Source organism: Carica papaya, chromosome 7 (assembly GCF_054855325.1).
Source record: "Carica papaya isolate Zhongbai chromosome 7, ASM5485532v1, whole genome shotgun sequence".
Lineage (NCBI taxonomy): Eukaryota > Viridiplantae > Streptophyta > Magnoliopsida > Brassicales > Caricaceae > Carica > Carica papaya.
The window spans coordinates 23,513,221-23,578,393 of record NC_142315.1 but is presented as its reverse complement, the minus strand read 5'-3'; the positions used below and the strand labels follow the sequence as shown (position 1 = coordinate 23,578,393).

The 65,173-nt window shown below is 34.3% G+C and overlaps 2 protein-coding genes, 1 non-coding gene and 3 pseudogenes across 4 annotated transcripts; 1 reads left to right on the top strand and 5 right to left on the bottom strand.

The window, feature by feature from the left end:
- Positions 1-8,723: 8,723 nt before the first annotated feature.
- LOC148253076 (uncharacterized) lies at positions 8,724-11,246 on the bottom strand (annotated as a pseudogene).
- Positions 11,247-11,486: 240 nt separating this feature from the next.
- Positions 11,487-18,577, bottom strand: LOC148253075 (uncharacterized; annotated as a pseudogene).
- An 11,362-nt stretch (positions 18,578-29,939) lies between these two features.
- On the bottom strand, positions 29,940-49,180 carry LOC110809215 (CHD3-type chromatin-remodeling factor PICKLE-like). The gene is made up of 33 exons (XM_088208602.1): positions 49,032-49,180; positions 48,883-48,931; positions 48,741-48,796; positions 43,784-43,930; positions 43,249-43,386; positions 42,999-43,153; positions 42,640-42,801; positions 41,935-42,158; positions 41,729-41,824; positions 41,349-41,485; positions 41,058-41,270; positions 40,877-40,984; positions 39,953-40,003; positions 39,767-39,866; positions 39,406-39,548; positions 39,213-39,316; positions 38,779-38,917; positions 38,497-38,666; positions 37,455-37,521; positions 37,258-37,380; positions 36,844-36,953; positions 36,636-36,717; positions 34,840-35,037; positions 33,652-33,796; positions 33,465-33,567; positions 33,214-33,288; positions 32,692-32,753; positions 32,500-32,576; positions 31,873-32,003; positions 31,353-31,722; positions 30,866-30,992; positions 30,626-30,690; positions 29,940-30,521 (listed from the first exon to the last, which is right to left on the bottom strand). The coding sequence occupies exons 4-33, from the start codon at positions 43,925-43,927 to the stop codon at positions 30,228-30,230; spliced, it is 4,113 nt and encodes a 1,370-aa protein (XP_088064728.1). The 5' UTR covers positions 43,928-43,930; positions 48,741-48,796; positions 48,883-48,931; positions 49,032-49,180; the 3' UTR covers positions 29,940-30,227.
- Positions 49,181-52,649: 3,469 nt separating this feature from the next.
- On the bottom strand, positions 52,650-55,721 carry LOC110809235 (DOMON domain-containing protein / dopamine beta-monooxygenase N-terminal domain-containing protein). Its single transcript, XM_022034997.2, has one exon. The coding sequence runs from the start codon at positions 55,583-55,585 to the stop codon at positions 52,859-52,861; it is 2,727 nt and encodes a 908-aa protein (XP_021890689.2). The 5' UTR covers positions 55,586-55,721; the 3' UTR covers positions 52,650-52,858.
- Positions 55,722-57,422: 1,701 nt separating this feature from the next.
- Positions 57,423-58,956, bottom strand: LOC110809238 (putative CCR4-associated factor 1 homolog 7 pseudogene; annotated as a pseudogene). The gene is made up of 2 exons (XR_015813283.1): positions 58,751-58,956; positions 57,423-58,617 (listed from the first exon to the last, which is right to left on the bottom strand). The product of XR_015813283.1 is annotated as a putative CCR4-associated factor 1 homolog 7 pseudogene (transcript).
- Positions 58,957-63,856: 4,900 nt separating this feature from the next.
- Positions 63,857-63,930, top strand: TRNAT-AGU (transfer RNA threonine (anticodon AGU)). The gene has a single exon. It is a non-coding gene; the product is annotated as a tRNA-Thr (tRNA).
- The last annotated feature ends 1,243 nt before the right edge of the window (positions 63,931-65,173 follow it).

Here is a 65,173-nt window from a genome sequence, read left to right as displayed (position 1 = left end):
GGAGAGAAAGACCTCTAATAAATCAAGCAGCCCGGGATGGGTCATTTTGAGAGGATGTCGATCGATTCTTTGAGATACTGGACAGACTTATCTCTGCCCAGTAGGGTTGAAAAAAGAGGAGGGAGTTGTCTAACCCTTCCCCACTACCACAGTATGAGCCACCCCTACAACAAGAATATCTAGTGCCACCCCGGTACAGTCCTGCTCCACCATATCATTCGGCACCTCCACAGTACGATCATGTGCCCTTACCATACAACCAGGTGTCGCCGCAGGGCCACCTAATCCTTCCCCAACATAATTCAGTCCCTCTTTCACGAGACTCAGTTCCACCCATAATGGATCTAAACTACATTGAGAGGCACAAGAGACTAAACCCATCTACCTTTGTAGGGGCATCCTCATTCAAAGATGTTGAGTATTCGTTAGCAGAGACAGAGAAAACTTTCGCAACTCTTAGAGTAGTTCCCGAACAGAAGGTTGTACTTGCCACCTACATGTTCGTGGGTGAGGCAGGTCGTTGGTGGCAGCTAAAGAAGGTCACCCAGCCCATTTCAGTCACTTAGGAATAGTTCTTGGTAGCCTTCAATACAGAGTACCTCCTAGAGCATTTTCGGCATTTGAAGAAAATGGAGTTTTCACACTTAGTTCAGGGTGAGATGACAGTGTCTGAGTATGTCCGGAAGTTCCTAGAGTTAGGTCGTTATTCTCCTGAGAGTATGATGGATGAAGGTAAAAAGACAAGAAAGTTTGAATAGAGCCTCCGTCCTGAGATCAAGCAACAGCTGTACGTATTTGAGCTCAGAACCTACTCAATAGTTCTGGCCAGGGCACAGTTAATAAAGAGGAATCTTTGCATTTTTTCTCCAACAGTGAAAAATTCCAGACCCTTGGTTCCACATTGCAGGCCAGTACCTACTACACTTACTCAACAGAACAAGAGATCTAAGCCTGTGACTCAAGCTCCTACTTAGGCTCCAGCAACAGAACGCAATAAGGCTAGCCAGAACTGTGGCAATGATCATGGGGACTGATCCTGCTATCGTTTCAACAATACATGCCACATATGTGGAAATATTCAGCACTACGCGAGAGAGTGCTTGCAAAATCAGAATCAGGCCAGACCTCCCATCTAAGACAGAGCTTACACCCTCACCCAACAGGATGATGAAGCCAACTCGGATGTGATACATGGTATGACACTATCTGTAATCACCTTACATATGCTTTGATTGATACTGGTACTTCTCATTCTTTTGTTTCATATGCTTTTGCAAAAAAATTGTATGTGTTACATAAAAATCTCGATTTTGTACTGTTTGTGTTTACTCCTGGAAATAAGACACTATTAGGGGAGGTCATATACAAAAATTGCATTGTATAAATAACAGATAGAAAATTGAACATAGACTTGATAGCAATAGACACGGAAGATTTTGATGTAATTCTAAATATGAATTGATTAGTGGCGTATCACGCCACCATAGATTGCTTTCATAAAAAGCTTGTATTTAATCTTTCTAACGAATAGTTATTCACTAATTAATAAAAGTTTTAGATATTATTCCATCATGGTAACTGCATTGGTTATATGATGCCTTAACTTAGTTGTTCTTTTCTACATTAGGCAAGTCTAAGAAAGAAATTTGAATATGTATTTCCTAATTAACTACCCAAACTGCCGGCGGCTAGGAAAGTTGAGTTTTTCATAGATCTTCAGTTTGGCACCCAACTTATTTCGGTTGCCCTTTACCTGTAAGTCATGTGGAGATGAAAGAACTGAGGAAATAGATTAAAGAATTGCATGATAGTGGGTTCATCCAATGTAGTATATCTCCTTGGGGTGCTAGAGTCACGTTTGTAAGGAAAAAGAATGTTCTTGAGGTTGTCTATTAACTACAGGAGATTGAACAGAGTCTAAATCAAGAACAAGTACTCCCTCCCCAAGATCAATGATCTTTTCAATCAGTTATAGGGTGTTCAAGTTTTCTCCAAGATAGACTTGCATTCGGGTTATCATTAAGTAAAGATCAGGGTAAAGAACATGTTCAAGATAGCTTTCAGAACCAGGTATGGACACTATGAGTTCCTAGTCATGCCATTTAGACTAACCAATATGCCAGCCATTTTTATGGACTTGATGAACAGAGTTTTTAGGTAATTCTTATATTAGTTCATTATTGTGTTTATTGATGATATCCTGGTCTATTTAAAGAGTAGAGAGGAACACATTCAGTACCTTATTTAAGTTTTACAGGTTCTCAGAAAAAAAAAAACTGTATGCAAAATTGAGTAAGTGTGGGTTCTGGCTCAAGCAGACTACCTTCGTAGGGCATACAATATCAAAGGATGGGGTGTCAATGAATCCTGAGAAGGTTGAGAGGGTACTCAGTTCAAAAAATTGACTTTAGTTAAGGAGATTCGTAGCTTTTTTGGAATGATAGGTTATTACCACAGGTATGTAGAATGGTTTTCTAGTCTAGCTGCTCATTTGACCCAGTTTACAAAAAAGAACATCAAGTTTGAGTGGAATAAAGATTGTGAAATGAGTTTTACAGAACTCAAAAAACGGTTGACTACCGCACTAGTTTTGTCTCTACCAAGTGGGACAAGTAGATACACAGTGTATAGTGACGCCTCCTACCTGAGGTTGGGCTGTGTTCTAATACAGCATGGAAAGGTTATAGCCTACGAGGTCCAGGCAATTGAAAAGTCATGAAAAGAATTACCCCATCCACGGCTTCAAACTTGCCGCCATTATTCACGCCTTGAACATCTGGTGTCACTACTTGTATAGGGAGACTTTTGAAATTTATACAAACCATAAGAGTTTGAAGCATATATTCACTCAGAAAGATATAAACATGAGGCAGAGGCGTATCATCCGGGCAAGGGCAATATGGTAGCCAACGCGCTTAGCAAAAAAAGTGCAAGTATGTTGGCTCACTTAATGACTTCTGAATGTAAGGTAATAGGGGTTGTGCAACATATATGGCTTCAGGACTTGATGGCCTATCTAACTGTCCAACCTGAACTGATTCAGAGAATAAATGAGGCCCAATGGCTAATTCCACCCTAACAGCTCTCATGAAGGATGCAGAATAAGGGGTAAATCTAGAGTTCTGAGTCTCTGCTGATGGGTTACTTAGATTTTAGAACAAGATGTGTGTCCCATATGACAGTGAACTAAAAAGGAATAATATGACAGAGGCCCATATCTCAAAGTTCACCATGCATCCCAGAGGTACTAAGATGTATCAAAGTATGCGACCCTAGTTTTAGTGGAATGGGATGAAAAGAGAAATTGTCGATTTCGTCTCCAAGTGCCTTGTATGTCAATAGGTTAAGGCAGATCATCAATACTCAGGTGGGCTACTTTAGCCATTACTGATCCTGGAGTGAAAATGGAAACATATCACCATAGATTTTGTAACAGGGTTGCCTAAGGCACACTCGGAACATAATGCTATCTGGGTAATTATTAACCGGCTCACCAAGTCCTCTCATTTCTTGGCTATCAAAATGACCGACCCTTTAGACAAGTTAGCAAGAATTTATATTTGAAAGATAGTCAGGTTTCATGGAGTTTCGATGACAATGGTATCTGACAGATACCCCAGGTTCATATCTTGGTTTTGGTCTAATTTTCAGCAAGAAATGAAAATGAAATTGTCCCTCAGCACAGTATTCCACCCTCAAATCGATAGACAAACAAAATAAACAATCAACACACTAGAGGATATGCTCAAAGCTTTTATTCTAGACTTCAGAGGATATTGAGATGATCACATGCCCCTGATACAGTTCACCTATAATAACAGTTACTAAGCAAGTATCGACATGACCCTGTATGAGGTTATATGGTCGACCCTGTAGGTCATCAATCTGTTGGAAAGAGATAGGTGATCGAAAATTATTTGGTCCAGATATTGTAGAGAATACCATAGCCAAGATAGTTAAAATCAAGAAGAACATTCGGATAGCTCAGAGCAGGCAGAAGAGTTATGCGGACACCTGGATGAGAGATTTAGAATTTGAGAAAGGTGATCAAGTGTTTCTTAAGGTCACCCCCTTCAAAGGTATCAGCAGGTTTGGTAAGAGGGAAAAATTAAATTCCTGATTCATTTGACCATTTGAGATATTGGACATGATTGGTGCGTTCGTCTATAGACTAGCACTATTTCCAAAGCCATCCAGAATCCATAACGTGTTTCATGTATCTATACTATGCAAGTACAATCCAGACCCCTCACATATCCTGTCTCACGAGCCATTTTCACTCCAGAATGACATATCCTATGAGGAGGTACCGGTGGGCATTTTGGACCGGAAGAGCAGATTACTTCGCAAAAAAGAAATTCCCTTCGTCAAGGTCGTATGGCAGAATCACGCGAGGGACAAAGCCATTCGAGAGCTAGAATCAGACTTCAGAGCCCAATACTCTCAACTATTTGATTAGAGTGAGAGGGCGACAAATTTGAGGGATTAAATTTCTTTTAAAAGGAGAGAGCGTTGTAACACCTGGGGGCCTAAAAATTTGGCCTGGAATAATTTTACAAATTAATAAAATTACACATTTAAATAATTTAATCTTATTTTATTTTAATTTTGTGAAATTTTTGAGAAAAATAGAATTAAGGACGAAATTGAGAAAAAAATCTGAGAAAAAGGGGTGAAACTGTGAATAAGGAAGTATTTTTGAAAGAAAATTTAAAAATAGGGAGTGAAATCGAAAAAAGAGAAAATATGGCTATGTGGGACAACCATGTCAGTAACAACGACAACTCAGAACATGTCGCGTGGCGGATACACTGACACCAATTCCACATGGAAGGCCACGCGAGTGATTCGTATGCCCATGAATCCAATGGCTCAGATCGCATCCTGCACGCACGAACGCTCCAGATGCGTTTCTCCTTCAAGCGTAATCGGACAGTCAGATTCAATCTGATCGTGCGGTTCAGATTCATTCCTTGAATAAGAGGGATCCAACGAACAGGAATGGGTCATGTGTCCCCACATGGATGGTCTAGATCGATTTAGGGAGGGTATTTAAATATCATGTTTCAGGAAAACCTAACCCTAGCTGCACCAGCCCTCGTCAGAGAAGAAGAAGAAGGGCGGTCATAAAATAAATCGACTATCGTCGCAGCTGCACCGGAGCCACCACAGATGTCAAATAGGTATTTTTTCCCCATTCCCACTCAGAATTCAATCCCAAATCCCTTATGCCCATATCGAAGCTAAAAGCCAATGGGTGAGCCAAAAAAGATGAGCGAAGCTCGGCCAAGCTGCTGCGGGCAAAATCCAAAACCCTCTCTGATGACCCCCTTCTCGCTTTCTATTTTGCATGATTTTTTTACCGTTGTATTCTCCGTCCTTTTCTGGTACAGGTTAGCTGAAGGAGAACCCTGGCCGCAAAGGAGGAACAACGGAGCCACCGCACCCGAAGACTACCTTCCCCCCCGGCGGTAGGGTTTCAATTTTTGCCTTTTTCAGCTAACAAAGGCCCCTTAACTTGGTTTTTTGCAAGTTTTCATGCAAAAGCGACCAAAAATAGCCTAAACCAGCTGAAAATGTCTAGGTTGAGAGGAACGGGCGGAGCCAGCACTAAGACACAGCACTGCCACTGTATCAGAATCCTAAATTAGCCGAAAAATTTTTAAAATGCCTATTTTAGCTTTTTGAGGTATTCTTGGATACGCGACAAGTATTGAGACAGTGGCATGTTTGGCACCCATTAACAGACAGGGTATGGGAACGGTCAGTTAATCGATAATTTAGATATTGGGTCCACGCGTATGGGGGATCCCTATAGGCCTCTAGAGGTACTGGTAAGCAGGTAAGAAGGTAAGTGTTTGTCGTTGTTCATTTAGATATGAAATCACAATATATTCGAGTTATTATCTTCATAGGTCAGTTTTAAAAACTCATAAGGTAAGTATAAAATAATGGTTTGTATATTAAATAAATTTATTTAAGAAAGTAAATGGCTCTATTGGTTGTTTTATGATTTTTTACCAACTTTCAGTTCTCCGTATCTATGATAAGTGTGATATTCTTACTGGATTATTATAACTCATTCTACTATTTAACCATTTCAAATCAAGAAGACTTAAATCCATATCCTAAACAGCAAGAGGGTTGCGAATAAATATTACCTCCTGGGCCCCATCAGAGTTGCCTACCGGAAGTTAACCTAATAGGAATTTTATTTCATTTGCTTTAACCATTTATTCCATTGCTATGAATTATTGTAAAGATAGACATTTCTGTAACTCTATTGAGCATTCAAATTATTGTGTAAGGAATGTAAACTTTAAAATCTAAATTGTTTCTGCTAATAATTGTTAATGTTCAATATTTCCATTTTTTTTTAGCTTTGGGCTTTTACAACAATTTTCAATTTTCATAATTTTTAAATAATTAAATACTTACGTATATTTAATCAACTTACTTATTTCAATCAATCTCTTAATAATACATACACGATCAATATAAAGTTATTTAGCTTTTCACTCATTTTTTTAAAGTTGGGCTTCGTTTGGTGTTTAGGTTTTCACCAATTCGTTTATAAATTATTTATTTTAACTGATTAATATTTATAAAATAATTATATTAAAATATAATGTAAATTTAAATTTATATATGAAATCTTATATTTATTACAATTTAATTTATAATATTTTTTATTATAAATTAATTTTCAATTTTTTTTATTTTTAATTTTTATTTTCACTCTATTTTTTAATAAATAAATAATAGTTAAATCATATTTAAATATTTTTAAAAACAACTTAAATATTATTATTAATTAATTAAAATCTATTCAATTCCAAAGCTTGATGAGCTTAAACTTTTCTTGATTAGAATTGTCTGCTTATATATGATTTTTTATTTAACTTTTTTGATAGTAAAAATATAAAAAGTGAAGATACAATTTTTTATTTAAATTTTTTGTAAAAATTTGAGCATTTAAGAATTGGGAAGAAGATCATTATACATTGTCAAATTACAAGTCTTTTAAATCAAATATCATGTAGTCATGAAAATTTTAAAGTACAAAATAAACAAATTATATATACAATTACTTGTTAACAAGAACATTTTTTTATTAATTACAATGGTTGATAATATACCATGTAATATATCTTTATAATTAATTATTATTAACTCATTTACAAAGAGTTAATTCGTTAACTAATTTTAACAATTAATCATCATTGAAATTTCATCTATCTAATCATTTTTTTTTCAAACTTCTAAATTTACCTTTTTAACAGAAATATACATTGTATATATATGTAGATAATTCATATTCATATTCAACATAAGTTAATCAATTCAAAACAACAAATTATTCCATCACAATAATAAGATCTATACATAATAAGATTTATACAACTTAGTCCATCAGATTAATAAGATCTATACAAATTAGTCCATCAAAATAATAAAATCTATACAAATTAGTCCATTAGAATAATAAGATCCAAATAAATTAGTTCAACAGCAGCTTCTGTTTTCATTTATATGAAAATGCAAATAAATTAAAAAATCAAAAACTACAAAATAACAAGTACAAACTATTCGAACTTGAGATTTAATAATATAAATCATTATCTGATAAACGAAGCAAATTGTCCATGAAAAAATTTGTGTCGCTCAGAGCCATTAAAGCTTTACCTATGTTTGGTTTGTCTATAAGAAGCATAAAAACTCTTGTTTCTTGATATGGATCGAAACCCATACGAGCAACCTCTTCATACAACTAGCTTGCTGAAATAGTATCTTGTGTGCTTATTGCTATATCTTTGATAGTATGTGCAATCATTCGAACTTTCTCAGCCAAATAATCTTCTTCTTGGATAATTGGCATATATCTCGATTTCTTCTGCATGGAAAACTCTTGCACTTCAAGTTGGGGATGCGAAGTAGGAGTTTCGGGCATTGAATAATCACTGAAACTATTTGCACCACTAAAATTAATATTACCACCTAAATCTTGGGTATGTTGTTGGTTAATCTCCTTTAACGTTCAACACCACTCTTTTTCCTTTATCCTATAGTTGAATGTGGTGTCTCACTTGCAGACCCATCAGCTCTATCCCTTCCATATATTTCCAATATTTTGTCGTAATTTCGTACACGCTTGTTTCTCAGTTCAGCTGCTGCAGGTTGAGCCTATGATGAATTAATATGTTAGTATTTGAACTATATAAAATATTGCAAACAACATAAAATATAGTAACATATTTACCTCTATTAGTTATAGTCAAACTTCCTCTTCTGCTTCAAATCTTTCAGTTGTCAAATTCCAGGCAAAAGTGCTCATTCCATGTTTGAAAACATCAAACCATTTTGAGAATTGTCTTTTTAATTTTTTTATGCGATTGTGCATTCACTCTTTATCAATGGCCAAATTAGGAAATGCAGCTTGCAGTTTTGTAACTATACAATCAGTGGTCTGTGTTGTGAATGTCTCACTCAATCTACGGCCACATATGTGTTGATTGTAAAAGGCATCTACTAGAACGTTATCCATAGAATCTGTCCAATTGACAGTGTTACTCCCTCTATCTACATTTATGTTCCTCCTAGCCATTTTCTAAGACATAAGAAAACACCAAATATAATCATTTTAAATATCAATATGCAATAAAAATATAATGTGATTACAACAAAATGAATTCCTAATTACAATATTTTATTAAAATACCAAAGTAACACATATGTCATAAATCATACAAATGTCTTAATCTACACAAATTCATTAGCAACACAATTAGTCCAAAATGTAATCAAACATTGTAAGCAGCCCACATATCAACTGCTATCATATCTCTAATAGCTTCCCCTTTTCTCCTTTCCTCAATATTGTCCCTAATGTTATATAGAGTTTGTTCGTTAGGAGAAATGTATAGAAGTTCTTCATCAACCTCTGCAAGAAGTTCATCATTTGGATTTTTTCTTCGCAAATAGTTGTACAAAATGCAACAAGCAAATATAATGTAGTAAATAATCTTGAGCCGATAATGAGGTTCACTAGAGTTTCCAATAATTGGAAAATGTTTCTTAAAAACTCCAAATGCACACTCAATGACATTGCGGAAAGAAGCATGATGAAGATTAAATAGCTCACGAGCATTGCGTGGTGGATTCCTTGAGTATTCGCTTAAATGGTAACATTCTCCCCTATATGGAGTAATTAATCCACCTCACAGCATAAAACCAGCATCCACAAGGTAAAACTTACCTATAAACAATGAATAAATTAAATTATAATATTTTATTCAAAGTTATACAGTATATATTAAAATTCAATATATATTAATTACCTTAAGGAATTATTAGCGGATTCTCATGTCTGTTTAATGCATTTTTTATTATTATTGAATCTAATGTGGTCCATTCCCATCTAGGTAGGACTTATAAAAATTTCAAATCAAATATACAAATTGTTAGTACATTTTGTGTAAGAAAATATTTTCTCACGCGAAACCTTGGAGCTTCTTTTCTAGACACTTTCACACGTATATATGTTCCATCAATTGCATCAACATATTCCTAAAATTAATTGTTCAATATTTAAATAAACTTGGACTTATTTTTTTTAAAAAAATAATTGAACTTACATAGTTTATATGTTCACCTTAAAAGATGGGAAGAATCTAGAATTGTTGGTTATTTTCAAAGGCACTTGTGATCAATCTGGCTTATTAATAAATTTATCTACCATATGCATTATACATCGCAACACATTATGGAAATGAAGACTTGTTGTCTCTGTGGATCGTCGAAAAACTCAACATATGACTCGATTCCTCTCATTGTGTCCTAATAAGTAAAGTGTTTTGACTACTTGTTCCTCTATAGTTGCATGAACGGTGGGCCTAAGTCCATCATCTATAACTGGTAAACAACATAAATTCATAAATATTGGAGCTCTCATCCTAGTGATGTGGTGACAAAACTCATTTGAGACCAAACTTTCATAAGCTTATCCCGAGCTTCCTCTCTCTTGAGTCTTAATTCATGAGCACGCTTAAGTTTTCTCCTTTTGTGAATTAGCAGGACAAAAAGTATGATAAAATACTCTACTAAAATAGCTACACGTTTCCTAACATCCATCTTTTTTTACCTTATGCAGAAACAGAAACAATACCAAATGTTAGAAAGAAAATCAAACAATTAAAAACTATAAGAAGCTATCACATAAAGAAAAAACAATGACATAAAAAATGCAAGATCTCAGCATATTCAACATTAGTCTAAACCAGCCATGCCTTGATCATATAAACACTTTAATAAGCAGAGATGTTCATAAGATAGAAAAATCATATAAACTTTTTAGACTCATTACAGGATTTGAATCATGTTTTCACATAGTTTTGCCAATGTTTCTTTAAAAGAAAAAAAAGAAAGGCAAATAATAAAGTGAGCAAAAAATTACTTCAAAAAAATCTGAAAATTAAAAAAAATGGACACCACAAACATCCAAGTAAATAAACGTACGCACATAAACTTACAGACATAGCAAGCAACATATTTGAATTATGAAAGTAAAAACCGATCAGTGAAATAATGAAAAGAATAATAAACAAATAAAATGCTAAATTATCAAAAAAACAAATATGAGAATCACACTGAAGCATGCAAGTAATTTACTAATTTAAGCAAGATTAAATATCTAGTCATTTACTAATTTAAGTAATTTACTAAATTTACTAATTTAGGAGACCATACCCACAATTGCATACCCAACATATTTGTGCCTGATCCTCTTATTTGTGCAAGAAAATGGTCACTAACATTATGTTAAACTATTTTTTTATCAAACAAGAGGTCATTATTTTACCTGAAAATGATGTCTAATTGCTCCTATTGTCGTTTCTTGCAGATAATCTAAACCAGACCATGAGAAAACAAAGTACCATATGCAAATCACATGTTCTCCAACTATCCAGATTTGCACATGTGCTAAGCAAGTAATTGCAAGAAAATGATTGCAACCTTCTAAGTGTTGCTATGTAGATGCAAGCATTTAGAATGTTGACAATGTGATTCTCAAATCTAGCATGGACCTCATATTTCAGTTCAGTTGGTTCTTGGAAAGTTGTCGAACAGACTGGTAACATTAAACCACCTTCAAACACAATACCGCTCACTACTAAACAACAAATGACTAAGTAATTAATATAATTTAATTTAATTATCTTATATACCATGCACCAACTTGTCTCCATTTCAACTGTATATATAAATTTTTAACTTGGGACTTATGAACTTTTTTTGTCATTTAGCTGGTGTATATAGATTATCTATATATTTATATATGCATACATACGTGGAAGAAAGCACAAAAAATATAAGAAAACAACATAAGTTGAGGCTTTTTGGACAGCCACGATCCTAATATGAGTGCTTCTTTGTTTTTGTTTAAACTAGTTTCAATAGTTTTTGTTTTGATTTCTAAGGTTGCGCTTCTTTGTCCCATATCTAATTGTTTTTAGGATCACTTAGAAAAAACTCAATTTAGGGTAGAATCTTGTGGTTCATTTACCATACGAAAGGATATCTAGTTTTTATTTCTCATATTCATACATGTTTATACCTAAAAATATGTTTAACCATTCTCCTTTTTTCCTCCCAAAAACATATATTTATACCTAAGTGTACTGTGGTGGTATTTGTTTGTGCGGTTCAAGTATAAACAAATTTTTAGGTAATCTTAAATAAAACTTTCTGTTCTTTTCACTTGCATGCCATGCACCGTTATTTTCTTCATATATGTGTATGTATATATATATATATATGTATATTCAACTATTAGATATTTTTTGTGTATAAGACAAGAATCAACAAAGAGAAACTACTGAAAGTTAGGGAACATCAATGACCGGGAAGTTAATGAGCATGAGACATTACTCATTGCCCTTAGGAGAGTCAGGATTGATGATACTAGAGACCATCCACTATGGATAGGATTTAAATGTAGGGTAAGTCTTGGTAAAAAAATTGTTTGCCTATCTGGGTAGGCAAAGTTTTTGATTGCCTATGGACTATGAAACTAACACTCACCTACTCAGGCCTTAGCCAAACAAAACTTCAAGTTTGTTTAAAAAAAAAATACGACTAGGAACACATGAAAATTGCATATTTAACTTTAGTACCTGGTTTTTTTTAAGTCTGCAATAATAGCAGTATGATCATAAAAGCACATATCAACAAATTTCCATGACAGGATGATTCTACTAATGCTTTTGCATATGATTATGGCGATGGTCATTCATTAAGAAGAAGTGGAGTTTTGAAAAAAAATAAAAGATAAATTAACATAAGCAAAAAAAGCTCTTTCTGAGGGCCAAGCCAGATAAGAAAGCTTTGAACAAGATAAAAAAAAAAAAAACTTGCTTGAAGAGCTGGCTAGGCCTGAGGCGAAGCAGAAGGAGTATGTAGCTGTCATTTTGCATGACAAAGAAATTGCTATTGCAGAACTTGAGGCAGCCAAGTCTCTGTTCCATCAAAAGCTGCAAGCATCGGTCAAAGAGAAGTTTGCTTTGGAATCTAAGTTAGTCCTTGGAAAACAAGATGTTGTTGAACTTGCAATACAAATTGAAAGTTAGCAAAGATTGTTTTTCAACAGACCACATTTCAAATATCAGAAGATGCTAATATGAGGATTTTAGCTGCAGAAACTTCTGCTGCTGAAGATGTTTATCAAATCGAAGAGCAAATCAAGAATGCTACTGAAGGTTCCATATTATCAATTGTGGAACAGTCAAAAAATGCGATAGAGAAAGCACTAGATGCAGCAGAAAAGCTGGTGATCATGCAACAAAAGATGTGGCAATATTTACTGACAATCTGAATCCTCTAGATGGGATTTCTTCACTCCAGGAAGAGAAGACAAAGTTACAACGTGTTATAGGTAATTTTAAAGCAAGAAAAAAATGCAAGAAAAATAATGAAAGACGCCCCAACACTCTGAGCATGTTATCTAATTATTGAAAAAAAAAATCCAAAGAAATATACTCACATGGAGGCCATCATATAGAGCAATCGAATCAACAAGTGATCCCCGAAAGGACAGGCACTCAAAAAAAAGAGAATGATGCGACGGACCTCCCTTGTTTATATGCCTAACCAGGTAGCAAACAGAGAATGAAAAATAACAGTGGGGAATAATTTTATATGCCGATGACAACATTAGTTTGGATATATATATATATATATGAAAAAAAAATTATTAAGAAATTTACAACTCTTGCCAAGAGTTGTAAATAAATGGTATTACTGTAAATTTTGAATCAACAAACGAAAACATTTTTTTGCTGTAATGTTAGAGAGAGAGTTTAGAGAGAGAAGAGCAAGAAAACAGAGAGTATGTATTTGCGGAGTTCTCTGTTTTCTTGTTTTTCTTAAACTCCAAGAATATTTTAGAAGAAAAAACTTTTTTATTGATTGATTTGAATGGTATTTATACACAGAATTAAATTAGAGTCCTACTCAAAAAACATAATTCGAATTCTAACCAAAAACAAGCTTTAAACACATAATTTAAAATAATCCTAAATCGCATGCATGTCGGTGTTCTATATGTATTCTGCCACCTCTTTGTTCGGAGCTTTATTTCCAATAGATTTCTATTATAAATGAAATTCTTATGTCGAACACTCCTCCTTAAGGATTTTATTCATCCTCAACATTTTCCTTAGTTCTTCAAATTTACCTTTTGGCAAGGACTTGGTAAAGATGTCTGCTACTTGATCTTCTGCTGCACAGAGTACTAGGCTCACTTCTTTCTCCTTTTATGCTTCCCTTATAGCGTGGAACTTAACCTTTATGTGGTTAGTCTTTCCATGCAACACTGGACTTTTAGCAATGGCGATTACTGATTTATTATCGATGTAGAGGACCGTAGGTTCAGTGGAAAGCATCTGTAAATCATCTAGTATTTTCCTTAACCACTGAGCTTGATTTACAGCTCATGATGCTGTTATGTAGATGATTGTGCAATAATTTCTTGCTTCTTTGACGACCATGAAAATGCATCAGAACCAAGTGAAAAAACATACCCCGATGTGCTTTTAGCATCCTCCACACTTCCTACCCAATCACTGTCCGTATATCCTAGAAGTTCTCCTTCTGTGTGAGCTTGAAAATGGATTCCTAGATCAGTGGTTCCTCTTACATATCTTAGGATATGTTTAACTATTTCCATGTATGATTGTCTTGCTGAATTCATAAACCGAGATAACAGGCTGATTGCATAAGTTAGATCTAGTCGAGTGGCAGTTAGGTAGAGTAAGCTGCCAATTATACTCCTGAACTCTTTCTCATACACCATTTCTTCTTCTTTAGCTTTTGACGGTTCAATATGTAGTATGAGAGGGGTAGAAACGACTTTGCAATTTTCAAGCTTGAATTTTTTGAGCAATTCCCTGGCATACTTCTTTTGTGATATGAAGATCTCTTTCTCAGATTGCGCGATCTCCATTCCAAGAAAATAGGTCACTCTCCCAAGATTTGACATCTCAAATTCCTGCTCTAATTATTTTCTGAGTTTCTCCATTCTTTGTTCATCATTTTCAGTGATGAGAATATCATCAACATACAGTGATATGATGACCATTTTTCCATCCTTTAGGTGTTTGACATATAGGGTTGCTTTATTCTTGCTTCTTTTAAACCCACAGTGGAGCAGGTATACATCAATTTTGCCATACCATGCTTTTGGAGCTTGCTTCAGACCATACAGTGCTCTATGTAATTTATACACATGATCAGCCTTCTCTTCTACTTCAAATCCTATCAGTTGCTGAACAAATATGTCATCTTCCAATTCACCATTCAAAAAAGCAGATTTTACATTAAGGTGCAAGACATGTCAACCTCTTTGTGCTGCCACAGCAAGCAGAAACCTTATTATTTCATGTCTTGCTAATGGGGCAAATGTCTCGCCAAAATCTACTCTCGATAATTGAGCATAACCTTTTACTACCAAGCGTGCTTTGTACTTATTGATTGAGCCATCTGGGTTCATTTTGAGCAGGAAGACCCACTTAACTCCGATTGCATTTTTACCTTTTGGTTTAGAAACCAGGGATCAAGTGGCATTTTTCTCGATCATGTTCAATTCTTCTTCCATTACTTTTTTCCAAACCCCATGTTGAGCAACTTCTTCAAAAGTTGTTGGCTCTGTAACAGCAATATTGCATTGAGCATAGATGTCAGATAAGCTTCTTGTCCTTTTATTTGGTGATTTTTGTGACTCTTAATTATTCATTTCTTCATTTTCTTTTTGAGCTTGCTTTGAAGTAGAATTTATATCATCAGGGATTATTTTTTCAATTTTCCAATCCCAGTGAGATGTTTCATCAATTACCATATCCCTTCTTATCATAACCTTTTTGGTCTTAGGATTGAAAACCCTGTATCCTTTTCTTTTTGTACTATAACCCAAAAAAATACAAATTTCTACTTTGTCATCCAGCTTCTTCCTTTTCTCTTCTGCTGCATAACAGTAATAAATGGAACCAAACACCCGTAGATGCCTTGTAGCAGGTTTCCTTCCATTCCAGCATTCATATGAGGTCTTTCCCTCAATAGCCCGAGAGTAAGTCGGTTTAACAAGTATACAGAAATGTTCATGGCTTCACACCAAAATTGCAGAGGCAGTTGTTTATCCTTGAGTAAGCTTCTTATTATCTCAACCACAGTTCTGTTTTTTCTTTCTGATACTCCATTTTGCTGTGGAGAGTAGGGGGCTGTTGGCTGTCGTTTTATGCCTTCTTTAATACAGAAATTCTTGAACTCCGTTGAAGTAAACTCCAGACCATTATCTGACCTCAAACACTTCAGTTTCATTCCACTTTCTGTTTCTGTTTCAGCTTTGAACCCCTTAAACTTTTAAGAGCTTCATTCTTTATTTTTAGAGTGATCATCAATAAACAGGATGAAGTACCTATTGTTGCTTAGTGACTCTGTGCTCATAGGACCACAGATATTTGTGTGGATCAATTCAAGCTTGGTATTTGCTCTCCAGGAAGACTTTGAAGGGAAGGGTTGTCTGTGCATCTTCCCAAGTTGGTAGATTTGGCAGATCCAGTTTTCTCCTATGATTTCAGGAAGATCTAGACTCAATTTTAATGAGTTCATCTTCTTGAGAGCTTCAAGATGCACATGTCCAAATCTTTGATGCCATAGAATGGTGTCGTTTTGAGCAGCGCACCTTAGTTTTTCTTCAGCTCCTTGCAGCTTCAAGGTGAAGCTTCTGTTGATCATTGGAATGTTTGCAATTTCATACTCACGTGAGTCTTTTATGGAGCATGAATTTTTTTTAAAGACCACGGTGGATCCCCTTCTGATTATTTGGCTCAAACTTAACAGATTTTACCTCAGGCCAGGCACATACAGGACGTCAGATATGACCCTTTTTCCTTGATTCATGGTTACTGCGATGCTTCCTTTTCCTTCTGCTCTTAATGCCTTTCCATCACCTAGAGTTATGTTGAGTTTTGTATCCTTATTAAGATCAAAAAATATTCTTTCATTTTTGCACATGTGGCTTGTACAGCCACTGTCAATTATCCAGTGAGTGTTAGCTTCCTCTGATTACTCGCTGAGTGTCATAAACATCTACTCTTCTCCTTCGGTTTCTTCGATATAATTTACTTCTTGTTAAGACTGATTTTGAGTATAAGAAGCAGTTGTGTTCCCTTCATATTTTTTCTTCCATCGGCACACATTTTCGACGTGTCCGCCCTTCTTGCAGTAATTACACTTGATCGAGTTTTTCCCTTTATACCAGCAATCTTGTTCTAAGTGGTTATTGCGAGCTCATATTCTGCAGTTTGGTAATCCTTTTTGCTGCTTATTGTTATGCTTGTTTGAATTTTGTGTTGATTGTGTGACTTGATCATCTTGATTTCTTCTTCCTCCTCTTCCTCTGCCTTAATTCTTGCTTCTGTTTTGTGTAGCTACTAGTGCTCCTTCGGTGGATTTTACTTCTCTCAAGGTTGTCCTATGCTCCAATGTTTGCAGCTTGCTCAATAGTTTTACAACCGAGAGAGTTTTGAGATTGCACGTTTCTTCTATCGCTGAGATTTTGGCCTCGAATCTGGTAGGGAGACTCACCAACATTTTTTCAACTACTCTTCTGTCTTCGAAGTCTTCTCTGAGTAATTTGATCTTATTTACTGTATCAAGTAGTTTTGAGGCAAACTCCTTTACGGTTTCTGCCTCTGCCATCTTCAGTGTTTCAAATTGCTTTCTCAGATTCAGAACTTTCACCATCTTGATTCTTTTATCACCTTCAAACTCCTCCTTTAACTTGTCCCATACTTGCTTTGGGTTTCTCAAGTTCATTATCCTGGAGAAGACCGAATCTGATTTGCCGCCTGCAAATAAGACAGAGCCCGAGGTTTCTTAGAGACATATTCTTCATACCTCTTTAGTTGGTTTATTGTTGCATCATCTTTCAATGATGCTGGTTCTGCATCGTCTTCCACCACCTTCCACAGGCTATGGGCTCGCAGATACGTCTCCATCTTCATTGCCCATACGTGATAATTTTCTCCCGTAAATAGAGGAGGATTTAGTGTGTCAGTCGGGTTTGTTACCATTCTGTATTTTGTTTTTTTGATTTCTTCTCAAAGATCCCTTAAGATCATACAGCTCTGATACCACTTATAGATTTTAAATCAACAAACGATCACAATTTTTTGCAGTAATTTTAGAGAAAGAGTTTAGAGAGAGAGAGAGGGCAAGAAAACAGAGTATGTGTATGCGGAGTCCTCTGTTTTCTTATTTCTCTTAAACTTCAGAAATTTTTTAGAGGAAATAACTTTTTTATTGATTGATTTGAAGTGATATTTATACACAGAATTAAATTAGAGTCCTACTCAAAAAACATAATTCGAATTCTAACCAAAAACAAACTTTAAACACAGAATTTAAAACAATTCTAAACCGCATGCATGTTGGTATTCTCTATGTATTATGTCACCTCTATGTTCGGAGCTTTATTTCAAATAGATTTCTATTACAAATGAAATCCTTATGTCGAACAATGACTCTTCTGAAGATTACCAAGCAAAGCAAACAGAAGTTGAGATATATATATAAAAGAAAAGAAATAAAACACATATGTTCTTCCCCTACTCAGTAGCAACAACGAGAGCAAAAGCAATCACAGCCACTAGCAACAAAACTGAAGCTATATATATGTGTGTGTATATATATGTTAAAAACCCAAATCAAATCAACAGACAATACCCAAAAAAACTTACTTTCTATCTGGACTTCTTCCACAAACACAGAAAAGAGGAAAGCATACCAGCAATCTAATAGCAAAGATAAAAGCATTAGATATAAAATAAAGAAAAACATACCAACAAATCACGAAGGGAAATGGTATTTTCCAATGAGTTTAGATAGAGAAAATGCTTTGAAAAAGAGAAGGGAAGATGATTTTAAATGGAGACGAGAAAAAATAAGCAGATCGCGTGATAAAGGAAGCAGATCGAGAAGAAGAGAAGCATATGGAGAAGAAGAGAAGAAAAGAAGAAAAGAAGCTGGTTGGGTTGTTGAAAAGGAAAATGAAGTCTAAAATGAGGGTTTTTTAAAGGGTAAAATAGTAATTAACAAATTTTAATAAGGGTATAATCGAAACAAAAATATGAACTCATTAAAAACCACCGAATCGGTAGTTTTAAAATTTTTTTCAAATTTTACCTTTTGGATACCATTGAACACCCTAAACCAACCATATCATCAACAAACAAATATAATTTCATCATCCCACCACCATATCCTATATTAATGAACCACAAAATAACACCATCCAAACAGAGAGTGAGTGCGCGAGAAGAATGATCTAGTCCCTAACCCTCAGATCTATTATTTAATTCATATAATTTAACTCATAATTATTTGGCCTAGTATTTATTGAGAAATATGTAGATTCATTAAACAAAAATTTTAAATATAAATCTTATATAATTTTGGATTGTAACCAAGAAATGATGATGGTGAGTTGTAATATTCACACTTAATGATGCATGAGTTAGGTTTAAGTTGTTAGATGATTAGGGTTTAGAGATAGATTAGAGTTTTGGGAATTTAAAAATTAATTAGGGATTTTGAAGAACAAGGGGGGTAATTAATCTATGAAAAATTTGTAGGCTAGTTGGAAGTGTTTAGCCACTGTGTAGAGACCCAAAGAAGAGATGAATGGTGTAGATAATTAAATTGAAAATGTTAAAATATAAATGAGCTAATTGAAATTGTAGAGTCCCACAAAAAAAAAAAAAAAAGAATGGAAAAATTAAATTAATTAAATTGAAAAGGTTCAATAGGCCTAATATAAATTCCTTAAATGAATTAATTGGAAGTGTTGGGCCACTGTATAAAGGCCCAAAGAAGAGAAGAATTGCGTAAATGAATAAATTAAATTAAGAAGAGTATAATGGGCCAAATATAACATCCTTTAATGGGCTAATTGGGAGTGTTGGGCTACAGTCTAGAGGCTGAGAAGAGAAGAATTGTATAAATTAATTAATTAATTAAACTAAGAGGGTTATAATGGGCTAAACTTAAATGCCAATGGATTAATGGTGGTTTTTGGGCTACTGTATGAAAGCCCAAAGAAAGAAAATTTGTAAACCTAACTGGAAATGCAGCCGAAACATTACAAAATAATGGGGACTTATATGTGTACATATTTATCATTGCATTTCGAAAAATAAAAGTTCAACATGAAAATAAATGAACAAATAGAAATATTTAAGAAACTTGTACGTGTATATTTAAAAAATGAATTATAAGATTTAGGTGATAAGTAGATAAATTAAAGAATTTAATGCGAATTCAAGTAGATAACTAAGACGTAAATGCTTGGGAAGATGAAAAAGATAACAGAATAAAAAGAATCCAAAAATCAATTAAAATAAATAACGCAAGGAAAATAGCATATAACCGAAAGTCACAATAAATATCAATTAAATGAAATACTGAAAATAAAATTTAAAAAGGGTATCATGAGTTCAAACAATGGAAATAAAAACATTGGCTCCTTAAGAAAACTTTAGAAGTAGTAGAGTGCACCTTTAAAAAGTAGTAAGTTGATAATGACACTATCAATTCGGTAAAATACTATAAGTAAAATAAAGAGAAAATGAGAGTCAATGTAAAGTGTCGGTTTAAAAATCATGAGTCGGTGTAAAGTGTCAAAGCATTTAAACTTATTTGATCATATATCAAGAGCGGATGTGTGTAGTACCCGGACACGAAAAATGACCCGAGATAATTTTTTTATTCTTTAGTTATTAATTTAAAATAATTGATTAATTTATTTTATTTTTATTCAAATGAAATTTAAAAAAATAAATAAATTAGGATTGAAATTGAAAACAATTTTAGAAAAAAATAGGTGAAAATTTGAGTTCTGATAGTGTTTTTAAAAGAAAAATTAGAAACATAAGGTTAAAGTACAAATAAAAAAAGTTCGGCCACGTAGAACCGTCCAGTCAGCAGTTTCGACGAACCAGAACGCGCCGCGTGGCAAGACGTGCTGACTTCGGTACCACGAGGGAGGCCACGCTGGCGATCCGCGTGCCCCGCGATCGAAAGACCCAGGATCGATCCCGCGCGCATGACGGCTCATATTCGTTTCCCTCTTAGGCCCAATCGGACGATCAAGATCTATCGCGATGAACGGCTCAGAATCGTTCCCTTCTTAGACGCGATTGGACGAACGAAATTGATCGAAATGGACGGTCCAAATCAACGCGAAATGATTATAAATACTTTGCATCACACGGGAACCTAAACCCTAGCCGCCAGCCCCCACCGAAGAAGAAGAACCAGACGCTGGAGAAGGAGGCTGACTGTGGATTGCTGCCGCACCGAAGCCACTACCGACTGCCAAAAAAAATTAAAATTTTTCCCACCTACTCGGAATTCGATTCCGAGTACTCCTGTGGCCAAATCGGAGCAAGAGGGACGGTGGATGAGCCAAAAACTGCAAGCAAAGCCTGGTGGAGCCGCTACGATTAAAACCCCAAAATTCCACCGATGAGCTCCTTTCTGATTTTTATTTCACGTGATCTTTTTATCATTGTGCTCGGCGTCCTTTTCTATGCAAGATAGCTGAAGAAAGAACCTCAGCCGTGAATGAGGACTAGCTGAGCCGCCGCACCCGGAGGTCCCCCCCACCAGTAGATTCGATTTTTTTATAATTTTCCGGCCAACCAAGGCCCCTAATATGTTTCTCTGCAGGGATACAGCCAAAGCTAGCCAAAACCAGCAGGCCGAAACAAACCACTGTCCTGGGCGACGAAGCCGGCACCGCCGTGCCGGAACTCCAAAATTAGTCGTAATGAGTTTTGGACATCGATTTTAGATTTTTTTAGAATATTCTTAGGTATGTGACAAATATTTTGAATTTTACAAAAAAATTTAGGGAATCCGGTACCCGGTAGGAGGTAAGTAGACAGCTCGGCGTATTGAAATACCGATCCGGGTAAGGATCCCTCACCCTATTCTTTGTTACGGTAAATTGAGGCTTAATTATGTATAATTTTATATTTTTGTGAAAAATTAGAAAACATTAAAAATAATTACAGATTACTAGTTGAACCGAAACTGGTTAGTTCATAATTTTCTTGATTTTCTGTTTATTTTTTCGTATTGTCCTACTTATCTGATTTTCGTATAGTACATGTTCTTAATTTATAGTTCAATAGTCTTATCAACTTATCTGGTTATTTTGGTTATTTACCGTTAGCATGAATGTAGTTTAGTTGATCTGTGAATGTGATATGAGATATTTGTATGAGTTTGTTGGTTGTTTGTTGATGAAAATATGTATGTGAAAGACTTGATGATTACCTAAAGAAAGGGCAGAGGGGCCCGATACATAGGAAACCCTACCGTGAACATTACCTCAATCGGACGGAGCTGGGAAGTCCTTTACCGGAAATATTTGGGAGATATAATTTACCCTCATATCGAACGAAGTATCGAGGCGATAGAATATTTGGCGTCCATTACCAGACAGGAATGGGTGGTCAATTATAAAATTGAATATTGGGTTCACGAGTAGGGGGAACACCCCTATGAACCCCTAGAGATACCAGTAAGCTGATAATAAATGAAAGTTATTGTTTCTCGTTTTCTTATGTGTAAAAATAAAAAGAAATATGGATATGGGTCTTCATAGGTTGTCTTTGAAAAACTCGTTATGGTAAGTATTAAATAAATGTCTTCAAGTTTCAAATATATTTAAATAAAACAAGGGCTCCATTAATAGTTTTTCTTATTTTTTACCAATTTTTAGTTTTTTGTGTCCGTAATTAGTGTGATATTCTTACTGGGGTAATATAGCTCACCCTTTCATTAACTATTTTATATCAAGGGGATCAAGATCCAAATTCCGACCAACAAGAGGGTTGTGAATAGTTCACTATTCGGACTTCTTTCAAGTGCTAGTGAAGGTTGTCCTAGGATGCTTAGTTATTCATTTTTCGTTTTATTTCTTTAAGTTTCATTTGCCTTTTAGAAGGGATATTCTCGTAACCCTATTAGACATTTAAAATTATTATATAATGAATGTAAATTCTAATTCTATTAATCACTTTCGTATTTAATTCATGAATTTATTTCTCTTTAAGTTCCGGACCTCTACAGTTAGTATCAGAGTTGTGTTCCTCATAACCATTATGTGCACAAATACTTAAAAATACTAAATACAAACTATCACTCAACCTTTTCTTATGAAATGCAAGTACAAGAAATGAGGAGATGAAGACCCCCACTAAATCGAACAACCCGAGATGGCTCACTTCAAGAGGATGTTGACTGACTCTTTGAGATGCTGGAGAAACTTATCTCTACCCAGCAGGCCCGGGAAGAAAGGAGGGAGTTGTTTGACCCTCCCCCACTGCCACAATTTGAGCCACATTTGCAACGGAAAGATCTAGAGCCACCCCGGTATAACCTCACTCGTCCACCGTACCATCTGGCACCATCACAGTACAATCCAGTGCCTCCTCCATATCATCCGGCACCACCACAGAGCCACTCGGTCTCTCCCCAGCACAATCTAGTTCCTCTTTCACGGGACCTAGTTCTACTCATAATGGACCCAAGCTACATTGAAATGTACAAAAGACTAAACTCATCTATCTTTATAGGTGCATCCTCTTTTGGAGATGTTAAGTATTGGTTAGCTGAGACAGAGAATGCCTTCATGACTTTTGGGGTGGTTCTCGAACAGAATGTTATACTTACCACCTACGTGTTTGTGGAAGAGGCAAGCCGCAGGTGGCAGCTCAAGCAAGCCACCCTGCCCGATCCAATCACTTTGGAACAATTCCTAATGGCCTTCAATACAGAGTACCTCTTAAAGCACCTCTAATATTTGAAAGAGATAGAGTTTGCACATCTAGTAGAAGGTGAGATGACTGCATCGGAATATGCCTAAAGGTTCCTAGAGTTGGGCTGATATTCCTCTGAGAGCATGATGGATGAGGGCAATAAGGCAAGGAAGTTTGAGTGGGGTCTCCGCCCTGAGATTAGACAGCAGCTGTACGTATTTGAGCTTAGTACATACTCAGCCGTTCTGGCCAAGGCACAACTAGTGGAGATGAACCTTTGCATCTTCTCTCCAGCAGTGGAGAATCCCAGACCCCCAATTTCACACCGCAGACCAGCACCCACTGCACCGATTCAGCAGAACAAAAGGCCTAGGTTAATGACTCAGCCTCCTTATCAGGCTCCGGTAACAAGACGCGGTAGGACTTATCAGCACTGTGACAAGAATCATGGGGACCAACCCTGCTATCATCTCAATAACATTTGTCGCATATATGGGAGTACCCAACATTATGCGAGAAAGTGCCCGCAGAATCAGAACCAAGTCAGACCTCCTACCTAGCGCAGAGCTTACAACCTAACTCAGCAGAATGCTAAAGCCAACCCGAACGCAATACAGGGTACGTACACTATATGTAGTCACATCGCACATGTTTTGATTGATACTGGTGCTTCACATTTGTTTGTCTCACACACTTGTGCACAAAACTTAAATGTATCACTAGAAAGACTTGATTTTATGCTGCTTGTATCTACTCCTGAAAATAGGACACTACTACAGAAAGTTATATACAAAGCTTGTATCATAGACCTAGTAGGTAGGAAATTAAGTGTGGACCTGATAGAGATTGACACGGACGACTTTGATGTAATCTTGGGAATGAACTGGTTAGCGGCATACCATGCCACTGCAGATTATTTTCATAAGAAACTTGTATTCAACGTGCTTTAACTTTGTTATCTTTTCTACATTAGGCAAACCTAAGAAAAAAGTTTGCGTTCAAGAGATCTCAGTAGTCTGAGACTTTTCGAATGTTTTTCCTTATGAACTACTCGAACGGCCAATAGACAACGAAGTTAAGTTCACTATAGATCTTTAATCTGGCACCCAGCCTATCTCTGTTGTCCCTTACCGCATGAGCTGTGTTGAGATGGAGAACTGAGAAAACAGATCAATGAATTGCAAAATAGTGAGTTCATCTAACATAATGTATCTTCTTGGGGTGCTGAAGTCACATTTGCAAGGAAAGATGATGGGATGTTACGATTGTGTATTGACTACAGGAGATTGAACTGAGTTACGATCAAGAACAAGTACCCCATCTCTATAATTGATGACCTTTTTTATCAGTTATAGGGTACCAAATCTTCTCCAAAATATATTTGCATTCGGTTTACCATCAGTTAAAGATCAGGGCATAGGACATTCTCAAGACAGCTTTCAGAACCAGGTACAGACATTATGAGTTCCTAATCATGCCCTTTGGACTAACCAACGCACCAGTCATTTTTATGGATTTGATGAATAGGGTTTTTAGACAATTATTGGATCAGTTCATCATTATGTTTATTGATGATATCCTAGTTTATTCAAAGAGTAGAGATGAACACGCTCACCACCTTACTCAGGTTTTGTAAGTTCTTAGAGAGAAGAAATTGTATGTAAAATTGAGCAAGTGTGGGTTCTGCCTCGAACAGATTACCTTTCTATGACACATCATATCAAGGGATGTAGTATCAATGAATCCCGAAAAAGTTAATACAGTACTTGGATGGGAGAAATTGACCTCGGTTAAGGAGATTTATAGATTTCTAGTAATGACAAGTTATTACCACAGGTTTGTACAAGAATTTTTCAACCTAGCCGCTCCTTTGACCCGGCTCACAAAGAAAAATGTTAAGTTTGAATAAAACATGGACTGCAAAATAAGCTTTATAGAACTTAAGAAACGGTTGACTACTGTACCCGTGTTAGCTTTACTAAGTGGGACAGGTAGATATACAGTATACAGTGATGCCTCCTACCTGGGATTGGGTTATGTTCTTATATAGCATGGCAGGGTCATAGCTTATGGGTCCAGGTAGTTGAAGAGTCATAAGAAAAATTACCCCACCCATGACTTGAAATTTGCCGTCATTATCCATGCCTTGAAGACCTAGCGCTACTACCTGTATGGGGAGACTTTTGAGATTTTTACTGAGCATAAGAGCTTGAAACACATATTCACTCAGAATGATCTGAACATGCATCAGAGGCATTGGATAGAGCTCCTCAAGGATTATGATTGTAATATCTTGTATTACTTGAGTAAGTAAAATGTAGTGGTTGACGCACTCAGCAAAAAAAATGCAGGTATGTTAGCTCACATAACAGTTTCTGAATGTAGGGTAATAGGGGTCGCACAATAGATACGACTTCATGACTTAAAGAGAGTTGCATGTTTCGACCACCTAGCTGTCCAATATGAGTTGATCCAAAGAATAAGAGAAGCTCAATTAACCAATTCCACCATATCTGCCCTTAAAAAAGATACAGAACAGGGAGTACATCTAGAATTTCGAGTCTCTGCCGATGGATTGCTCAGGTTTCAGGATATGGTGTGTGTTCCATATGATAATAAACTAAAAAGGGATATCATGATAAAGGCTCACAGCTCCAAGTTCGCCATACATCCCGAAAGTACTAAAATGTATCGAAGTATACGACCCCGATTTTGGTAGAGCGGAATGAAAAGAGAGGTAGTCAACTTCGTTTCCAAGTATCTAGTATGCCAACAGGTTAAGGCAAAACATCAGCGCTCAGGCAGGTTACTTCAGCCATTACTGATTTCGGAGTGGAAGTGAGAATATATCACAATAGATTTCGTAACGGGGTTGCCTAAGTCACCCTCAGGTCATGATGTCATTTAGGTAATTGTCGACCGGCTCACCAAGTCTTCTCACTTCTTGGCTATCAAGATGACCAACCCTTTAGACAAACTAGCAATAATGTATATCCGAGAGATAGTTAGGTTATATGGAGTTTAAGTATCAATGGTATCCGACAGAATCTCCAAGTTCACTTCTCGATTTTGGTTTAGTTTTCAGCAAGCTATGGGAATGAAACTGTTCCTTAGCACCGTATTCCACCCTTAAACCGATGGACAATCAGAGAAGACGATTCGTACACTGAAAGATATGTTCTAAGCTTATGTTCTAGATTTCGGGGGCCATTAGGATGATCACCTACCTCTGATAGAGTTCACCTACAATAACAACTATCAGAAAAGTATCGGCATGACTCCGTACGAGACATTGTATGGTCACCCATACAAATCTTTGATTTATTGGGAAGAGGTGGGTGATAGAAAATTATTCAGGTTAGATCTTAGGGAGGAGATTACAGCCAAGATAGTTAAGATCATGAAGAACATCCAAACAGCTCATAATATGTAGAAAAATTTGTGTTTAAGAGATATGGTTCACCCTCATACCGGACGGAGTATTGAGACGATAGAATATTTGGTGTCCATTATCGGACGGGATATAAGAACTGTCGGTCAATTGTAAAATTGGATATTGAGTTCACAAGTAGGGGAGACATCTCTATGCACCCTCAGGGGTACTAGTAAACAAGTAAGAAAGGAAAATTATTGTTTCTCATTTTCTTATGCGTGAAAGTAAAAAGTGATATGGATATGGATCTTCATATGTTATCTTTGAAAAACTCGTTATAGTAAGTATTAAATAAATGTTTTCAAGTTTCAAATGTATTTAAATAAAGTAAGAGCTCTATTAGTAGTGTGATATTCTTACTGGACTAGTATAGCTCACCATTTCATTAACTATTTCAGATCAAGAATACTAATATCCAGATCCCGATCAGTAAAAGGGTTATGAGTAGTTCACTATTTAGATTCTCTTCAAATACTAGTGAAGGTTGTCGTAGGATACTTAGTTATTCGTTTTTCGTTTTATTTCTTTTATTTTTGTTTGTCTTTTAGAATGGATATTCTCATAACCCTATTGGATATTCAAAATTATTGTAAAGAATGTAAACCCTAACTCTATTAATCACTTCCGCATTTAATTCATGAATTTATTTTCTTTTAATTTTCGGGCCTCTGCAATGTGTGTGCCCAAAATTTGGTCAGAATGACTGTTGGTAAACCCTATCACGTGGACGAAAAATTAATTTTATTCTTATTGTTACTGCGTTCATGGAGGGTGTGTGCCTATGTAACCGAAATCAATCAGAGTGATTATTGATGAATCTTATCACGTGAATAGAAAAATCAATTATACTATCACTTTTACTTTATCAACGGAGGGGTGTATGCGTGTGGCCAAAATTTGGTTGGAGTGACTATTGGTGAACCTCATCTCGTGGACAAAAAAGTCAACTATATTGTTTATTGTGTGTTGTTTAATCGTCACATTAGCGAAGGACTCCTATGAGTAGTATTATTGTACTATATTGTATTGTTCTACTATTATTATAATTGTGTCCACGTTAATAGTGGGGTTTCCTACTACTCTCTTTGATAGTAATTAAAACAGCATCGTACGATAAAATTCAATATCTAAGTGTCAATATGTAAATCATACTATTAATTGTGATTGTGCAATTAAATTGTATTGTTATATGTGACTGTAAAAGTGAATTGTATTGTTAACTGTAAACTATGAAAGTGAATTGTAACTGTGAAGATAAAAATTATAACTGTTAGCTTTAACTGTTAAATGTAAATTGATATTGTTAAATGTAATTGTTAAAGTGGAAACTAGAACCGTTAAAATGTGAAGTGTAAAAACATAAAGTTTTTGTTAAGTGCATAAGTGTGAAAGTGTTAGCATATAAAATAAAATGTGAAAAGTGTAAGCATTAAAATGTAAATCTTAAGTGTTAAATGCTAAAAGTGTAAGTGTTAAGTAAACTGTATAAAATGTAAAGAGCTACAAAGTGATGTATGAAATGTCAATTAAAGAGTACACAGTATTAGAAGTGCTAAGTATAAGTAAAATCCAAGGGACATCAAATAAGAAAAAGAAAAGCATGAAAACATCATAGAAGATGTAAAATTTAGTCAAGATAAGAAGTTGAAATAGTGGTGTTACTAAATAAAAAATAACACACACCTACAAATATTTATTGGCAATGATAGATAAAAAAATGATATATATAAGATTTTACAAGTCTGTAATTGCATAGAGATATTGCTAAGACAAAAGGTTGGATACTACGCATATAAGAGTGATTTTCATATTAAGAAAAAAATGAATAAAATATAAAGTAAATAAGGATTTTAGTAGTGAATGCATGTTGTTTACCTTTGGTAACTCTTGATCTACCTTCCTGATATTCTATTTTCTTCCTCTCACAATTCTTAGTTTTTTGTATACTGTCTTTATATTTGTTGTTAAGGTACTATTTTGTTCCTATTGAATATGTAAAACTCACTCAATTTTTCATGGTATTATAAATTTATATCAGGATGCAATGAAGAGAACAGATGAGTAAAGATATATATGAGACCTTAATAAGGTCTTTGGCACCACATATTTGAAAGTTGGATCTCAATCTTGGGAACAAGGTTTGATACTCAAGGAATATATATTGTAAGAAACCAAGGGTAAAGTAGGAAAAAAATAATAATACGCTGGTAAAATGAGTAGTTTAAATGATAAATTTGTCTTTTTTATTATAACAAATTAGGATTAAGGTTAGATAAATGAAGAAACAGAAAAACATTAAAAAAAAAATCAAACCTTTATCCTATTATTATTATGTGGTTCAAGCGATTACAATAGTCTATATTCAGATATATATTCAAGGAAGGAATTATTGAAAAAACTATTGTAATCAAAAAGACCTTTCCTCTCTCAAATCTCTCAAACTCAACTCTTTCTCAACTTTTTCTCTCTTTTCCTCACTTTCTTCCATATCCAAATCATAAATCAAGTTCGTGACAAAATATTATGCTTCAAATAAGAATGTACAAGTATATATGTTTAAATTTTAAAATATGATGAGTTTTTAAAACATAAAATAAAAATTAATTTTCACTAACTATAAATTACGTATTAAATAACTTTTAAATGCGAAAGTGATTCTAGTAACATATACGTAATAGCTATTTAGTTAAAATTTGTAAATATAAAAATAAAATCTAATTCAATTACAATATATATTATATAATTAATTTTTAAAATTATAATGCGTCTATAAGATTGATGTAGACCTAGTAACTATTGCACAAGTAAGTACAATATCAATCTGAAAATTTATACAACATTTGTATATCAACATACACGTACGAAATTATAAATAGACTAAGACTTGTCCAACCTTCAAATTGTGGCACAACAAGGCATAAGAGTGAACTGGGATAAAGAAGACAAGCCACGATAGCGGCGAGGATGAACTCGTACTGACAAATTTTGCAAGCTACATAAACCTGTCTTTTTCACCGTCATACACTTCCCAAGTTAACTCAGGTAAAACAGTAAATATTAATTTTCTTTTCTTTTAAACATGCGTTCAATGAAAAATTGGAAATTATAATAATAATAATTTAACATAACCCAAAATACTCTTGGTCTGTAAATTGGATTAATCAATTTTCTTTTGATGGTGAACTGAGTACGTCTTTGATTAGTAATTGAACTGTACTATGAGAAATGGCGACCAATTCGTCCCAGTAAATTATATCACATCCATCTTTAATATCTCATCTCTCATCTACACCACAACTATTGGCTAATCCAAAATTAGAGATCTAATCCAGATGCCCATCTGTGTCCATCTACCCTATGCCCCAAAAACGCGCAGCATCAGTTCTTGGAGTCACCATCCACTTCCTCCACTTCTACTTTTGAGCAGGCGCGGTAGCAGCCAAGCTTGTGTCAGGTTCTACTTCATCATTGCTGTCTCCTGGACGTTTCTGCTCCATAGACTCCCTGATCATAATACCTGCTCCGGTAGCTTGCTCGAGGTCAATTTGTTGAGTAGTTGACTGCTTCAAGTTTGGGGAAAGCGCCACGCTTATATTTTCAAACAATGTCTCCAGCGGCTGCAGGCTCTTCCTCAGGGAGGGATTCACAGGATTGTTTAGATATGCTTGCGCTGATTCTGGTACGTTTTGATCCAGAATCTTGCACATCTACCGAGAAAACAAAAAAAAAAAAAACCATAAGTTAATCAGAATATTTTTCTTCTTCCCAAATGTGGTGCTATACATGATTACCCAACGAGACAAATGCTCACCTCATTGTACCGAACGGCTAGTTCAGTTCGTTCAGAGTCACCAGGCAATGAGAAATCTTCTGGTGCTGCACAGAGAAAATTTAAGCATACAAGGGAACACAACAACTTTAATTTGCATGAAATGAATGACATTTTTTCCTTTCCGTGAATGTGTCTCTTACTCAAAATAAAAGAAAACTGGATATAGAATTCACGTTCCATGATAGAACAAAGCAATTTTTGAATAAATAATTAACTTACCAATTACTTCTAATGCAGGCAACTGATCAATTGAGTCATCGTCTATATCCATAGTGCTAGGAACTTCGACGCCCGAGCCCCCAGGTACATTCTCAGCCACTTCAGTAGGACTGTTTCCAGTTTCAGCCTGAGAACATTAAAGAATTTGAGGTTTCACATTATCACAAGTGACTTGTTTCTTACCCCATATATTCAAACTACTAAAATAAATAATTTTCTTTTTGTGACCAGTTGTTTGAACATAAGCAGCAAGCCTACAACTCAAAATATCCTAACCCATATATTCTGACTAAACATTTTCCTCTCATCAATTGTTAACAAGGCCACAAGAGAGCTTAGCAATTCGTTTTACCAAGCCAAAAATCCTCAAATTCTAAAAACCAAAAATTTTGACAAACTAAATCATATGTTGATGCTATATGATTAAACCTTGCAAAAAAAAAATGAAAAAATTAAGTCACCATGTTGATATTATAACAGAACTTACATCGTAAATTTTTTGGTACTCCGCATTATGGCCCTTCTCCAAGAGGAGTACCCTTTTCTTGACAAACTCAACCTGCCTTCTCTGCATATCTCTGAAGTGGTAGAGTATAGAAGGGTCTTGATATAACTGCGAATGGCTTGCAGGATCCACTGGTCCCTGAGCCATGTCAGTTGTCCTGTCATCCCCAGCACCCAGACTGTTGTTGCCAGGTCCTTCCACATTAGATGTAGTTGCCCCATTTTGTGTTTGAGAACTTGATTGTCCTGGGGCAGGTAGATTTATAAATGGAAGATTCAGCTCTTTGCATATAACTTCCTGAATCCTCAGGTCCTTGTCATCAACAATAGCTTGCCATCTTCCATATCCATGCCTTAAAATAAAAATGTCAATTATAAGTAATCACAACTATAAATCAATTAGACTGAAATTATCAGTACGTATAAGGGGATCCAAGGTAAACTACACGTAATGATCCAGAATGAGATTTTACCAAACTAATAACAAAATATCAGAAACATACTTGAGAACAGCACGCAGTAATATTAGATCATGTTCCTCTTTCCAAAATTTGCCACCCTTCAAGGCTGGATAGCGTGCAACAATATCATCACCATAAAGAGGACTGCCAGGATTTTCTTCTGCATACTGGATCTGCATTTAAAGTTTTTAAATCGAACTTTTGGTGAGTCAAAGCCAGGTACTTGTCATATGCACAAATATAAAGACATACAAGTAGTAATCTTATATTTCCACCCAAGAATGATGTGGAACCAGACTCAAAATGCAGAGAGAGTAAAGGTCAGTGGAGTAAGCTCACACCACAATCTCGCTAAACCTTAATATAAAACTTGAGAAAAGGCCAGAAAAGAATCTTTTTTTTCAGCTAAAGCTTTTTCATTAACTGAACTGAGCGTTAAAACAAGTGAACCAACATGATTTAGGAAAGTAGATGAAATGTTAATCCTTTAATCTTATCCCCTACATAATACAATTAAAATCAGGCTGAATCCCTGATATTCAAAGCCCAAGCCAGCTGGACACCCAAATCAAGCACACTAATTTATAATTTCATATGGGAGGAGTCAATATAGATAGACAACATTGAACAACCCATTACATCTACGAGAACATCCATTTGATAACTTACCCTTTCTTGTATCAACGTCAAAATTGCAATACGGACCAGTACGTCTGGAATTCGAAGTCCCTCCTTTGGCACACCATCTACAACAAAAGTGACAATAAGAAAACTTAAATTTCATACTACATCAAAGGCAGAAACCAAAAATTTGAGACACAAGTTGAAACAACAGTGCCAAAGAATAAGGAAATCAATCACCTGAAAAGGTGGGCGAGTCATTTAAATCTTCAACAACATGCCTTAGGAAGAGAGTCCCATAACTGAACAAAAAAATTGCTATTAATTAATACACTAAATACACATAATAGTAGAGGAAATTTTTAACAGATGTGAGATAGTTCATAGAATAGAAGCTACAGTAAAATGGAATAACAAAAAAGGGGAACAAGAGAGCACTTGGACATTGCAAATGGCCTTTCACATTCCCATAATGCAGCTCAAACAAGCTTTGCAAAATGAGTATTTTTTTATGCGCTTCTAACCACAAAAACCATTACAAATCATCCCAATTTCATCTTGCTAAATGTTAAACAGGAAAAGGCACACATCTGTGGCATCTAAATTAAAATATAACTGCCATTTCAGAGAGATGAAACAAATAAATCAAATAATTTTACCAACTTATATTCTGATGCATAGTCAAAACTAATGCAACATCACCACCACAGATTCAAAACACCAATAATGTAGGTTAACAAAATAAAAAGATCAAGTTAATACTCTCTTATTTCTTCAAATGTCTTCTGTTTTAAACGCGGGACAAACTCCTTCCAGTCAAAATCCCCAAGACCAAACCTGCAATATGATGCTAAAGTAAATAAGCTACAAAAAGGGGCAAAGCAAACACATAAAATAAGGATAATGCCCAAAGCTCCATATTCTATTCAAATCATGTGCAAGAATAGGAAGTGAAAGGAATAAATACATTATCATATGACTAATGGACCAAAAATTACAAACAACAAGCTAACCTCATGAGTATCTGCACAAACGTAGCCCTCTGATTCTGGTTGAATCCCAGTACTCTGAAAGATCTACCTTCACCTTCCATCAAAGGTGCTGGTTCCGAGCTCCCTGCAGCAAAATATTGTCAAATTTTTGGCACTAAAAATAAAGATATAAGGCACACTGTTTACAATCAACCCAAGGAAAATATACCGCGAGCTCTCTTTCTGTAAGGCCTTCTCTGAGTTCCAGATGAAGTCGTATCACCATCAGTCAAATCAGCTTCATAATTGTCATCCTCCCCCTCAGAACTCACACCTTCCAGACCAGCAAGGTCATCTTCTTCAACAGATACCATCTGAAACAGATCAATTTGCAAAAGTTAATATCATTTTTTCAAACTCAAGGTTTTACCATGATATTGGCGTAAATATCACCCCCAAACCAGAAGGGTATAGTAATTAATCTTCCCCCAAAGAGAACCCCCCTACCAAGACCACTCTCTCTACTTAACTGAGTTGACTATTATTCAAGAAGTTTCGGGTTCAGCAAAATCTATGTAATTGGGTTAATCTTATCCATGACCTAACTATTTGCCCTAGAAATTCATCTACCTAAAACCATAACCCACAAACAACTATGGAGGAGCAGCAAAAACTTCCAACCTAATTCATGACTGGAACCAACTGAGATATAATTTAAGAAACAGGGACAACAGCAAGAGACAGAAGAAATCAAATTTAAATCTGCGAACTTGTAACCACGTAACCTTAACCCAGTGATTTGGTATATAAATCTTCCCTGAATTTTAGGCACTCTGTAGCAGATCAACCGATTTTGGTTTGGTTAGATCTCCAATAATTTTCCACCTTGAGTAGAACTGTGGTTTAAGATCTCAACAGCAACTTATTAAGATGAACACAAATTATCATTATTTCTTGGCAGGTTTGCTGTGACAGATTCAGATGTTGATAAAGGCACGAGCCGACATGGCTGCCTTAACTTGGTGGTTTGTGGGATGACAAAGTGGCTTTTCAGCCCCGTACTTAAAGCATGGGAGAAGTAATTATCTCAAAACAAGTAGTTATCTCAAAACAAGTAGTTATCCCAAAAACCAATTAGTTATCTCAAAATTGAGAAGCAATGTTTTCCAGAAAATGCATTTTGCGTGGTGATTCTTTTGGTAAGTGAAAGCTAGATCCAACTTTGATTTTCTTTTCTTAATCTAGGGCTAAGAAAATTTTTTACCTTGTTCGATGTCCAGTAAAATATGTCCAAGTAACAGAGGATCTTTATTTCCCCATTTTAAATACATATCTTTTGGCAATTAGGAAAAAGGAAGAAGACCCAACCACGGTATTTGAGCAAGGGTGGAAAGGTCTTGTATAAAAAGCACTGTACCTGCTTACGGCTTCTCTTCCCTTTGCCCAAAGCACTGAACTCCTCAACTTTATGCACTTCATAGCTGTCTTTTAACAACTCTTCCCAAAAGTTTGATCTTTCAGAATTGCTCATTGAAGATTTGTTTTCCATGGCTGCTTTCTGTGCCTTTTCTTCTGCTATGGCATCTGCTTCATCAATATATTCAAAATTTGCCACCTGCAAATGTATATCAGTATACTACTTCCTTAGCAACCCATAAAGCATAAACAAGAATAAAAGACTTGCCAAATCAATTGGTAGAACTGCAAAGCTTACGGCTTTGTGTCTGCAAGAAATCGGCTACAAAATTACAAGATAGAGAATTTCATATGGCCTTCTACAACTTAGTACTATACTGAAAACAACCAATAGACAACCAACCACAAGGATATGCACTAGAATGCTTACTTCCATCCTAAAATTACTGTTGAGACATATTCTACAGAACCACAAGCTCAATAAGCAGGATTTAGAAATTCTTTTTGAAATAAAAGTATAGCATGTATCAAGCAGGGTTTAGAACTTGACCAAAACCCTAGATTTGATAGAGAAAGTCTTCATAATCACACAGGAATATTTTTTAGTAAACACACATGATCCATTTTGACAACTCAATAAACTTCCATTCTTCTATGCCATGAAAAATTTTAATGGCATGTACGCACCAAAAACTCGTACTTCAAGCAGAGGCAGACCAAGGTGTGCATGCAATGAAGGAAATATAAAATAAGAGAAGAACAAGATGTAGTTGTGTGTTCAAATCTCACATTTCATCAACTATTTATAAGTGACATAGCTCCAGAATCCTAAAATGTGATAGATGTGAAATGAATAGTTAGGATTCTCAAAATCCTCATAGTTTAATAAATATTTAATTTAGAAGATCTGACAGATTACAGTATTGATTACAGTATCAAACCTCACAGTGACTAAAAGATGCAACAAAGAAACAGTCAAATGCTTTCTTTTACTCTTTTATTCCACGTTTTCTCAAGTTAAATGCCTGGCAATGTGAAACCAGAAGGGGAAAAAATCACAAAATTTAATTAGAAAGCGTGATCTTATAGAGAGAAACAAAATTTCGGTGCCTCACTTAAAAAGTAGAAAAAGAGCTAAAATATAAGATCGAACAGAAGAGCAAATGCTAGTAACTGCAAGAGAGTTCCCAAAGTCACCTCGATAACTTAAAGACTACTACTAAAGCTACAAAGTAGACTCCCTAAAATGTTTAGTGTGTCATGTGAAAGGAACATTTACTTATAATGGTTAAAAAAATTAGGTGAATCATGGTAAAAGATTCAGGCTAAGATTGACAAGAGAGAATGATTGGACAAAAGGAGAATGAGCAACAAGAAATTTCCTCCACTTGGTATAAGAGGAAAGTGAAAGGAGAAAATGTAAGTACCTTTTTCCCAAATGTTTAGATCACAAGCTGACATTCAAAAGATTAGAGAGTGAAAAATGATTCAAACTTCGTTTTCTCTTTCCTTCTCCCATCCACTTCTCCAACTTTTTCACTAAACAAGTGAAAGATCAAAACTTGCTTTGCTCTTTTTTTCCGTCTTCTCTCTTTTCGCCACTTAGTTTTCTAGTCTAATAACCATACCCTTAAAGACACAAGGAACTAACAAAGCGCTTCACCAGCAATCAGCCCCAATAGGTGTATTTAGGATTGAGAGGAAGATCCTCAACATGTTGGTCCGTATTGAAAAAATCAAGAGTACTCAAGGGTCTCTACAGCATATATAAATAGTCTATTAAAGATTAGAACAAACCTTGAAAGCCTTCAAAAATCCATCTTCCTCTTCATCATCCAATGAAGCCTCTTCAGCATCAACATGATCACGATCGAGTAATCTACCACAACAAAGTACAAAAAAATTAAAAGAAATGAAGTAAACAAAGAGAGGAATGAACTTAGATGCAATAAATTAATTTAAGTCAAACAAAAAAAAAATGAAAGAGATAAGAGAAATAGGTTACCTATCAATAGCAGCATCATCGTAATGGATTTGGCGAGATTTTCCTGCTTCATCATTTTCATCAGCAAAGAGCTCCTTTGACCCATATCTAATGATGTCATCCAACTCTTCCTAAAGAACAATTAAACCGTTCTTAGTGCTGGATAAATCAACTATGTCTTCCACTATTTCACTTACCTCCTTTTGAAACTTTTTCACTTTTTGTTCTCACACCTCAATACTCAAATTATATCCTATTGCTTTAGGTTAAACGAAAGCACCAATCAAATTTCTGACGTGTAAAAACTCTACTCAAATTAGAACCATAACTATTGCTTACACCATGATGAAAACTAACATAGTTTGTTCCTAACTCCGTTCAGCAAAAAGTAACATTATATAGGCAAAAGGCTTTAACTGTGGAAGAAAATCATACCTGGTTGATGTTTTGCGTCTTCAACTTTCCAACAACAAGATGCTCTAAAATCATTTTCTTCTTTGTCATCTGCATCATTCGTTCTTCAATAGTACCTCGCGTTATGAGCCTATAAATCATCACCTGCAATACCAAAACAATACTAATTAAAAAGTTAATTTTCCTTTTAGAAGACATCACAAGTACTCCAAATTAACCTTGTTTGTCTGACCAAGTCGATGAGCTCTAGCCATTGCCTGTAGATCAGCATGCGGATTCCAATCGCTAGAAACGCGAACAGACGACGTGAGTAGCTTAAACAAAATTAAAAGGAAAAGAAAACACGTTGAGCAATGTAAAACTACACCAAACAAGTTACAATTGATTATCAAAGGTCCCTCTGCATTGCCTCTTCAATGCACCTTTCATAGCAGGGGAGAGAGAGAGACTAGTTAGGAAATTCGGAATAATAATTGAACGACAGTAAAAACAATAGATAGCCTTACCGCCAAAAGATGAACATTCCTGAACTTACCACTCAAGAGGTTAAAAAGAGAGGTTGGTCCAACTTTGGACATAATCTAGCAGATCAGTTCCTTAATATGCCTTGTGGTGATAATGGGGACACCTCCCCATATGATCAGTAAGAATCCACATAAAAGAACTTACAGTCCTACCTTATTCCTTTGCTTAATTACAAGACTAATGTTAATATACAGAACGGCGTTGATTTGCACCTTTTGGTGCTCATAGCAATACATATTATACTTTGTTTTCAAATCTATAAATATATATATAGAATGGCGTTGAACTTTCCACATTCGAACCATCTCAACTCCCATCTTCAATTCCCAGTGATGAATTTCTAAATTCTACTTCTTTATTACGACCCCAAAGAATTCAAAGTGAGAATCAAGGTGGTTTAAGCATGAAAATTATAATGCAATTCCATAGATCAAGATTTATCAAATAATTAAATGAAGAACTAAGGTAAATTTTGAAAGAGAATTGAACTATGAGACTTCATGTCCATCTTGGACAGTAAACTGTACCAATGAAAGCCGTGATTAACATTCTAAACTTCCCCAACCAATAATCTGATAAGTGAATTAGATCACATAATCCACATAAAACCTGGATGTTTAGGCTCTTTAAATATCTCTAATCCAGCAGCTTGCTTTGATATCTATTTTACTGTCACGACAAAAGAAAGGTAGAGGATACAAGAAAGAAAGCATTAAAAAGAGCATGTAATTTCACCTGTCGTATATGATGACTGTGTCAGCAGTTGCAAGGTTGATTCCCAAGCCACCAGCTCTAGTAGACAGCAAAAAGCAAAATCTGGAAGAGTTTTTGGCGTTAAACCGGTCTATGCGTATCTGTCTCTCAGCTCCACCAACCTTTCCATCTATACGTTCGTACTGCCATTTCTGGTGAATGCAAAAAGCATAAACATTACAAATTATCCATGCTACCAAGACACTAACCAGTTTAATGAGCACTATAATTGAGGAAGAAACAAAATAAAAATCAAATGTATACCTTGTAAGTACAATAATCTTCTAGTACATCAAGCATGCGTTGGAACTGTGAATATATAAGAACTCTATGACCTTGCTCCTTAAGCTTCATCATCATTTTGTCCAACAGCTGCAATTTTCCGGCTGATTCCAGAAGTTGTCTGTCAAAATAATAAATGATTAAAGACAAGAAAACGAAGCAAAAAAGCCAGAGTTTTCAACACATAGTTTAAGATATTTTGATAATAAAGCATCCAAATCATCAAAATGTGGAAGTTTTAACACAATATGCAAAGATTTGTATATAGAAGAAATTCAAAGGAAGCAAAGAAAACAAAAATATCAACAAATCATAAGATGTATCTCTGGAAGCAAATAACATGAACTATCTGAACGACAACACAGGTGGAAGTAGGTTGGTAGATATATAAATTTAAAATGCATGCATGGCATTACCTGTAAGCTTCATTTGAATCCTCTATATCTGGTTCAACCCCCTCTAGGAGATATGGATGACAACAAAGCTTCCGCAATTCCATAACAACATTAATAAGAGAGATCTGAAATATAGGAAGATTTAGTTAACAATTATATTCAAGATAAACAACAATGAAAGCAGTTTAATTTTCACCACTATTTACATCCTCACCTGCGCACCCCCACGTCGGGTCAATATCTGGTAGTTGCGGGTAAGAATTGCCTTGTAGTATTCTTTCTGTTTGCTACTCAGTTCAACACGTAATATGAGTTCTTTCTTTGGTGGTAACTCCTTCATAACATCTTTCTTAACCCCTACATCAAACATTGGAAAGTTATAGAAATTTTCGACAACATATATATGTATATGTTGATTATATAAATGGAGGATCAGCATCCTATTTGCTAAAAGAATGCTGCTTAAGCAACCCTAGATGAGATTCAATTTTCAGAGTACAGGCCAGGAAATTTCTCAAGATGCCAATCAGAGATTAAACTGAAACACAGAATTTGGTGAAGCTTAAGACATATACTTCTAAGTAGATGTGGAGCCAACATTTTGTGTAGTCTCATAATCTGCTCTTCTTGATTGATGTCCTTAAACTCCTCCTGGAACTCCTCTAAGCTTCCAAACTGCAAGCATGAACCAGCAGGTATGAGGAAATGCCCCCCAAATATTTTCACATTATCATTTTTTAGCCATCTCTAGAGATACTAACCTTCCCAGCATCAAGGAAGTGCATCAGCATGAAAAGTTCATCCAGATTGTTCTGTAAATATAACAGATTGGTATCAAAAAACATAACATGTAACTCAGACATACATAGTAGAAAGAAAGAAAAAAAAAATAAATAGGAATAAAAAATCTCAAATGATAACAGAAGAAAAAATGTTATTCAAGAGACATGAGAAGCCACAAACTTCCGTAAAAGTTAATCTGATACTGTCAATAGGCTACATGCTTTGTAATGGAGAACAACTAAAACGAAGTCTTCCTATCAATAGACAAAACCATAAATCAATGGGTTGATCCTGTCCAAAGTCTTGTCAATATACAAAAAGAATTTAAAGTTCTTGTCATTGGGTTAATCAAGTTGTTCTCAGCAAAAGAATTACAAAAATTCTCCTAGACCTTCACAAGTGAAAAAGAGAATATGCAAAGCAATTAACAATAACTTTTTTAAGAAAAAAGTTTATTGTTAAAGCAAGAAGGGGGTGCTCTTATACAAAAGAATGGGTTAAAAGTTAGTCAAAATATTAAAAGGGTCTCCAACATCCTCCTCAGAGAAGAGATGATGACTTTTAAACAAAAAAGGAAGTCTGGGCCAATTAAGAAACGTTCTATTCCTTTTCTTCCAAACAACCAAAAATTGTCAGAGGAATTAGGGAGATCAACTTCTCCAGCTTCTTCCAACCTAATGCAGCAATGATAAGTAAAAGAACATTACTAACTAATCTGACATATAACAATCATTTTCAGACTTCATTTCTCTCTAGTCATTACTAGCCTCTACGCCAAATAGATATACAAAGCGAAATGCTTGCCTTAAGTACACAGGCTTCTCATCCTAAACATGGATCTTATAGGACTACATGAAATTATAAATTATTCAGCATTAATGATACATAAATACACAACAAACCTGAAGTGGTGTTCCAGTCAAAAGCACACGATGGTTACTAGTATATTGCTTCAAGGAAGAAAACAACTTTGAATCCTTATTTTTGAGACGATGGCCTTCATCAACAATCTACACAAACATGTCAGTCTAAACATCGATAGCATAGTGATGAATAATGTACTCATGAACCAAAGAACATTACCATGCATTCCCATTTAATTGGTTTCAATGACGCTGTGTCCAAGTTGATCATCTCATATGATGTTAGGAGAACATCAAATTTAATTCTTTCTTGTTTGCTTTCACTAACAATCTGACCATATTTCTTTTTCTTGATTTTTTTATGACGTTTGGGAAAATAAAATTCATGTTCCCTTATAACAGTACGGGCTTGAGCAGAGCCAACATACATTATCTGCACCGCATAAAGTTCAAGTCAAGAAAATGTTTACTGAACAATAACCAGAGTGAAACAAAATCTTCCATTACATACAACATTCATTTGGGGAGCCCATGTTGCAAATTCCCGTTCCCAGTTTCGCAGAGTTGACAGTGGGGCAACCACCAAATGTGGAGTGATGCTTTCTTCAAAAAGAGACGCCAAAAAAGCAATACTCTGTATGGTTTTTCCTGAAGAGAAATAAGAGCCAAGGCATCAGAACACTTTTTATTGTTTTTCCTGAAGAAATCCCTTGTTTGGTAATTATCCAGACTTTACCCAAACCATGAAACATCAAAAAGCACTACCAAAACCTAATGATAAACATGTTGGGAAAAAAGAAATAAAAGCCTGCAATATCACAAAAGAAACAAATAAAAAATAAAGAAAACACAAAAAACAAGGAAACAAGCGCAAAACAAAACAGGACTTACCAAGGCCCATCTCATCAGCAAGTATCACATGTGTTTGTTTGGACCATGAAAAGCGTAAGAAGTTCAGCCCCTCAAGCTGATATGGATGCAGTGAGCCTTCAGTTACAGCAAAAAGAATCCAGTATCACATAATGATCAAAAGAGGAAAACTTAAATACATACGAGCACAAAGATCATAGAATAGGAAGTATAATATGGTTATGTACCTCCAGAGAGAAAATTGGGACTATGCTCATACTGTTGGAATTCTCGTGCTTTCTTTTTCAACTCAACCTGTTTACTAGCAGACAAGTTTTGAGACCTAGACTGAATTTTATTAAACCTTTCAATTTCAGGTTGAAATGCAGAGATATCTGATTCAGACTCCCAATAACATTCATCATAAGAAAGCTCTTTATACTTCACAAGATATTCTTTTTCCTCGTCTCCTCTGTAACATTCAGTAAATAGATTACATTCATCAATCAGAAAATGAGATCAAAATAAGATGGTTAAAGTTGTTAAGAATCCATGATAAGAAGAACAATAAAAACACAAGCACCACCTACAAATGACAACACAACAATAATAAGTCAATAAATTCATCATTTTATTATGTACATAACCAAAAAAGGAAAAAAGAAAAAGAAATATTTCTGCTCTCATTTCCTAAAAACAACTAACTCAAAAAGATAAGAAGTGTACATGTGATTCAATTTAACAAGGGCATGGCAAATCTGACAGCTAACTTTCTGAAGCCAAACTAGGTGTCAATATTAAAGATGCAGGATTCAGAAAACAAAGTTGCCCAACTTTGATAACTAATTTCAAATCAGGAGAACCTTAAAGCTCAGTTTATGTTAAAGTTGAATAAAAAAGGATCAGAAACAGAGAGGCAACTCATATATTAAAAAAATGACCCTAAAGAGAACCTGCAGGCAAGAATTCTATCAACAGTAGTCCACTCTGGCCGAATGGCAACAAAATCTTCCTCAGAGTTATTGATTGATGACATTTGACGATTAAAGTTGTTCACTTTAGTCTTCAAACGAGGATTTGACTTGAAAGCTTTCAGGAACTCTTTCTCCGGTACCCTAGGGAAGAAAAGAAGGAAAGAAGAAATTAATGGAAGATCAGACAAAGGATCTCAGATTAACTCACAACAAACAGACATTATGCAGGACTAGCATCATTAGTTTTATTGTTTCTTTATGAGAAAACAAGGAGTCACATAAACAATGACCACAACAAAAATTTGCATCCTGCCTAATTCTGAAGACGGAGAAATTACCAAGTACAATGCAGGTAAGATAATCCCTTCCACTTCACAAGGTATTGTTTTACAAAAATTTGCTTTGCACCCAGCTTAGAGGCATCATTACCACCAGCTACTGTTGGGCGCATTTCACAGTCCAATATCTTGTCAATATCATTCAAAGGGCTAACCTGCAGAGGAAAATGATAATTCTCAATGAACCTCAAATGACAGGAAATTAGATCATGGAAGCTTTCATTATCGTCAATGTACTATAAAATCTTACGCATTCAGGACACCTCCAGTTTTCAGGAAGGGGAGCTTTTATAGGTGGAACTAAACATTTAGGATGGTAAGCATAAGTACATGTTTCACAGCTCAAAAGATTTTCACCTTCGCCACAAGCTTGACATGCATTGTCTTTCTATGGATCAAGGAAAAGAACACAGATTAAATGTAAAAGATAATCGAATAATTTACTGAAGTTAGTAAAATAAGCACAGGAGATATGAGATGATGAGGGAAAAAGAGAATATATTTTTTGTTAAATATTCCAATTATGAATGCAGTCAATTCTCAAAGCAAGACATCAAAAGTCCTCAAGCAACATGAATAAGCTCTTAAGAAACCATTGAAATGCATCAGCAATATGTTTTATCCATAATTCAGCATAAATCAGCTCCTAAGCTGAAGTTATATTGAATATTTTTTCTATGTAACCGAAAATTAAAAATATATATATTTAGAATAATCATAGTATAGAGAGAAAAGGAAAAGATACACATATAATAAGAAATATTGAGGAAGTAGAAGAAACAGACCGCATCAATCCTGACTATCGGCTCAAACTTTTCTTGAGCACCAGGCTTTTTTGGAACAAGATCCGCATCATCATCTGATTCATCTAAGTTATATATCGGCCTCCGATCCGACCTAATCCTCAACCTTTCAACCAAGCTACTCATATTCTGCAAGTATTTCATTGTTAAAAACCACGATACAGAAAATTTGAAATTCATGCTGAACAGTTAAAAAAATAAGTCCAAGTGGCTAAAAGTAAATGTGGAAAGTACCAGACAAGAATATATAGTACCAAAGGAGCAATCAATCATATAGCTAAACAAACTAATTATCCATATCATTGTATATAAATGATATATTCACGTCTTTTCCCTCTTTTGGCTCCTTAATGAATATTAACTAATCCTACTATAATCCAAACATCCATGAAATATAATACTAGATAAAAACACCTGTTCTTAACATTTTTCCCGGTAAATTATCAGTTCTTAACAATTTACAGGGTAAGGAAGGAGTCTTATACCTCATATTCTTTTTCTATAGAGAAAAAGAGTATTATTTACAAGGCATCAAGAGTGTCAGCCACGGAGAAAAATGCACGAGGTAGATTAAAGAGGTCCCCTTCTCTATAGAGTTTGTGATCATCAATTCCAAAAAGAAAAGGACATAATCTTTGGAAAGGAGATTCAACTCCTACAAGGCCTTATATTCTACAATCCATTGCATCTACTTTCAGGAAAGAAAAAATATAAATAGGTTTCTCAAGTAGAGAATCAAAGAACATCAATTGTAAATCTAAGCATCTTTCCAACACTAAACCTAGAGGTACAATATACATGCCTGAAGTACCCTACAACCTTCATTGTCTTATCTTGCTTTCTTTGATATTGTACTGTCATGGTCTCTATGGCAGTAACATAATTCTCCAGTATTTTTAACTACAAATTTTCTTATGCAAAGAGATCTTATTCTCTCAAAAACCAAATCTCTAAAGGTTCTCTTGCCTCTAGTAGAAAAAGGCATATATATGAAAGAATTGTCGGGTATTCTTAGCATCAACATACGATATCCGATTTAAAGTTTGAGTCAATACTCACTTTATAGACATTGAATTAATCAATAAAAGGGATAAATTTCCATTTTTAACACCAAATCTAGGAGCCGAAATAGCATAGCAGGACAGTGAAACAATGGCCCTCTGACCAATGCCCCTGCTCATTGATAGTGTTTACCTGCTCAATCACACTGTCGCAACCCGAAGGTATAACAGGAATACATGAGGCAAAATTATTAATAGTTAAACACTGTCAATCAACCCTAGGGGACACCAATAACTTGCATATCATTTAGCCAAGTCCATTGCTATATCAGCATTCCGTTCCATTCCAATCACTGCTGCCTATGGTAACTACATCAGATCTCCTGTTCTAATCTATCTTCTGTCAACAGCATTGCACAGACTATTTAAGGACCATATTTGAACAGTGATATGCTTCCATGTAAATTGTGACTTACTATTCATGAGTAGGGTTCTTTCTCTTTTCAGCTGTAGCTTCCTCTATTTCTTTTTCTTTCTTTATTCCGGCCAAAGGGGGAAAGTAAGATCCTTACTGATCAAATATCTAATTCTAAAAAATTGCCAACATCGAATTCAAGCCAAGTACAAAAGAAAATCCAAAATACAGACACTGATAATGAATATAGACAGGTAAAAGGATAAAAGGACTAACTTATCTTCTCCAGTTACATCATAAACATTACCTAACATATGAATACATCTATCTAAAAGAAATTTGAGTTACTTACGAGTATTTATTAGGTAAAATAGATCTTGCGTCTAAGTTGAGGAACATCAAGAAGTCCTTGAATGCATCAAAAATGAAAGGTTTAAGAAAGGGAAGCCACCTTCCTCCTAATGGTTGCTTCTTGTGCTTGAAAGCTGAGGAGTCAGAGAATCATCTGTATCTGTGGTGTTCTAATGACTATACTCGTGCCAATTCAGCTCTTCAGTGTTAGTTGACTGATTCTGTTTTCGCTAAGTTTGGCCTTGAATATTTCATCTCTAGGGATAGCCCAATAGGGCTGCGAAAAACTTGCGTCTCCATTTAACCCCTCTAGTTTTTGGTCATTTGAAAGCAAAGGATAGAAAGACTTGTGAGCGCAATTGGTACAGTTTTGACCAAAGTTAAATAGTCTTGGTTCCAGACCCTTCACATTTTCTCTTATGGGTCATCCATTCTTCTCTGAGAACTTAGGGCACATTATCGATATCTTGATATCTATTTTTGTAAATCTTTTGTATGCATATGACACCCCTAACTTCCTTTTGAATATTAATGATAGTCTCTTTCTTTTCGGAAAAAAAATGGAAGTTGGTCATAAGAGGACAAAGGTTCTATTCTATGTTCTGCATGAAGAAGATGGAGAGTACTGACCATTAATATGCAACTCCCAGAAGTTAGCAGTAACTCCAGCAGAAATCATGAAGTTTTAAACTTTGAAGCCAAGAATACTGGTGTAAGTGACAGACCAGGGGAACTATGAAGGACATGCTCGAATGAGTGGTTGTGAATTTGGGATGAAACATAAAAAAGTGACTCATGCAAAGTTGGATATAGCTACTAGAGGAAGAAAACTTATTTAACAGTTTTTACAGTGGACAGTTTGCAAAACATGTACAGTTCCCAAGTGAAAAAGTAGAGATTCGTGGTTATAATTACATTTAAATACGTAGTAATTTAGGAATCTTTTCAACTTTAGTTAAGAGAGAGGGATGACAAGTGAACAATCCATAGCAAATATGGAAGAATTTGGCCATTATATTTCTTTAAAAGCAGAATTATTACATTTATTTACTGAGGATCTTATTTGTTTTTGTTCCAAGGGGCAAAATGGACAAATACAAACGACATTAATGCATCTGGAAACCCACTAACCCTACATAAACATTTCCGCGTATGTAGTATGAAAGGAAACCCTTAATATCCATGTAAATATTTCCATACGTACTCAAAACCTACATACTTACAGAATCTAACATTAAGAAAAATAAAGTAAGGAAAAGAACATGATAAAAAGCAAACTTGGAAACATATTCAACCAAGCACCGCAAAAAAACAATGCACTTTTGAGAACAAACCTAAAATAATTTAAGTTTTCCTTAAAAACAAGCTCAACCCCAAACCCATAGATCCTGGTTGAGTTTCCAATATTCGTGCATGAACTTTCATCAGATAACAGATTAATCATGCATTCCAACAATGATATGAATGGTTTTTACCTCTTACTATTTAAACCTACTTTTAACGCATTGCTAAATAAGGCTCTCAATAGTTCATTTTTTTTTAGTACTTTTTCCATGATAGTTGCATGTATCAAATATATTCTGTCACTTCAGCAGGATTCATTTGAATTCTCATAAATGACTTGTCTTTACTCTTGACGATTCTCATTTACCTTCCCACTCGTACTCTACTAAATGGCTCCTAATAGCGAAAATAAATGAATAAATCATCCCCACTGCTTCAAGTTTATCTCTAACACCTATATTTATGTTTGCTTTTCATTTTACCTTCCTGCTCGAAACTCCACAATCCATATTTATACTTTGTTTTCATGTTTCCTTTCCCTATATCAAAACACAGCTACCATGCTTCCCTTTCAAGAAAGAGAGAAGAGTCCTTGACACGTAAGAGACAAACAAAATACCATGAAAACAGAACAAGAAAAGAGAAAGAACAACAAAGTCAACATGCACGAACTCAAACAGCGAAACGAAGCACAATCCTGAATTAGATTATATGTACCTACTGGCTATACAATCAATCTATAATTCTATATCCCTCTTACTAAAAAGAGATATGACAACAAAAGAAAAAACCATCACGCCTCTATAAACCCTGTAACCAATACTCAAAGAATAGAAATGCTTAATCACAAATCCTAAACCCCACTTCCTTTTTGCAGTAACCAATCCTGAACTTAACGATGAAACCCTTCATCATGAAGTTATAACAAGACCTTATTAAAATGTCAAATAAATAAATACCAATTCATTTAAAAATATCATGCCCTCATAAATCATACAAACGAGACTCAAAGAATACAAATGCCAAATCAGAAATCTTTTACCACTTGTCTGAAAAAAAGAAAAAAAAAAAGAAAGAAATGATTGAGCCCGATCCCTCTTGCAGTAATCTATTCTGAACTACAACCAAAACCTCCATCGCAAATTAATAAACAGAATTTTATCAACATCCCAGAAAACAAACGACGAGTCATTTAAAAAGAATCATGCCTCCTAAACCCTATTACTGAGAATCAAATAATACAAGTGCCTAGTCAGAAATCCTCGACCCACATCCTTCTTGTAATAATCAATCCTGAACGTAATGACCAAAACCCTCCATCACGAAGCTATAAACAAAACCTTATTAAAATCTAAACTAAATAAACACCATTTCATTTAAAAAAACCATCCTTCATCTCCAAGAAAAAAATTTCTCTGTAAACCATTTAACTTAAGCTAAAAAAATATAAATGCCTAGTTAGAAATCCTAGAAAACACCTCCTTTTTGCAATGATCGGTCCTGGTCTTCACAGCCAGAACCCTCTACCAGAAAGCTATAACATGGCCATATTAAAATGTCAAACAAACTAAACCTAGTTCAGATAAAAATAGCACGCCTCATAAACCCTAGAAACGAGACTCAAAGAATACAAATTGCCTAATGAGAAATCCCCAATCCCAGCTTCTTTTTCCAGCGATCAATCCTGAACTTAACATCCAGAATCCTTTATCATGAAGCGGAAAACAATAACGTATCAAAATGCACGATAAACAAATAGCAATTCATTCAAACAAACATAAACGATTAACAAGACCATGTAAAACAACCAAGACCAGACCAGCATTCCTCAAAACAAAGAACAGCTGCACGCATATCGGGCCTATATATCTAACATGAGCGTGTTTACCGAGAGAAAAATCGATGACGTTGAATAAGAAGCGATTAGGTTCGGTCCGCTGCTACCTGTTGAAGTTGCTCAGTACATGGATGTTAGAAATGCGACTTACGATAATTCAACATATATAACCAAACACACAAAGTATTTTTACCGATGATGGACGACTCAGTGCACTCAATGCACCAGAATCCAGCCGGAAACTGAAACCGGATTTGCAGAGATAGAGCAAATAAACGGGGATGTTAGAAATGCAACTTACGATAATTCAACATATATAAACAAACACACAAAGTATTTTACCGATGATGGACGACTCGGTGTACTCAATGCACCAGAATCCAGCCGGAAACTGAAACCGGATTTGCAGAGATAAACGGTGAGTTTCAAGTGGTTTTTGGGGGTTAAGCTTCACAAAATCGGTGGAGATTATGACTAGGACAAACCCGGTTTATATTATGAACAAGGTGAAGTCACAATTACCTTTATGCCCTCTTACGTGTAACGCTTATCCAGGGGTATAATTGTCTTTTGAATGAAAATTTACTTATTGTTGTCCAAAAATGAGAGATTACTTTCATTAATTAAAACATGTTCCCATAAATATGTTTGATGAAGGGGAGGTCGGTGGATTATAAATTTACCAAAGTAGATAAAAAGCTGAATAAGGGTATTATTGTCTTTTTACATTAATAGGTAAATTGGTATCCAGAAAACAGGGTGCTAAGTTACAAGGTTTTTGAAATGCCCTAAAAAATCAGCTCACTCCCTTCGGATTCTTTTTCCATTTTCTTTAGACAGATATTCATTTAATTGATTGGATAGTCATTAGATTGTCAAAATTATACATTTATTATAAATTTCAAAATTACACTAAATATATTCAAATTATTTTTTATATCTATTTTACATTGGTAATGATTTTTTTTATATAAAAAAAAAAGTTGAGTATTTGATGATTTATAAGTCAAATCTCATTGTGTAACTTATTGATTTATATTTGTAAGCATATGATAGTTGGGTCATTGTTTGGAGATAATAATTGATTGTTCAATCTAATTGTAATAAAAAATTGTTACTTTAGAATTTGCATGAATTGCAGAAGTTTTATAAATAAGTTGAAGAAAAGAGAAAAATTTTATTTAAGTATCTTTATAAATTTGTTTACGATAAGTAAAAATTTATTATCAACTCGACTAACCTTTTATAGATAAGATGATTAAGTTAGTTTTATTATATAATTTATAAATTATTTATATAATATATTTAGTTTATTTCTATTTATTCATAACTCTTTTAATTACGAGTGCATGAATTACAATCACTAAATAATTATTACTTTACAATTGCATGAACTAAAAAATTTTTGTAAATAAATTTGATAAAAAGGAAAAATTTTACGTACGCATATTTGTAAATTTATTTATTATAAACTAGTTAAAATTTATTATGAGTTCGACTAATCTTTTATAGATATGACGATTATATTAGTTTTATTATATTATTTAAATTTTTTTTATATAATATATTTAATTTATATCTATTTAATTTTAACTACTTTAATTACTATATATATAACTACTTAATAATATTATATTTATTCAAGCACATGTATATCAATTGGTTATTTGATAAAATTAACATAATTCATGTTGTAATTTTTAGAATTTTTTAAATTTTCAAGTATAATTGCAAAAATTTTAGAAAGTTAATATAAATATTTTTATCAAATTACCTGATATGCTATAAAAATTTATATCATCCAAACTATTATGTCATATTTAATAATAAATAATTCAATATAATTATATTATTTTTGAAAAGTTTTAGAATATATTTAATTTTATATTTACTCAGTTACCATCACATTCATTTAGAAACATTTTATATTTAATTACAAAATTTCCTCAAATTCTAAATCCTTTAAACATACATTTTTGTTTGTGCATGGTTAACATAAAAGATAATTTTAGTTTAATTAAAAAATGTTCGGATGTTTAATTTTTATTATACTATACTAATCACTCAAACATTAGATAATTTATCCTATTTTTAATTTATAAAAATCTAACAGTTGCATCACAAAATAAATAATTATCAACGAGTTATAAAATAAATATATTTTATTACAAACGTGTAATATAAATTTATTCAAATTATCATAATAATAAATAAAAAATAAAAAATAGTACGACTGAATTAAAAATTTAAGTTAAAAGTACAATTACCAAAAGAGAAGATAACAATTTTTTATTTTTAACATTAAGAGAGTTATCGAATTATATATTATATTTATTATTTTTTGAATATAACATAAATACATCAATAATCACATAATATTTTAAAATATATGATAAGTAAAAATTCAAACAAAATGTAAGATACATAATACAGATTTTTTGAATTAAATAAAAATATTACATTCCATATAAAACTCTAAAAATATATAAGATATCCATCAAGTATCTTCTTAAATTTAACAAGAAATATTATTCATTATTATTTATTTTTTTAATAAGTAAGAAATTATTATAAAAACGATCCTGTAGTCAATGCATATACATTCTAATTACAATATTTAGAAATAAATTTAATAATATGTCTACATTCATTCCGCATATAGTTCTAGTTATTTTATTAAAAAAAAAAAAACTTGGGAATTATATAAATGTCTTATATTTGTTAGAATAATAATATGAATTAAATTACATATAATATAGATGACATTATATTTTTAATAAAAACTAACAATCTAAGTTTGAATTCACATCCCTATTCTGTATAAATTGTATTTTATTTTTTACATAAATTAATTTAAAAAAAAACATTAAATATATTTATTTTCAATGCCTGACAAAAATAAACGAACAAATTATAACAATCAAACTTTAAAGTACCTACTTCTTCTAATTCATACCTATTTAGTATATAATGTACAATAACATTAAAATAAATAACCTCACAAAAAGATTTAAAAAATAATACATATATATATATATGTGTATATAAATACAAATCACAAATACTAATACTCAATTTAAAACATTGTAAACCCATGTAAAAAATTATCCAAATCCACAAATTAACCAGGCCGAACAAAAAGTTCAATTGAACAGATCAATATGGGCCTAGCCTGGTATAAAAAAAATAGATCTTGTTAAAGCGGTCGGCCTCAACAGGCCGAAATAAATTAAGTAATGTTGAATTTGGGTCGGGTTCCGGAGCCTGATCCGTCCAGCCCAATAAACGTATATACTTCACTTTGATAATTTTGTTATTTTTCTAGGCCATGTACTGACAAGAACAAGTTTGAAACTGTTACAGGATTTATTAGTAAGCTATGAGATGTACAAGTGTATTGGGATTTACATAGAAATAAAACATTTCATTTCAAATTATCTTCAAAAAATTATTAAAATTTTAAATATATTATTCTAATTTCACATGAAATTTTTGTTATTGTTTAAATTTTACCCTTTTTTTTGTTACCATTTGTAATTTAAATAAGTGTAAACAAAAAAAAAAAAAAAGATTTAAACTTGTCTAGAGCATAGCTTTGCTTTTGTATTAACAAATGAAAATATAAACCCTAGATAGTAGAAATCAACATAAGAGTAAGATTCAAAATTGATTACCCTGTAAATCAAACTGCAAAAAATCATTTGTTAAATCTTTCATACAGAATATAATTGAGATGCAGGAAGAAAGTGCAAGTAAAATAAAAATTGAATCAAATAATCCACTAGTAAATAAGATCAGCATATTTGAAACATTCTTACCATGACAAGAGAAAATGAAACAAACAGATTTATGGGGTTAGCATGTTCATGATTCTCATAGTGTACAGTAACAATCCGTTTTGTTTTTGTCTCAACATGTACTTGCCCAAAAAATAACAAGAAAGTATCTAAGCTTAATACAAAACAAAAAGAAACAATGTCTTCATATAAAGAAATTGGATAGAAAATGATATAAACTTCTACTACTATGTTGAAATATGTATAAAGAGTATACAAAATGCATTTGTCCTATAGAATATCTGTCTCCTCTGTTCATCACCAAATTGCCTCAGGCAAATAAAAAGCCTGTGGGAAATCCTTAAATCAGTGAAGGGTCAAGTTTAGATATACCTATCTGTTCAATGGTTCTAACTGAACTTCCATTCTTCCGGATAATCGTGACTCTTTATCAGCAAAAGTCCCAGTTGGGCTTAAGAGATCAGTGGAATCATCTTCCCCCAGGTTTCCCAGAACCCAGTTGCTTCTACTAAATATCATCTTTCTCCTTCTTTTTCTTTGCAGGTATTCCAAATAAACAACTACCAAGGCTCCAACTAAAAACCAAATTACTAATGCCCAGTAGAGACTGTGAACATTTTCACCCTTGTACCGATCACCTAAATGCTTCATTCCAGTGAAAAGTGCTACAATGGCTGCCAAAATGGCACCTCTCCCAACAATGACATGGACATACTCCCACAGAAGCCTTTTCGAAGAGATCTCCTCACCATCAGCTTGTTTCTTGGGTCTTAGGTATGCATTCAAAGGTTGAGCACACGCCAAGATTATGGCAGTAATCCCAAACTTGACATGCAGCGAGCTGACAGAGAAACCCCGAAGTTCAGCCACTGCAAAAAGAAAGCCAAGTAGGGCAATTGCTAACCCTGAATACTGCAAGTAAACATGAATCTGGTACCATCCATCACCCTTCACATGTTTCAAGTATCTAGCTGCCAACACTCCACCAGGAAGCAAAATGCCCCAAGCAAGGAACATCATGAACCCATGTACAGCCAATACTGGCCATAAATCTTGCTCGGCCTCTGCAGATCCCCGAATAAGCATCACCCGCACAGGTCTCTGACTCATAGCTGAATGCATATTCCTCTCAGTTAGATGTCCATCTGTCCATTTTGCACCCATAGCCCAAATGACTTTAAGAGGAGTTGTTGGATCAATGAGGTTCTTACATTCCGGCCTAGAACTATGGCTGCATGACGGTTGGAAGGGACGGGTGAACTCCAGTGTTATGATGCCATTTTCAGACTTGCACCTCACATAAGTCAAATTTTCATTTGTTGGATGGATCGCGGATGCATCTTGTCCATCAATCCAGTATGTACTGACCCGTCCTGTTCCATTACTGTCAATCCAGCCAACATAAGCATAGCTATTCACCATTCCATTACCAAACCCTATTGCAAGGTAACCACTTTTCTTCTCACCACGAGCTGCAATAGATAGTGAATCCTCAGATAAGGTCCAAAAGAATTTAACTTGCTGATCGTCCAAGACAACACTGTTATTGTACATATCGGAAAGACCCCCATCAACAACCTCAACTCTCCAACCCATTTTCTGCTCATACACAGATTGATAATAAACTTGATCAGGAGTATTCCTGTCAGGTGCCCAAACCAATTCCATTGGACTTGCTAGAACTCCATGGGCTTCTGGCCCTCCTGCATATATGGTCTCAGTCTTGTTACGCAAGGTGGCATTTCCACCGAGAAAATCAGAGGTAATATAAAAGGCGACATCATGCCCTGCCTGTACTGAGAACTTCACTGGCACCCCTCTTTCCACTCTCAAAACAGGGGCTTCCTTTTTATTAATATACAACACTTTTGAAGGATTTGGAGGATTCAGATAATGTAATGCCGGAGCTGTAGTCACGACAAGAGGTACCTTGGCATCAGCAATTATTAAATCTTGATCCTCCTTATCCTCCGCATCCAGAGGCCCTAAACAGTCATCCACATGCTCTGAAACATTAAGCACCAAATGCCCAAAAGTCTCAGATTCTAAACCACCATGATTCTGGGGAAGATAGTAAGGTCTAATACTGTCTGGTGGCCTTATCAACCCCAAGGCCCAAATGACCGTCATATTCTCGGTATGGTTCACAGGCAAATCATATTTCTCATGAACAGAATTCAATGACCTTCTATACCTAATAAAGGATACCCCATCTTTCCTGTGCCCATAAATCAATTTCGTATTATTCACTGAACTGGCCTGGTTAGATCCTTGATATAGAACATCAGGACAAACCCCTAAAGCAGAACCATTGTTCTTCACAATACACTCACTGTACTTTGTTATGTAAAAATCATCAGCAAATGGCAGACCCTCCTCTGTAAAACCCGTCACCGCCACATCGGCACCAAGCATTAGCTCGAAAGAGGAATTAGGGTTTGCCCACCCGAACGCCAAGTAATTCTGGAATGCAGTGGCGGCCTCTAAGCCAATGTCAATAGAATCATCCTCTAAATTCAAAGTCCACCTAAGCCTATATTTTTCAGAAAGTACCATACAGTTCTCAAACATCGTAGGCGCCAAAACCCGAGACCTATTTTCTTTTCCAGAAACCGCTTCGCCGCTGGAAGGTGATGGCGCCGAATCCGGACTTTGGCCAATACCCGAACCCGAACTGTTTGGCAGCAAAATATGTCCGAAATCTGATGCAGTAGGTTTATCCCAGACGGAGAGAACCCGGATCCGGTCCCAAGTTATGTTCTTCATCAGAGGCACGGTAAACGATGCATTTTTGTAGGTTCCATTGAGTTTGTGTTCGGAGATAATGAAGCCGCCGGTGAGGTTCGCGAAATCAGATGCAACCGCGCCCCACCAGTGAACATCTGATCCGGGTAACATATCGAACCCGGAAACCCTAAACGAGCAATCGTCGATTACCGTAAAACGACCTCGCAATTGGTGTTGGAGCATAGTGACCTCAGATTCGAACCCGATCAAGGAGCTCTTATTGGAGCACTCATGGGCCGGATCGGCACATGACAAGAAGATGAATAAATTGAACAGAAACGCGAAGAGGAGAAGCGTTTCGTAATTGCACATGGCGGAAGAGATACAGACCTATTCGGGTCCTCTGCGTTAGGATCCGAAGTGCAGACAAAACAAGGAGGACGAAATGGTAAGACAACCAACTGACCTGCGGTGAACTGGCGAAGGAAGGAGATTGAAAGGGAAGCGAGTTAAGATGACACGAGTTAGAGGAAGAAACGAGTCTCGTACTCGGCTTCCAACCATGCGCGGAGTTGGTTGGAACTTTCCTACGCGCACTTACGCAGGTTTTCTGGTGGAGGGGAGAGAGAGGAGAGGGAGAGAGAGAGAGGAATGCACTAGAGGAGTGGCAACTTTGTAATTATGGAGGATATTTTGGGTAAAATGGTTAACCTGAGTCGTTACTTACGAGTTACGAGTCTTCATTTCATAGCAACAGGGTCAGTTGGATCCAGAAATTTTTCTGTTTTTCTCTGTTTCCGTCTCAAACCCGAATGGATAGTGGGACGGCTTTAATATTCTCTTTATTTAATTCAAATAGTCTTACTTTATATTTTTATAATATATTTAAGTATTCTTAGAGCTTATAAACAGAGATTTAATATTAGAATAAACAGAGAAGAATTCTTTTTGAAGACTGGGGAAGAACAAAATTGAAAACGAATGAATTTATTGTTGTTTGTATTTGAAATAAATTACTTAAGGTCCTAAACTTCATCCAGAGGTTTTTATTTGTTCTAAAAAATTAAAGGACGACTAACAATAGAAGAAGATAGTTTATTACTTATACTTAATTATAAATAAAAAAAGAAATTCAGTTAGAATCTTAATTATTATCGTTAAAAAAAAATTATAATAAATAAATAGCATATTTCATTTTCTTGAACTCAAACGTTCTAGTTAAACACGGTAGTAAAATAATTCCGTAACTCACAGACTTTTTACAGAGTAGTTTGCTGAAACGATGATGAATTGATATTATTTTTATTGTAAATAGATATTCCTGAATTTCATAGTAGAAGAATTTATTAAAACCAAATTCAGTTTTATCTACAAATAAGAAATAATGCTAGCAAACTTTTCAAGAAAAAAATTAGTACCAGAAAACTTGAAGAAATAACGCACCTAGACTTGCATGCATTAGGGATGAGGGGCACACAGGGAGGCTACAAAAACAGCATATTTTCCATCACTGTTCTGCCAGTTGAATGCAAATTTCCCCTTCTTTAGTGGATAGAGTGAGAGGTGAAGAAAGAAAGAAAGAAAACAACTACTTACAGGTAAAACTAACATTTTTTACACTCTTCTATATGACATTTCTGCTGATACAGTGTAAACTTCTCTCCGTCTTCACATTTGTTTAGGATAGAGTAAAATATCATGGTAGAAGTAGAAGCAAATAAGGTAAAATGGGTGAATGTGAAGTCAACACTTAACAGGATCACAAATTTCACAATGATCTTCCTGTAAAATCCCAGGCAGGGTATATCCCATCATCGAAGAAATGAAGTTGTGCAAATATGAAGATATAATGTAAGGAAAAAATGGTATCCATGAATATACATCCCCTTCACACGATGACATCACTATTCATTTCCTCATATAGTATAGAAAGGATTAGTCCAACCATGTTTTCTGCTTCTTGTAGAAATTACTTCTCAAGCACAATGAATTTGATGCAATTCCATCAAGAGGGTAGCTAAGCATGTTTCAAGCTCAACTCTTTTTGTGATAAGGTGTCTAATTGGGGCAGGAAATTAACTCTTTCCTTTCCAATCAGAAGTTTCAGAAAAGGAATTCTCCAATAAGAGACATGAAGAACAATAAATCATAAGAGTTGATACATAAAAGATAAAACAACATTTAAATGGTAAAGAGAAATGAGCAGAAGTTGGAAATCATTAACATTATTATTGAAACACTAACTTCAGTAATTTACAAGAAACTCAAACTACAAAACCTATCAAGGTTTTTCAGTTACAGATCAACCAAAGGATAAAAGTCACAACTAAAGCAACAATCTTTTGCCATCGTATACAAAGAGAATTCAGTCTCACATTTGAGTAGTCTACACAAATCTATCAATCCCCCATTATTTTTAATTTCAATTGGTAGTATTCTGTCCGTTCTCGACACCGAGTCCATACAAAACACCAGCATACTTCTCTGTTGAGCCGCTGAAAAAGCTATCCCTCAACTTCCTGTAAGTGCAAGATGTGAGTAGACTATCGGAGCCTGCTTGATGGCAAATACCAACTCTTTCCACCTCCAGTAACTCGGCAAGCTTGTTCAATCCACCATGAAGGCTATTGCAGAACTTCATCAAATGCTTGATATCATATACCATGGGAAAATACATGTTAATCAAATCAAAGAACCCTGCTTGAGAATCCGGCAAATTCCTGCATGTCAACAACTTCAGCAAATATCCGAAATCATACCCACTATGAAAGGTAACCCAATGGACATTATCATTCAATACAATCCCCGACGACATCAAAAGCTCACCAAACCGATTGACATCAATACCCTTTTCATTATTCTTCTTAAAATCAATTCCGCATTGGCGCAACAACTCAATGGAATCACTTGCGAATATATCTTCCGTTACATTAAATTCCCTGAAATTGAACTGCCAAATGCAGAACTTATCGGTTCCACAAGTAGGAAGACTCCCATTTTCGTCGGAGAAAGTGAGACCCAACTGGATCAACTTCAACATATCAACATTATCTTTCAAAGTTTGGTAGTTATAGTCACTAATGTTCTTGAAATTCCCTACTGGGCGCAAAACCACGCCGGGAAACTCAGTGTCCATCGCAACATAATTATATGTGTCAACAATTTCACGAATCAGAGCAAACTCTTCGTCAAGGTTATCGTTCCAAACCTCTCGAATTTGAATTGAATCGCTTTTCAGTAAAACCGACATTTCCAATCAATCAACAAAGTCAAAAGTACAACCAAACCCAGATCTGTAAACAAACATAAGTACTCAGACACTCAAGAACCTGTAACTTGGCCGCTGGGGCTGCAGTGAGTTGAACTCCAGAACCGTACCCTTTTTTCAGGCTATCAAGAGAGATCTAAAACAAAACAAATAGAACAAAACATATGTCAATAGACAAAGTCGAATTATATGAACCACGAGGCTAATTGCCGAAACCCTAGATAGCTAAACAGAATCGAAAAGGAAAGTGAAAGCAGACGAGATCTAACCTTGGAACTACGAAATTGAGCCTTACAAATTGCAGATCTCGAGCTTGCGGATGCGCAACTTGTGGTTTCCTCGAAGAGAGATTCATAGGTCAACGAAATACAGAGGGAGCGAGAGGAAGATAGACGGGGGCTTCGAGCTCTTTATTCTGTGTCTTCTGAAGGACTTCAAAGACAGTGGTTAAAACAGGAGGAAAGTGATTGTGCCCAGCTACTGAGTCAGAAAACGAGGGCGTTTTATATTTGGAAATGATACTTAAAAACGACGGCGTTTGTTGGATTTTTTCCGTGTTCACAATCACAGCCATGATTGCCTGCCAAAAAATCATGGAAATCGCTTCTGTTTTCTGTAATTGAATTAACGGTTAACCAAGTTGGGGTTTAAATTAAATCCAATTCAGATTCACCATAATCCAAAAACTAATATTTTTCTAATTTCCTGTGCATTAAAATTAAAAAAATCAGTTTGGTACGTATTAAAATACTTTTTTGAGTGTTTATTTTTAAATTTAAAAGTATTTTATTTTCAAAGATATATATTTTAATTAACAATTAACAAATGATAGAAAAGTAAGGATGAAGTTTGAAATTTTTTACTCAATTTTTATTTAATTAATAAATTTTATTTATTTTATATACTCAATTTTGTAAACACATATTTTAGTTTCATATGATAATAACTAAATTATATGAATACATACTTTAAATTGGACATTAAATTAAAATTAAAATTATAAATATTTTCTTTAATTTCTCATTATATTTATATTATAATATGGTTTTAAAAAATTATGTAGATTTCATAAATACGTAGTTTTTACATTAGTGGTGGATAAACACATTCATATACACGTGTGAAGTTATAAAATAAATATTAAATCATGGAATTATTTCTACACAATTTTAAGCACACAATACTTGGCTCCATCAAAATAATGTACACAATTTCCATTAACTCAATTTTGGAACTTTGTTTATATGTGAGTTAGGTCTGTATAAATTATAATATATTATAAAATATTAATATAAATATACGTGTCAAAATAGATAATAACATAAATATCATAAATTTAAATTTTATTAAATATATAAAATTTATTATTTTATTAATATGTTATTGAATAGCAGTGATTAATTATAATATTTAATTTATTATAATTAAAAATTTAATTAATTAGTATATTATTATAATATTAAATTTTAATAAATTTATTATCTTTTTAAAAAATATATTTTATTGTATGTAAAATCTAGATAGGCACAATAATTAAAAATCCGATTTAGAATTTTGACAAAAGTTCACAGTAAATATAATTATTATAATGCATTTTGAGGTCATATTTATTATTAAAAAGAACAAATAGTGTTGAGGAAAAAAAAAAAGACAAAATAGCCTGTAAAATTCTGAATCCATGAATATTTTAGCTGAGTAATCATCTGTAATAAATAAATAAATAAAATTGTAGGCATATTAGATATAGTATATATTCTAGCACATGTTAGATAAAGACAGATATTTATCATCCTATATGGAAGCGAACACAAGCATTTGTCCTGTCAATTTGTAAGTACACACACCAATCTGATCTGATCTTTCAGGTGACTCAGCAGATTATTGGACTAAAATAATACTCTTTAAATATTATATATGCATGTGATGATTATTGGTGACAAGTAATACATGTTCATCCAACGTTGATTCAGCTACTTTTATTTTTCTGGGTATTCAACAACTTATACAAAATTCATTAAATAAATTAAGAATCATAAAAATATCAAACTAAAATATGTTTCATAGTTTTTGGTTAATGTTTATATATTTTTTATAAAAAAAAAATATATTTGTACTAAGATAAACTTAAAAAACGTGCTAATTATTTTTAAATTGAAACACCTATTAGTTTTTTTGAATACTAATTAATAAAATTAAATTTTTTGTCTTATAAAATTTTACGAACCAATTATAAACAACAAATTAAATTTAAGAAATTCTTAAGTTTATTTTATGTTTTTTTTTAGTATTTTAATAATTATTTTAAAAAATATAATAAATGTATGCACTCAAAGTATTTCCTATATATTTTAAATTTTAAATTAACCAAACATGATCAATTATTTGACAATGTAAAGAACTAATTTTTGTAAAACTATATTCCGCTAATCAATTCAATATAGAATTATGGACATTCATAGCATGGCTAAATTAATACAATACCTTATGATATATAAATCATATATCCCCAAGTTATTGAGTATCTTTATTTAATAAACGAGTAGAAGTACAAATACACTCTAATTAAAAAATAAACATACATTAATAATTGATAGTTGATGCCCCGCCACCTGTGCACATCGTGCTTTCCACTTATCTATAAATTGTGCTTAAATATAGTTTTAATTTTTGTACAGTTTTTTTAATTTTAATTTTAATTTAGTATTTATACCTTAAAAAATATTTAAGTTAAATTCTCTCACACCCGGTTCTGGAATTTAGCTCAAGATAAATTTTTTCAACTTATATAATATATATTAATATAATTAATTTTTATTTTAATTTAAATTTTATTAATTTTTTTAAATGAATTATGAATAAAATTAAAAATAATTCTGAAAAAAAATTGGTGAAATTATGAATAGGAGAGGTATTTTTTAACGAAAATTTGAAAACATGGAGTGAAATTGCAAAAAAAAAAAAATATATATATGGCCACGTGGAATGAACACGTCAACAGTCACGACGAACCAGAAAATACCGCGTGGTGAAGACGCTGACATCTGCTCCACACAGGAGACCATGCGGGTGATCCACGTGTTTGGGCAATCTGACGGTCCAAATCACATATCGTGTGTACGAACGACTCGGATATGTTTTTCCTTCAGGTGTGATCGAACAGTTAGATCCAATCCGATCATACGGTTCAGATTCAATCTCCGAATAAGAATGATCCAATTGACGGGAGAAAGCTACATGTCTCCTCACAGACGACTCAGATAAACTCGGAGAAAGTATTTAGATATCGGTTCTAGGGACCCCTAACACTAGTTGTACTAGTCCTCCGTGGAGAATAAGAAGAAGGGCGGTCGGAAAAGAAACCGATCGTCGTTGTCGCCGCACCGAAACCACTGCCAATGCCAAAACAGGTTAACCGGATAGGGACCCCAGCCGTGAGGGAGGATCGGCAGAGCTGCCGCACTCGAAGACCCCCTGCCAGTTTACGGGTAAAATTGGTCAAAATCGGCAAGGTCGAGGCGAATCACTGTCGTGGGCCACAGAGCCGGCGCCAGAGCACGATAGTGGCACTGTGTCGGAACCTTGAAATTGGTCGAAAAGAAAAAATTCAGGAAACTAAGGGGTCGTCAGGAGGTGTAATGGAGAGCACAGTATTTCAGACACTGATTTGGGGTAAGAATCTCTCACTTTTTTTTCCTGTTACGTTAAATTGAAACTTAAAAATTGATAATACTATATTTTGTGAAAATTAGAAAACCTTAAAAGTAATTACAGGTCAGTAGTTGAGACAAAACCGGTCAGTGCATATTTGCCCCAGTTTACTAGTTATTTTCTCCTATATTGCTCAAAGTGCTTATCATTATAATTTTGTACCTTAAATTGCTAGTTTTAATTATTTTCTCGATTATTTGGTAATTGTATATCCCTTATTTGTTGATTTATTTTACAATAAATGTCTAAATCGTTTTTCTTGTTGTATGTATTGCCTATTTGTATGACTCACCGTTGATCTGTAAATATGAGATATTTGTATGTAACTGGTAATTGATTAATGGTATGAATTTATGTATAAAAGGCTTACTGGGTACCTTAGAAAATGGTGGGCAGATCGGTACATAGGAAACCCTACCGTGGACATTACATCCATCAGAAATGGCTGAGAAGTCCCTAGAAGGGTTTGGGAGATATAGTTTACGCTCATACCGGATGAAGTATTGAAACAATGATATGTTTGGCACCCATTACAGGAGGGGGTATGAGGACGGCTGGTTAATAGACAAATTTAGATATTTGGTTCACGCATAGGGGGACATCCCTATGAACCTTATAGGTACCAGTAAATAGGTAAAAATAAAAGTTATTATTTTTGTCCATTTGTATATGAAATTATAATATTATTTGAATTATTGTCCTTATAGGTCGATTTTAGAAACTCGTAACAGTAAGTATGGAATAAATAGTTTTATGTTAAATGAATTTATTTAATAAAACAAATGGTTTAATTAGTTATTTTATAATTTTTACAAAATTTTAGTTTTTCGTGTTAGTGATTAGTATGATATTTTTACTGGGATATTGTAGTTAATCCCTCTATTTAACTATTTCAGATAAAAAAAACTAAAATTTAGATCCTAAACAGTAAAAGAGTTGCAAATAAAAGTTATATCTCACACCCTATCAAAGTTGTTAGTGGAGGCTAACCCCATAGGATTTTAACTTTATTTATGTTATGTTATTTTAACTCTTATAAAAAATAGATATTTCTGTAACTTTATTGAGCATCATAAATTACTGTGTAAAAAATGTAAATCCTAATTATTATTTACTTATGTTATTTTAATATATATTCTTTTCCATAAAAATTAAATTTTTACAAATTCGCTATACTGTTACTTGTCGATAAAATAGTCATTTATAATTACTTTACTTTCTCTTCATAGTTTTCTCGCCATAAATCAATTTTCTTCTATTATGTGACAATTAAATTATGTGACCACATAAAGATTTAAAAAAAATAAATCATGTGACTAGGTAAACAAATACATGGAATAAATATAAATAACATCAACATCCATTAAATGATATGAATTAATTCATATATTTTTTAAAATATAAGTACTAATTTGTGGTAAGTTTTTTTTAAAAAGACTGAATCAAATAAAAATAAATAATATAATAAAAAATTTATTTGAAGCCAATAAATAAATTTTCTGTTTTTTGGAAATTTGACCATAATAATCAAATATTGGATATACATCATCCGAGTTCTCGCGGGCCACGAAATAATTATTGCAGATCATTACCCACATTTTTTTAATGCGTTTTGCACACAATTTCCAACGACCTGATTTAATTTAACTTCAAAATAGAATAGCAGGGCTTTCATAGCTCAGTTGGTTAGAGCACCCGTTTAGTAAGCGGGAGGTCTTGAGTTCAACTCTCAATGAAAGCAGTGTCATATAAAGCACTTTAATTTTTCCTTTTACCTTTTATAGAGTAAATCCATAATTTACCATGAAATATAAGAAGAGCATTTTTGTTTATAATAAAAGCAATATGGCATGTAAAACCATATTCTATTGACAATGAATCATGGACTTGATTCCAACCTAGACAATTTATAATTTAGTTTTTGTGTTGTAAAAATATATTAAAATATCATAGGAGACTTCATAATTCAAATCTAGATAATTATTAAAAAAAATTGTAGTACCCGAAATTAATTTTTTAATTTACGAATTTTTATTTATGAATTTATAATTTAGTTTTTGTGTTGTAAAAATGTATTAAAATATCATGGGAGACTTCATAATTCAAATCTAGATGATTATTTAAAAAAATTGTAATACTTGAAATTAATTTTTTTAAAAATTTAAAATTATTGTATAAAATATAATTTTTTAATTTATGAATTTTTATTTAATGTAAAAATTAGAAAAAATAGGTGGATAATGAAATTAAAAATAATTTTAGAAAAAATGAGTGAAAAATTGGATTATGGAGTATTTTTGAAAGAAAAATCAGAAACTGAGAATCAAAACGTAATTTAAGAAAAATGTGTTATGTAGGATTGCCCAATCAGCAGGCCCGACAAACCGGAGCGCGCTGCGTGACAAGGCAAGCTGATGTAGTACCATGCGGGAGGCTACGCTGACAATCTGCGTGCCCGCGATCGAACGGTTCAGATTTGTTCCCGCGCACGTGGACAGTCCGTATCCGTTTATTCCTCAGGCGCGATCGTACGGTCCAGTTCAAATTGTGATAAACGATCTAGATTCATTTTCAATTTAAATGCAATCAGAAAGTCGAGATCAAACGCAATGGACAGTTCAGATTAAAGGGAGACAGGTATAAATACCTCACTTCACACTGAACCCTAACCCTAGCCGCTAGCCCCCCGCTAGAGAAGGGAGCTGACCGCTGCCCGCCGTCGCACTGGATCCACCTCCGACCGCCAAAAAAGATAAAAAAAAATTTTATTTGCTCGAAATTTGATTTTGAACACCTCCTCATGGTCAAATTAGAGCAAAATGACCGGTGGATGAGACAGAAATTGCGGGTAAAGCCCAGCGGCGGTGCCGCAGGAAAAATAAAAAATTGTCTCTGATGAGACCCTTTCCGATTCCCGTTTCATGCGATTTTTCTACCATTGTATTCACCATTTTTTTTTCACAGGTTGACCAAAGAAAAACGTC

Bases quoted from the DNA above. Each gene is read 5' to 3' on its own strand.
- LOC110809215 (XM_088208602.1), bottom strand. From the start codon at position 43,927: ATGAGTAGCTTGGTTGAAAGGTTGAGGATTAGGTCGGATCGGAGGCCG. The intron at 35,038-36,635 runs GTTTGTTCTAAT...ATACATTTGCAG, and splicing joins GATTTTTGAAGGCTTTCAAG to GTGGCAAATTTTGAATATAT. The intron at 33,289-33,464 runs GTTAGCTTGTTG...ATCATATTGCAG, and splicing joins TTTGTGCAGATACTCATGAG to GTTTGGTCTTGGGGATTTTG.
- LOC110809235 (XM_022034997.2), bottom strand. From the start codon at position 55,585: ATGTGCAATTACGAAACGCTTCTCCTCTTCGCGTTTCTGTTCAATTTA.